The 61,807-nt window shown below is 36.4% G+C and overlaps 2 protein-coding genes across 2 annotated transcripts in view; both read right to left on the bottom strand.

The window, feature by feature from the left end:
- Positions 1-1,235: 1,235 nt before the first annotated feature.
- Positions 1,236-22,831, bottom strand: LOC121386092. The gene is made up of 12 exons (XM_041516891.1): positions 22,799-22,831; positions 17,471-17,642; positions 16,132-16,237; positions 14,934-15,049; positions 14,428-14,542; positions 11,062-11,198; positions 9,862-9,979; positions 7,669-7,784; positions 6,121-6,238; positions 3,705-3,811; positions 2,771-2,836; positions 1,236-2,477 (listed from the first exon to the last, which is right to left on the bottom strand). Exons 1-12 carry the CDS (start codon positions 22,829-22,831, stop codon positions 2,425-2,427), a joined length of 1,257 nt encoding a protein of 418 aa, XP_041372825.1. The 3' UTR covers positions 1,236-2,424.
- A 15,448-nt stretch (positions 22,832-38,279) lies between these two features.
- Positions 38,280-61,807, bottom strand: part of LOC121386090 (serine-rich adhesin for platelets-like) — a 30,633-nt gene continuing 7,105 nt past the window's right edge. The window contains exons 6-18 of the mRNA XM_041516889.1: positions 61,053-61,177; positions 59,683-59,779; positions 59,054-59,175; positions 58,655-58,715; positions 57,131-57,243; positions 49,008-49,131; positions 47,300-47,424; positions 46,626-46,658; positions 43,063-43,101; positions 41,264-41,302; positions 40,226-40,264; positions 39,533-39,571; positions 38,280-38,371 (exon numbers count right to left, since the gene is read on the bottom strand). Of these exons, the coding sequence (XP_041372823.1) occupies positions 38,280-38,371; positions 39,533-39,571; positions 40,226-40,264; positions 41,264-41,302; positions 43,063-43,101; positions 46,626-46,658; positions 47,300-47,424; positions 49,008-49,131; positions 57,131-57,243; positions 58,655-58,715; positions 59,054-59,175; positions 59,683-59,779; positions 61,053-61,177 (1,048 nt within the window). The remainder of the gene's footprint in view (positions 38,372-39,532; positions 39,572-40,225; positions 40,265-41,263; positions 41,303-43,062; positions 43,102-46,625; positions 46,659-47,299; positions 47,425-49,007; positions 49,132-57,130; positions 57,244-58,654; positions 58,716-59,053; positions 59,176-59,682; positions 59,780-61,052; positions 61,178-61,807) is intronic.

The following is a 61,807-nucleotide window of genomic DNA, read 5'->3' as shown; positions in this document are numbered from 1 at the left end:
TTCTGTTCATATTTAAATTGCAAAAATATATTACTGTTGTAAAGTGCATGTATTATGGAAAAGGCCGAGTAAGTTGTATAACTTGTGCCTAATCCATTTGTTCTTTAAAAAACAATAAAATATGTTTAAATCAAAACATTAGATTTTTTAAGTGTCGAATTAAAACCAAATTGCGTTTTCAAAGTGTGTCATTATATTATTGAAAAATGGAACGTGTCATGTTGCTAAGATGTGCTGAGATCGTGGTTAACTAAAGATTAATGTCTTGGTGACCTTTGGTTGTTTAAGTGTTTTATTTTCGAAAGGATCAAATAACGTGTGTATTTGTGTGTGTGTGTTACGCGTCTGAGACATACTGGCAGAGAGAGAGAGAGAGAGAGAGAGAGAGAGAGAGAGAGAGAGAGAGAGAGAGAGAGAGAGAGAGAGAGAGAGAGAGAGAGAGAGACACACACACACACACACACACACACAGACAGAGACAGACAGACAGACATACACATAGATGCAGAGGAGAGGGGGTACTGAGATACGTGAAATAGAGAGTAAGAGGGCGATAAAGACAGCAAAGTTCAATAGTAAACAAAATCATTTAAAGCAGGTCTTGAGCACTGTATTACCAATAGTTACCACAAGACCACAACAACGGCACTGACCCGCCAAAAACACATATCATTTACATTGCTTGTACCAATTAAATTTCATAATATTTCATGGTATATTCCTCTTTTTTTTTATTTGTCCTTACATGCAAGTACTTTTTCTGATGCATACATATGGACTTATTAATGGATACTGGGAATACTGTGAAAATACTATGCTACTAATTTAACACATTCACTAATAGCATAAAGAATGAAAATATATATATTAGCTAAAAACAAACATGCATATTGCGTATACTAATTATGCTAATTCAAAAAACGTATTAGATAATTAAAAGGTAAAATTAATTGTACATGAAAAGTTGGCCATTGTTTTAAAGGGACATACCCTAGTTTTTAAACACTACAGAATATTTTTTCTCTATTAGAGCCGTTTATTATTACTGATTTCAAACATTACTTATATTGTATTCTTTGAATTATCCATTTCCGTAGAACTGAATTGTTTCTGGTCATCCTGGTTTTTCTAATATCAATTAATGCATATTTCATATTTTTAAAAACGCACGTGCGTCTGAGAAGTAACGGTTTATTGACTCGAGTTCTAGTCTATTCTTAAGGATATTTCCCGTTTTAACGTCACAGACTCTTGTTTTACTCTGTTGTAACTTTATCCAAATGAGTTACAGGTTTGTAAATTAACTAAACGTGGTGTCCATTTTTTATGTGTTAAAACTAGGGTCTGCGCCTTTAATTTTGTACCGCAATAAAAATGTGAGATTAAACACAACCCGAGATTAAACACAACATAATAAGCTATTATTTTCTCAAAATACCAGCCTTCGTCGTATAAAAAAGTAGTTAAAACAAAAACAAAACAAACAGACAAAACCACAAAAACCACCCAACAACATAAACATTATGCATATTTGTTGCTTACTCATGATTTCATTTGTATTTCATGTTGTTTTGGTTGACAATAGATATAGGATAATGTCTCTTGTGAATTAATAATATTTGGCTTCTTTGGTTACTGCTGATTGATTTTATATTTATTGATCAGTTCTCATGTGCAAAATAAATGTTTGAGTCCACCTTTGACATTAATGTATTGTAGACATTTCAGGGCTGCATATTACGTTAGTATGTTGATGGCATTATAGTTCATAGATAGTGAAGTGGGTGGGAGGCAGTAGTCTCCTCAAAAACTATTTCAAATGTGAACGACACAACCGAAATTCATGGCCAGGGCGAATATCTCTACACAGTGCAGAGTCGAATTAACATTAGGCAAAATAGTGGTTGATTAAAATAATCTCTGTCTATAGGAGGACAGCCACTCTCGAGGATATCTTTAACTGGATATTTCATCCCTCTTGCACCACCAGAGGATTGCCAATCTCAGATTATAGGTTACTAAATCAAAACTAGCACCAAACCCTAGTTTGTTTCTCCAGATATTACAAAAGCTATTCAGATTTGTAGGAATATCTATATAAAAATAAATGACGGATATAATAATAATAATTGTCCACATCTTTTGCATCTTATAGCAAATTCATCTGTAAGTAAGTAAGTAAGTAAGTAAATAAGTAAGTAAGCATCTTATAGCAAATTCATCTGTAAGTAAGTAAGTAAGTAAGTAAGTAAGTAAGTAAATAAGTAAGTAAGCATTTTATAGCAAATTCATCTGTAAGTAAGTAAGTAATTAATAATAATAATAATAATAATAAAGACGTCTTTGTACAACTGGTAGAATGTGAGTGTTTCTTGACAGAATTCCAGATTGAATTCCATAATTTTCCTAACACGTTCTTGTTCCCTACTTCCAAACAACACACACCAGCACATACACAAACACGGCTGCTGATACCCCTGCAAATAACAAAACATAGATTATTAATACATAGGGTTAAACATTATTCAGATTTGTTTTCGTCTGCTATGAAAATTGTTTCTCATTATTACAAATACTAAATTCATTCATATTTGTCATTCATTTTATAAATCCAATATATTTTGACTACTTCAGAAATGATCGTTTTGTAGTAGGGTATGTATGCGTTGGGGATCTGGTAGAATGAAGAACAAATGCTACATTCTCTTGTGAATTTTCTTCTGGGAGTGGGTCTCATGTGGATTTACGGAGCACACAAAAATATACTAACCAATGGGTTTGCCCACAGGCCTTGTTGTCCCAGAATTATCATCGTCATTTATAGCATCTAACCCATCTGTAAATAATAATAATAATAATAATAATAATAATAATAATAATAATAATAATAATGAATGCAACAAAAGACGAGCTGTAACAATATCCAGCAATGCTACTACTACTACTACTACTGCTGCTGCTGCTGCTGCTGCTGCTGCTGCTGCTGCTGCTGCTGCTACTGCTGCTGCTGCTGCTGCTGCTGCTGCTGCTGCTGCTGCTGCTGCTGCTGCTGCTACTGCTACTACTACTACTACTACTACTACTACTACTACTGCTACTGCTGCTGCTGCTGCTGCTGCTGCTGCTGCTGCTGCTGCTACTACTGCTACTACTACTACTACTACTACTACTACTACTACTGCTGCTGCTGCTGCTGCTCCTGCTCCTGCTGCTGCTACTGCACAAGAACAGTAATAATAATATAAAGTAATAGATAAATTGCTTATTCATAGTTGTTAATGTTTTTGTTTAAGGACACAATTAGACTTTAGACTTTTGTATGCCATGATTCCTTATTGTTGTTTTTGCTGCCAGCAACCATATTTTACATTAAATACAACCCTATATTATATATATTATCGTGTTGTTTATTAGCCCAGTGGTAAAGCGCTCGCTTGATGCGCCGTTGGTTTGGGATCGATCCCCATCAGTGGGCCTATTGGTCTAGTTCTCGGTGCAGCCAGTCAAATACCGTGGTATGTGCTATTCTGTCTTTGGTATGGTGCATATAAAAGATCCACTGCTGCTAATCGAAAAGAGTAGCCCATGAAGTGGAAACAGCGGGTTTCCTCCCTCAATATCTGTGTGGTCCTTAACCGCATGGTCGACGTGATATAACCAGAAACAAAACCATTTCCTTTTTGTGAATCTACCTAGCAACTCACCTGGGGCACATTTCTTGTTGATGCTGTCAATAGTGGCTGTCAAAGAGTAGGTTACTTTGCAAGTGTCTTTTGTCTTCTGCACACACAGTGTCAAATCACGAACTAGGCTGCAGCCAAAGACAATTAAACAATAGAAATAAAATAAACAACATGTAATAACCAAAACGTTTCTGGGTCATTCTCCCAAAATGTGTAATATTGCGTTACCCACCCCTGAAGTTGATAAAAGTATAAATAGTGAGATAAACATCACCAATGACTGCTTCAACATGATACACCCGTCAAAAGTAGGTAACGGTGACCTAGTTATAGTACGCAACTTGCTCTCGTCGCAAGTTGTACTTACCTACAAGATTTTATGATCCTATATCAACTGATAAGAAATATATGGCTCGGACAAATATTTCCTTTAATGAGCAATAATAGTGGTGACCTAAACCAGACATACAGACATCCAAAGTCATGCTCCAAAACGAAGGGATATCGCCCTACAATAAGACTACCAGTCGAAGATGGGTGTATGGAAACACAAAGTGTCAATTGGCAGGATTCGAACTGTACCGATTCATGTGGCATTTGCCAGTCCAGAATCCTATCCACTTTGCCACCATCACTTCTTCAAAATAGAAATTTAACCAGTTGTTAATAACGTACTGTCAAACACCAGGTTCGAAACTAGTGTTATAGTATATATATATATATATATATATATATATATATATATATATATATATATATATATATATATGTATATATAGATATATGTGTGTATATATATATATATATATATATATATATATATATATATATATATATATATACAGAGAGAGAGAGAGAGAGAGAGAGAGAGAGAGAGAGAGAGAGAGAGAGAGAGAGAGAGAGAGAGAGAGAGAGAGAGAGAGGGGGATGCTTTTTATATACCCATCTATGATGGGTTGTACTATGGTATGGCGTTGTCCGTGCATCCGTCCGTCCGTACATCCGTCTCTTAACGTGTTCCTGTACGGAAAATAAGATGCATACAGGACAATCAAACCTCATATGTAGGAATACTCTGGAATGGCGGTGTGTCGCGTACTATTACTAGGTCACTGTGAACTACGTTTAAAGGTCTACTGCATATAACAGTAAATCCTTGTCCGGACCATATCGTGCATAGAAATGCATTAAGGATCATCAAATCTCACATGTAGGAACAATTTGGGATGACAGTGTGTCGCGTTCTATTACCAGGTTACTGTAACCTACGTTTGACGGTCTACTGCACATAACAGTAAATCCTTGGGTGAACCATATCTTGCATACAGAACCATCAAACATCACACTTAGGAAGAACTTGGGATGGTGGTGTGTCACATACAACTACTAGCTCACTGCGATACAAATGAATCAAATAGTGTGTCTATATTTTGAACACCATAGGAAAATCGTGTTTAGTGTTTGAAGACGTCAGGACTTTTCCAACTCAAAAATTTCACATAATTAGAATTGAATCATACCCGTAGCATATCCATTAATATCTATGGTTTCCCATCAAACTCCTGGCGGACGTATTTATGTACTTCGCCGGTACTCATGTTTAAAATTGCAACCAGTTTAATGATACACTCAGGAACCAATAGTCCACCATGAGAATCATGAACCAAGTAAATATAATATTTAAAAACAAAGTGTCATCTGGCAGGTGCCGATCCTAGGGAACCAATTTGACATGATATGTGACAGTCCAGCATCCTATTCACTCGGCCACCGGGGCATCAACACACATAGAAGCACGTTAACCGGTGGTTAAGAGTGTGTACAAAAATACACCACTGGCCAGAACATTTTGTAAACAAAATTTAGAACCTCTGTAAACAAAATAATAGACTAGAACCAGAACCACTGGATTAAAGTGTTTAATAACGTTTTTTACTAAATCACTCTCCACCATAATCATGTACATATTATTTATTATTTTGTTGTACATTGTATTATGCTGATAAGTTGTAAAAACTTAAAACACTAAAGAACAGGAACTTGAATCAATGTAAACTGGTAAGACTCATTGGCCAATGCACTTTGTACACATTCTAGAATCATTGGCGTCAAGTGTTTAATAAGTGTAAACTGGTAAATGACTCATTGGCCAATGTAGTTTGTAACACTGGATTCAAGTGTTCACCTAATTAATGTATACTAGTAAGATACTTATTGGTCAATGTATTTGGTACAAAGTTTAGAAGCACTTGATCCTAATGTTAAACTTTAAACTAATTAGTGTAAACACACACACAAAAATCGTTCACAATGTACTTTATATACATTTTAGAAGCACTGAATGTTCTTACATCATGTGTATATATTGAAGGATGTTGCAAGTGGACAGTGACAGAGGGCAAATGCAATACAAATAAAAGGAAATGAGTTTACAAACCTGCACCAGAAGTTAGTATCCAAATATTTTCCCATGGAGTCAGAGCCAGGCATTTTAATGGTTGACAGGCACCTGTTCAGCGGATCACATGTATTGATATTTGCTGTGACGGAAAACACTGAAAAGAAATTTAAAGTTGTTTTTAATTGAATGAATTTAATGTTCTTTCTAGAGAAAAGACTGAAACAAAAGAAAGAAATGTTTTATTTAACGACACACTCAACACATTTTATTTACGGTTATATGGCGTCAGACATATGGTTTAGGACCACACATATACTGAGAGAGGAAATCCGCTATCGGCACTTCATGGGCTACTCTTTTCGATTAGCAGTATGGGATATTTTATATGCACTATCCCACAGACAGGATAGTACATACTACGACCTTTGTTACACCAGTTGTGGAGCACTGGCTGGAACGAGAAATAGCCCAATGGTTCCACCGACGGGGACCGATCCTGGACCGATCGCGCATCAAGTGAACGCTTTACCACTGGGGTACGTCCCGCCCCCGAAGAGAATGAGCGTATTTGAATGAGTTTTAATGACACATCTTTGTAATCTTGCACACATTAAACTCTTTGCTGTACATAAATATGACTTGGGACATACTAATGTCGGCTATTGTTTATACTTTTTGTTAAGTATACTTCGCTTTTTAATGGCAGTATATTTCTATTGTAACGCTCTAGACAAAGACCGGCCTCGGTGACGTCGTGGTTAGGCCATCGGTCTACAGGCTGGTAGGTACTGGGTTCGGATCCCAGTCGAGGCATGGGATTTTTAATCCAGATACCGACTCTTTCTTTCTTTCTCTAGACAAAATGTAGAAACAGACAAAATTAATGTGCTGGACGCAAATTAGCCATAACCTAAAGGGCCACACCTAGTGGATTGTAGTGGGCAGATCCATTCAGAAAGAATAACAACAAAAGTACCTTTTTAATTTAAAAAATCCTTTGAGCTAGCTGGATAATACTCTATATTACTATGCACCGATTCTTTTGTTTTGTTTTTATTCTCCCTAGTAATTTGTGAACGGCCTCGGTGGCGTAGTGGTAGGCCATCGGTCTACAGGCTGGTAGGTACTGGGTTCGGATCCCAGTCGAGGTATGGGATTTTTAATCCAGATACCGACTCCAAACCCTGAGTGAGTGCTCCGCAAGGCTCAATGGGTAGGTGCAAACCACTTGCACCGACCAGTGATCCATAACTGGTTCAACAAAGGCCATGGTTTGTGCTATTCTGCCTGTGAGAAGCGCAAATAAAAGATCCCTTGCTGCTAATCGAAACGAGTAGCCCATATAGTGGCGACAGCGGGTTTCCTCTCAAACTCTGTGTGGTCCTTAACCATATGTCTGGTGCCATACAACCGTAAATAAAATGTGTTGAGTGCGTCGTTAAATAAAACATTTCTTTCTTTTTTTCCCTAGTAATTTTAGGCTAGGTATTAGGTATAAAAATGTGTCGTGGAGTTGTTAAAGAAACACCTTTCCTTTAAATAGAAATATCAATATTTTAAATAGAACTTTTCCATTACACTGACCTGGACATGCTTGATCGTAGAGCACAGTCACTTCCGGCATGGTGTACTTCGTTGTTGACTCAATGCCGCACATCACCATTCTGTCTGCCAGGCAGGTGATCACTTCACTCGTTTTTCTGAAGAATAAGCAACATATTTCATAATGCAACAAATTTATGAAAGAAACACAAAAGAGTTAAAAGTGTGTTTTGTTTAACGACACCACTACAGCACTGTGATTTATTTGTCAACGGCTATTATATTAATTAATTTTAATATAATCTTTGAGAGGAAACCCGCTACATTTTTCCATTAGTAGCAAAGGATTGTTTTTATAACATATACCACACCCTTTGATACACCAGTCATGGATCACTGGCTGGAAGTATGCACCGATCGAGTGTTTTACCACTAGGCTACGTCCTGCCCCATGAAAGAAAAGTGCAAAATAATATAGTGGTGAAACACGTAATATTTAGGAGAAGGATAATATAGTGGTGAAAACGTAATATTTAGGAGAAGGATAATATAGTGGTGAAAACGTAATATTTAGGAGAAGGATAATATAGTGGTGAAACCCGTAATATTTAGGAGAAGGATAATATAGTGGTGAAAACGTAATATTTAGGAGAAGGATAATATAGTGGTGAAACACGTAATATTTAGGAGATGGATCATATAGTGGTGAAACACGTAATATTTAGGAGAAGGATAATATAGTGGTGAAACACGTAATATCTAGGAGATGGATAATATAGTGGTGAAACACGTAATATCTAGGAGAAGGATAATATAGTGGTGAAACACGTAATATCTAGGAGAAGGATAATATAGTGGTGAAACACGTAATATTTAGGAGATGGATAATATAGTGGTGAAACACGTAATATTTAGGAGAAGGATAATATAGTGGTGAAACACGTAATATCTAGGAGATGGATAATATAGTGGTGAAACACGTAATATCTAGGAGAAGGATAATATAGTGGTGAAACACGTAATATTTAGGAGAAGGATAATATAGTGGTGAAAACGTAATATTTAGGAGAAGGATAATATAGTGGTGAAAACGTAATATTTAGGAGAAGGATAATATAGTGGTGAAACCCGTAATATTTAGGAGAAGGATAATATAGTGGTGAAAACGTAATATTTAGGAGAAGGATAATATAGTGGTGAAACACGTAATATTTAGGAGATGGATAATATAGTGGTGAAACACGTAATATTTAGGAGAAGGATAATATAGTGGTGAAACACGTAATATCTAGGAGATGGATAATATAGTGGTGAAACACGTAATATCTAGGAGAAGGATAATATAGTGGTGAAACACGTAATATTTAGGAGAAGGATAATATAGTGGTGAAACACGTAATATTTAGGAGATGGATAATATAGTGGTGAAACACGTAATATTTAGGAGATGGATAATATAGTGGTGAAACACGTAATATCTAGGAGATGGATAATATAGTGGTGAAACACGTAATATCTAGGAGATGGATAATATAGTGGTGAAACACGTAATATCTAGGAGATGGATAATTAGTGGTGAAACACGTAATATCTAGGAGAAGGATAATATAGTGGTGAAAAACGTAATATTTAGGAGATGGAGAATGTAGTGGTGAAACACGTAATATTCAGGAGATGGAGAATGTGGTGGTGAAACATGTAATATTTAGGAGATGGAGAATGTAGCAAAGTGGTAGAATAATGATTTTGTGAATTACGATTCTTAGTGGATGTTTTTAGTTGATATTAAGACAAATTTCATGTTTGAAGCATTACCATTTACCATGCCTAGAGGTTGAAAATCACGAATTTAAACGTATGGCTTAATAGAAACTTCAGGAGTATTTATATGATTGTGCTCTTTTATCTATTTGTGAAATAACGCAATGGTGCGTGTGTGTTGGGGGGGGGGGGGGGGGGAGAGGGCAGCAACTTTTAAAATTTGACATTAATGAACTAATTAATACTAAGAGCTGCACATGCCCCCTACCTGAGGCACCCAGAGGTATAAGAAGTGGCTGTTGAATAAACACATTATATAACAGCACTGGCTTTTATAGAAAAACAACAAAAACAACAACACAATACAGACTTTTGAATCCTTGGTGGATCCTCGATTTATGTATATGGCTTGTGCAAAAATTAAAACCCCCCAAATACTTGTCGCAAATGATGAAAAGGACACAGTAGACTTACGTGCAATACTGGCTGACTACTGCGGCAGAAAACCCAGTCACCGATAGATCAGAGGTCTGTTGTGGGAACTTTGAAATGCACGTATCGATGTGCATGCACTGAGAGACTGGTAATTTGACTGAAATATTAAGCATGTTTAATTAATGGTCCGACTATTCGTCAAGACAATAATAAATGAAGAATTGATCAATATAATCATAGGCGTCGAACAACGATGATAACTGGGCGAATGACATTTTATGTAGCATCGTCGTTCAACTGAGGGGAAGGATCATTCTGACGATATCAGCATCAGTTTGGGGATGAGTGGGTCACTCCACCGGACACTCGATTGTGACACACGTGTGCATTTACACATCACAGTATATTTGTATGTTCATATATACATATATTTATCGACGTACTGAACAACAATGATTTCAATGACGAAACAGCTAGCAACTGCTTAGGCTATATCACCATAGGGTGTTTGTCGTCAGGATCACATGTTAAAAGGAACAACTAGCAGTTTGGCAGAAATAATAAAATATTACGTCAGATTCATTTTGTTTATTTATGTCTTTATTAACGTTTAATTTGAAATATTTATTTATATGCTTATTGTTCGTGTGTTTGCCGGGTATCATGCAACTAGCCTTATGGAGGTACATGTAGTATCAGATCAAATGCAAAACAAACTTCTGAATATTGCAATTTTCTCTTTCACAATAAAAAAAATAAAAAAATGTTATTCTATTTAACAATACAACTAGAGAACACTCATTAATTAATCATCAAATTTTGGATAACAAATCATTTGATAATTCTCTTCATTTTTCAGAACAAACCCGCCACATTTTTCCTTGTGCAAAGAATCAGTAGGTGTGCCTGGCAGTTCGTTCCTATAACAAACCAAGCACCTTAGCAAAGAATCAGTGGGTGTGCCTGGCAGTTCGTTCCTATAACAAACCAAGCACCTTAGCAATGTATCAGTAGGTGTGCCTGGCAGTTCGTTCCTGTAACAAACCAAGCACCGTAGCAAAGAATCAGTGGGTGTGCCTGGCAGTTCGTTCCTATAACAAACCAAGCACCTTAGCAAAGAATCAGTGGGTGTGCCTGGCAGTTCGTTCCTATAACAAACCAAGCACCTTAGGTGAGTGCTCTCATAATAACAAACTTAAATAACACACAAATATAAACATATGTATTTTTAATCTCTACCTGTTGGACATCTTCCCATCCACAACTGCAGCTTGTTTGAAAGACTTTGAAAGATGTTATGATTTGGTGCTTGTGTTAGATCCAAGCCGCATGGTTTCATACTCCACGAGACACAGGCGGTGACTTTTGTCAGTAATCTGAAAGTAAATACATATCATAACTGCTGACAGATAGATACTCATGGAAAGAAAATTATGTGAACCAAGCAAAACGGTCTCAAAATAAATGCAACGTTTGTAAATGGCTGAACGTTGACAATAGTGATGACATCGATATAGTTGTGCATAACGTCTCAAAATGTTTACGGATGATTAAAACTAACTTCATGAAAACAACTCTACGTGATTTAGATCTATTCCTACATTTAGAAACACACACTTTACGGATGATTACAACTAACTTCATGAAAACAACTCTACGTGATTTAGATCTATTCCTACATTTAGAAACACACACTTTACGGATGATTACAACTAACTTCATGAAAACAACTCTACGTGATTTAGATCTATTCCTACATTTAGAAACACACACTTTACGGATGATTACAACTAACTTCATGAAAACAACTCTACGTGATTTAGATCTATTCATACATTTAGAAACACACACTTTACGGATGATTACAACTAACTTCATGAAAACAACTCTACGTGATTTAGATCTATTCATACATTTAGAAACACACACTTTACGGATGATTACAACTAACTTCATGAAAACTCTACGTGATTTAGATCTATTCCTACATTTAGAAACACACACTTTACGGATGATTACAACTAACTTCATGAAAACACCTCTACGTGATTTAGATCTATTCCTACATTTAGAAACACACACTTTACGGATGATTACAACTAACTTCATGAAAACAACTCTACGTGATTTAGATCTATTCCTACATTTAGAAACACACACTTTACGGATGATTACAACTAACTTCATGAAAACAACTCTACGTGATTTAGATCTATTCCTACATTTAGAAACACACAATTTACGGATGATTACAACTAACTTCATGAAAACAACTCTACGTGATTTAGATCTATTCCTACATTTAGAAACACACACTTTACGGATGATTACAACTAACTTCATGAAAACAACTCTACGTGATTTAGATCTATTCCTACATTTAGAAACACACACTTTACGGATGATTACAACTAACTTCATGAAAACAACTCTACGTGATTTAGATCTATTCCTACATTTAGAAACACACACTTTACGGATGATTACAACTAACTTCATGAAAACAACTCTACGTGATTTAGATCTATTCCTACATTTAGAAACACACACTTTACGGATGATTACAACTAACTTCATGAAAACAACTCTACGTGATTTAGATCTATTCCTACATTTAGAAACACACACTTTACGGATGATTACAACTAACTTCATGAAAACAACTCTACGTGATTTAGATCTATTCCTACATTTAGAAACACACACTTTACGGATGATTACAACTAACTTCATGAAAACAACTCTACGTGATTTAGATCTATTCATACATTTAGAAAAAACACACTTTACGGATGATTACAACTAACTTCATGAAAACAACTCTACGTGATTTAGATCTATTCCTACATTTAGAAACACACAATTTACGGATGATTACAACTAACTTCATGAAAACTTTACGGTTTTTTTCTTCCTTTTGTTTTTCTTATTTTGTTTTTTGACATACATTTTGTATCCTATATTAATCTATGATAGATTTAAACATATATTGATTTGCTGTACCTTTTTGCTCTACACTTGTGCATTACATGGACAGGCGCGGATCCAGGGAATTTTATTAGAGGGGGCCCAAAAGCCGTTCTTGTTTTTGAAAATAAATTTCAAGGTCCTTGACATATGGTCGGGATAGGATTGGTGTATTCTGTAATATATATTGTTTGACCAAAAATAAGGGGGGGGGGGGGGCTGAATCCGCGCCTGATAGACCTGTATATGTCTGTTTGCTAATCCCAATTCACATATTGTAAATAAATATTGTAAAAAAAAAATATAAAACATAATTCTAGTTTTTTAAAACTGCCAATTACACAGTACACTTGTGATAAGTTTATTATAGAAGGAAGAAAGGAAGGACATGTTTTATTTAACAACGCGCTCAACACATTTTACTTACGATTGTATGGCGTCAGATATATATGGTTATGGACCACACAAATATATAGAGAGGAAAACCCGCTGTCACCACTTAGTAAGCAATCTTTTATATGCACCATCCCACAGACAGGATAGTATATACCACGGCCTTTGTTTCACCAGTCGCAGAGCACTGGCTGGAACAAGAAATAGCCCAATGGGGCCAACAACGTGGATCGATCCTAAACCAATCACGCATCAACCGAGCGCTTTACCAATTCATTATGATGATTATATACATTTAAGTTGAAATACACTGTTCTTGGAACACAACATAGCCAGGTATATGCTCTCCAACAATGACCTGAATGGTTAGTAATTTAACGTATATTAGATTGAAGAAGACTATGCAGTACTTCTTTTCCGCATTCTTTAACCTGGCTTCTAACATCAGTACTAGATGACTGGACCTGTCCATACTATACCGTGACATAATGTGGAAGGAGCTAATGTTAGTCTTAGGCCTGACCTTAATGGTTAGTACTTTAACGTGTATTAGACTGATGGGAAATATGTAGTACTTCTTTCCCGCAATCTTTAACCTGGTCTCTGACATCAGTACTAGATGTCTGGACCAGTCGATACTACACCGTCACATAATTGTCCCGCTTTCCAGTAACATGATTCCGTGTGCATTTTATCATGCGCGTTTCTGTGAGCGGAAATGTGCTTTTCTGTATCTGCCTTTTCGCAATCGGATCACTCTACAGAATTGTACTTTGCCAGGGTGTACTTTAAGCCGAAAGTAACTGCTTTACGTTATAACTTCACAGCGCTTTTTTCCAGCGAAATGGCATATATGGAAAAGGCACTATGTAAATGCATTGCTTCGATAAACTCGCGAACAGTAATGCATGCGAACACGAGTAAATGGAAAGCTGATACATTATGATATCACAAGACATAGGGGGGGGGGGGGGGGGGGGGGGTATTCTTTTTATCATCCATTATCATTCTTTTCATTTGCGACAATTGTAAACAATGTCAGTAATGTGCGCTGAATGGCACTATATTTGGCAGCGGTAGACTCGTTAACTAGCAGAATGACAGTGGCGTGACGTCAGTAATGATAAAAAAGCGATATCTCCAAGCAGAATAGCGCAGGAAATATCCCAAATTATAGTGACAGCGATATCTCCTACAAAAGCTTTTAATGGATAATATATGATATGAAAATTAATTTTTAGTTACCGACACCATGACGTTGGATCAGTGTAGCTGCCTGTTACGTCTGTGAAATTGATTTGACTCATACATGATTCAAATTCGACACAGTCCGACAGTTGGGCACTTGCTGTTTGAAAATCTAAATTAAAATAAAGGAAACAAAAATTACACAGAATACAACCCAATATAAACAAATTAAATATATTTCACATACACGATAATATATTTTCGCATATTATATATTTCACAATTTAAATTTAATATTTAATTAAGTCATAAAACGCACATGCAAACTTTTCTTTTTTTACGGTTGTGTGTGTATGTGTGTGTTTTGTGTTTGTTTTTGTATCTTTGTTTTGTTTTGTTTTCTTGGGGGTTTTATTTTTTATTTTTGTTTTTGTTTTTGTTTGAAGTTGCTTGTTGTTTTGTTGTTTTGTTTTTTCTTGGGATGATTGGGTTATTCAAAGTGGTAGTAACAGGTATCTTTCATTTAGAAAAACATTAATGCATGAAACTAACTATAAGGATACCTTGGCATACTGATGTAAAATCATCTCGGAGTGAGGAAAACGTGAAGTCGGTTGTGAACGTCACATCGCATGTTGTCAGAGATCCATCAATACAAGTTAGCGCCGTGGGAAAAAGTCTGCATAATATATAAAAACACAAAGCGTTAATTTGCCAGGATTCGAACGTACTACATCGAGTTGCATGGCATTTAAATGCAAAACAACACAGCACAATAATGGGTGTTCAACATTTGATTTTTGATGGTTTTGGCAATGTTTGTCATTGGTTTAATGCAAATTTATTAAATAAAAACAAATATTTCATACACTTTATGGTGCAGAATATAAAAATATAAAGAAAAGCAAATGAAGATATTATATATATATAATATATGTATATACATTATAATAATAATAATAATAATAATAATAATAATAATAATAATAATAATAATAATAATAAATAATAATAATAATAATAATATATATAATATACAATTGTTCACAAGTAATAACTGTTTATAATTGTTTATAATTAGCTTAAGAAACCACATAATGGAAGTGAGCATCCATTTAAAAAAAAAAAAACTCAAGAAAAAGAATATAAGTGAGTATAAGTTTAAATGAGTATAAGTTTTCATGAAAATAATTATATAAAACCTAGTAGAGTAGACGGCACGGAATTAGACAATTATAACAGAACCACATTTTGAAAAACAGAGACTAGAACATGCGTCGATGTACCAGAGTATTACATGCAGTAAATGTAATGTAAAATAATATAAACGTAAAACAACCTACATACTAGCCACATATTTTAATAGAGCGAGGAAGGAAATGTTTTATTTAACGACGCACTCAACACATTTTGTTTACGTTTTTATGGCGTCGGACATATGGTTAAGGACCACACATATACTGAGAGAGAAAATCCGCTGTCGCCACTTCATGGGCTACTCTTTTCGATTAGCAGTAAGGAATTTTTATATGCACCATCCCACAGACAGTATAGCACATACCACGGTCTTCGATATACCAGTCGTGGAGCACTGGCTGGAGCGAGAAATAGCCCACCGACGGGGATCGATCCCAGACTGACCGCGCATCAAGCGAACGCTTTACCACTGGGCTACGTCCAGCTCCTAACACAGAGCGAGATGCATCGAACAAAATACAGAGAACAACTACTACGGACAATAATGACCGAAAACCAACTTACGGACAGGCAGATGTCATTGCTGTGGATGAAAATGTCGGTTGTGCAAGCTGAGTTATCGGCTGCATGCAGTTTCCCGATCCACTGCATGCAGGTGGTGGCAGGTCAGCTGCAATATAAAATGTCATATATTGTCAGGGTTTCTGCCAGAGGTTAAAACGGGTATGGCGCCATACCCAAATATTTTTGCAGATTTGTTTTTTAAGTTAACTTTTTGATACAATTATCATTACTGTATGATTTTCTCAACGCTAACCTTAATCTTAACACATTTTCTTTCTTGTGAAGACCCCCATACCCTCTGTTGACTGAGGTTGCATTTAATTCCATAGTGCCATACCCAAACATTTCTTTCTGATTGTATATCGAAATTATTTTAGGCGATAGCCCTACTGTGTTTCCCGATTTGCGGATGTATATTGGCGTTTTATTGGCGACGTATCATCCACATCAACAAAAGTATAAGCCTCACACCAGTTGGTGAGAACATCATTTGTTATTTTTGATAACACATATAGTATTAACACACATACGTGCGATAACATTTTAAAGACAAAATGACTGGCTGCTCCTAGGTGATGACCAGGTCACCAGTGTCATACCATCCAAAGAAAAACAAGCACAATCGATTCGATCACTCCGTGACATACATGTTAACCTGAAATTGACTTGTCTGGGCCGTTCATAGGTTTTAGTTGGAAAAGGCGTTTAAATTTATTTTAAAACTGTTTTCTGAAGATATGTAAGAAATAGAATAGTACATTCGTGTCCATTAGATACCATCTTACCATTTATCTTACAACTCGTTGTTTACAAACGTATCCAACTCACTTTCACTCGGTCGATATGTTTGTAAATAACTCGATTTCTACTTAACTATTCTATATTATGAATCTTTGCCACATTAGTTTACCATATATATATATATATATATATATATATATATATTCCTTATTTCAATTTATATAGGTGATCGATCGGCTGAAAAGTGATTCGTGGTCATCTGACTTTAGCTTACAATAAGCTGCTAACTGTGGCAAGGTGATGTATGGTCATCTGACTCTATAGCTTACCATAAGCTGCGAACTGCCGCAGTGATCCATGGTCACCAGACTATAGGTTACTCTAAGCTGCTAAATGTGGCATGGTGTTTTATGGTCATCTGACTCTATAGCTTACCATAAGCTGAGAATTATTGCAAGGTGATTCATGATCATTTGATTCTATAGCTTACCATAAGCTACGAACCTTTATACAGTGATTTATGGTCATCAAACTCCATTGCTTACCATAAGCTGCGACCTGTTGCTCGTTGATTCATGGCCATTTGACTATAGCTTACCATTTGGACAGAACTTGTGGAACTCATCCCGGGCATCTCTTACTAGCTCCAGCTGACTTTGACTTGCTCTCGCTTGACAGGAATGTTTAGTCCACAGCAAACAGTTCAAACTCACTTTACTTAATCTGCAACACACACCACAACAGAGGTCATAATTATTACAAAGGGAATACTGAAGAAGATTAGTAGTTGTTTTAGTATTTTTTATGAAAAGCTTAGCATTATCATATTTCGTGTTAGTTTTGCCTAACACCCCACCCCACCCCCCAAAAAAACCAACCCCACCCAACAACATCAGACCCCCCCCCCAAACAAAACAACAATAACAACAACAACAAAAACACCCAATAAATAAACAAACAAACAAACTGACAGCCTTATTCACAAGATAAAGATAACCATGTTCAAATCATGATAAGATTTATAAAGTATTTTCCAGTATAGCTTTTTTTTTTTACAATAAAGGGACCAAATCATGATTCAGTATGTTATGCTATCCTACAATAAAATATCGTAGTCCAACACATCACTGTTTGGTTTGTGTTGATGCATATGGGTTACACCTAATTACGTAGAGTACCTAAGGCAACTCATTTCAATAACAAATTGCACACCGAGTCAATTAGTGGGTCAAATTAGGGTACTTTTTCTTTCACTGAAATCATTCCTTTGTTTTAAAAATGTATTGAGCATGTTTTATGTTAAAATGACAGTGGTTTGCAGACAATTCAATTATCTTTAGAATGTGAGTTATTTTATAAAAATTGGTCATCAGGTCCAAATATTGTTGCAATTTATGTAAATGGTTATGCTTTTTACAACGACAGTCTATACCTCATGCTATATGGACATTAAGTATTTAAAAATTATGTCAAATTAAATCATGTTGCACTGAATTTTCTCACAAATAATTAACATTTATGATTTAGGAGTAAAAAGTGCAATAGTTTGTAATATTACAAACATGTAAAAAATTAAGGCAACTTATAGGTTTGTCACAATGTTGTTTTTAATTGTAGTGTCCGTAACCATCTAATACTTTTTGACTTGATCAAAGTAATTCTACATCCATATGAGGTTTACAAATCAGATGTACGGGGAAACGGCAACGTAACAGAAACATGAAGTAGCTAAAGGATTTGAAAATTTGTAGTGTCCAATACTGTAGTATCCGTAACCTTTCTGAAAACATCATTATAAATTTAGATACTTTATAAAAAAAATACCAAAATATTCACTTAAATGTTGTATTTTATTTTGTAAGGCTACAACATGTTAAAATAAGAACAAACATAAATAATATAGCTGAATTGGTAATTGTTATTTTATCCAGCATTCACGCTTAAAAATAACAAATTATTATTAGCAGGACATTCCTCATTCTGAAAATATTTTTGAATTGTGCTGAGTGTTTTAGCTAACTTTTAACTTGTAAAACCAACTAAGATCACAACGAGACAAAACACTGAAGATAGAAAAATGTTTTTTTTTTAGTCAAATAATTCCAGATGATTTTATATCTAAAACCCAGGTTTTTTTTGGTAGTATCCATAACCAAATATTACTGACTTTACTATTTCAGGTTATTTGCCTGTCTAAGTTGAGTATAAATCTGTATATTGAGCCTTAAAATAACCTTATTACAAATAGTTGGAAATGGAATTATAATGTTAAAATATCTCAGTACAACTGACAGTTTTATTTTATCTATTACAGTCATATTTATTAGTCATGTGATGCACAACAGCATACATGGTTCTTTAACAGTCAGTTAAATCTTAGATAAAATAAATATTATGTTTATAATTGTTAATGAATCAGACATCCTGGCAAATAAATACCACAATATTAGTTTGATGAAGTGCATTTATGTCTTGTTATATATAAAATTGTAGTGCCCATAACCTTCACGTGAAAAAGAAAGAAGCTAAACTTGAATTTATAAATCCCATTGGTACATTTTTCAATAGCGAAATGAGCATACTTTTATTGAAATAAAGTTTAGTTAGATCTACAATGAACTGGCAATACAGACAGAAATGAAGTGATAAACATTTTATAAATATAGCATACCTTAACAGTAAATCCATGGCAAAGATAAAATATATAAGTATTACAGCAATAATTACACCATTAATGTATTGGAATACATTAAAAAAAAGTAAATAAACATTCATTTAGTTATGTCTGTAACCACCCTTTGATGGCAGATGAAAAAGAGCTAAACGTTTTTGTCAGTGATATTTGCTGAACAAAAGTTTGGACTTAAAAAACTTTAAACATTACTTTTGAGTACCACACTTAAACTTTATTTTTGGACCCATGTGGAAGTGAATGGCGCCCTTTATTTAAAAAGCCAAGCACCATTATGCAGTGTATACTAGTAAGACAAACAAACTGAAAACAAAATGGATGAATGAATGATTTTTTATTATTATTTTTTTTTTTTTTATCCCACTGCCTCCTTTCCATTCTCTCCTTTGAATTCCATCTCATTTCTTCCCGAACTGGCAACTCTTCCTATCTTTCAACTTCTTTCGCTGTCCACCTCCACATCCCAGTCCTTGTCTTTCCAACCGCGACAGGTGCTTGTCTCTTGTGGCTATCAGTGCCACACACTTGCCATTCCCCATCAGTTTTTAGCTGTGGGCTTAGTCTGACTACTTCGGGGAGTGTTCATTAGTTACTTCTGGCATTGTTAAGAGGCACTTGTAACCACCTACTATGCACCCCTACTACCGGCGGTCGTTAGTTAGTGCCGTGAGTCAGACCAGCTTTATTAGCGGCAGAGGACGAGGGTGCCAGGTGGGTGCAGGGAAATACACAGAGACTGCACCCGTGGAGGAAGTTGAGACAGGTAGGCGATGGTGTGGACAGCTCAGAAGGCAGAGTCGGAGGAAACTGACAGAAAGGGTCGAAACAGATTGAAATCGTGAGAGTAATTGGAAAGTTTTTTATATTAAGATAATGGGAATGATAGGCTATGAATGAATGAATTGATGAATGGGTAAAACAACTAAAGAATGGATGTATACCTGTAAGTATACATAATACATATAGTCTAGTGGGATTTCTGAAAAAGACCCTATATAATAATCAAGGAGCATTTTGGGGTAAAATTTGGGAACCAGACTTTTTAGCATAATTCAGGTATGTCTAATTTGCATAAACAAAATGGCCACCAAATTGCCAATTTTGGACACTTGTTGAACAATGTTCTGCAATAAGTCTGTAACCAGGCAAGTACAATGACAAATGAAGTGTGTATACCTATGTTTTGAGGGTTAGACAATAGGATTAAGACGTTTTTAAAGTAATATGTTGTACACAATGCTAATAAATATGCAAATTAGCGGCCACAATTACAGAAACGTCATGTTTCTCTAATATATCTGTAACTAGGCAAGCACACATGACAAATGAGTGTCTATACCTATGTTTTGAGGGTCCGAGAATGTGATCAGTGATAAGCCAGATGCTTAATTATGTAAATTAGCTACCAATGAATTACATAACAATCCATGTATCAATACTCAATTGTAAGGTTCCCAACTTTACCCTAAAATACTTCTTGATGCTTATGCAGGAATGATGGGGCAGTGGGTCTCACTCACAAATGCCTCATCCTGAAGTCTGGTAGAATGAACTGTTTGTTGGACTAGACCATAGTCATACGAGTTTGGTCATCACTCTGTTGCTGACATGCACACATTGCTGTGCATCAAAACCTGGATTTTCGGTATTTGCAACGACGCATTCTGCATTGCTTCCTGCATGCACACGACGTAATTTCCAGGCAACAATCTGTGATCGGACTCAATGACATCAGAATGGGCTGTAGCCCTGAATCACCATGTTTCCATCCCATGTCCGCGGGTGTAGGAAGCTCAGGTACGGCACAGTGAGCATTTCTCCAAACCATTGCTTGATAATGTACTCGCATCAAATGGAAGCAGAGAGCATCACTTATCGGTGACATTGCTTCTGGTTTACCAGTCTTAGAGAACAGTATATGCCTTGCTGCACCAACGGAGTCTGTTGTGTGCACATCATATATTCTGCAGACAAACGTTTCTGAAGATCGAATGGTCTCCTCTGTGAGTTCACCGATTCCCAAGTTTATGTGCAACTGATGGTGCTCTCTGAAGACTTTCCATGATGACCTTTCGGTGTGATATGTGATGTAGGATGTGGTGTTGCACCCTGTTAATGCATGGAATGGTAACATAATTGTTGCTGAATCTCTAGGTAGGTTGTTGAAAACCACATCAGTGGGTATATATCGCCGTTTCTTAGTGGTACCAGACATCATCCAGAGGTGTTCACATTGTACACGTGGGAAGTGGGAAACCAAAAGCATGAGAACATTAATATCCCTTGATATATCAACAACTGTATTGAACTGGCTGTGCACAGCATGTAATACCAACCTAGTGTCAGCTTCTTCATGTATGGCTCTCAGTTGAGTCAAATCAGTGGTTGTCTTTGATAACCAAACATCAAGGTCCTCTCTGAATTCCTCAGCAACTACAATCTCCTTATCATCAGGTGCCCGAGAACACCGTTCCTCAGACAGGAAACGTGCAAGATCAACTTTATTATCAGGGAGCTACAGAAAGTTTGTCCAGTTGTTTGGACGAGGCACATCACGACCTGGTTGGCCAAGCTGTTTTCGTGTGTCGTGTCCTGATAGCACACTTGATTGTCTCTTCTGTATGTCTGTTGAACAGAACGTCTACCCGTTAATAGTTAGAACCTGCCTTCAGTACTACTCTTACATATGTGTCGGTCAAATCCCAAAAGGTCACTGCATTGTCAGGCTTTCCCAGAGCAACCACCAGTGCTTGTTCATCAATCATGAGGCAAGACGATGAGTCATGATGTTCAATAGCTTCGGGACAGACTATGTCTTTAGTTAACTATCTGCCAGTACGGACTTGTTTCCAGTGCAGAGTGTACCATTTATTTCAGCAAGTGATACAGGAACTGGCAGAAGCTCATACTTTAGAACAGCTGGCAAGCCAACTGGACGACCTGCCTCATAGGCAGTAACAAGCCATTGGAGGACATGTCTGTCTGCCTTCAGGATAATTTTCTTGTCCGTGTCTTTAGTGTCTTTGATCACTTCATACAGAGATGTAAATGTTTTTGTATTACTCCTGTGTAGGGACGCATGGATTGGGACATCTGGCTTGTCACCTTACTCAGGTACAATCATCCTCTGCTCAACGGATGTAATCACTTCTTCTTGTCCGAGTTCTTTGACAAAAAGTAACGATTTTTTGATTGCCTCTGTTGCAATGACCCTTGTGAAACTGATGCAAATACCTTGACTCTCTGGAAGGCCGAGATCAATGCCATCTCGTCGTCGTCGTCCCACTTTTGCCGTGATTTGGTAGTTTCATTGTGAATACGTGTATTGCCAGGACATGCGTTTCAGCTCAAAATGTGTAATTGAGGTACCCATTGTGCTATCATCCAGATGAGTCAAAACCTACTCATTTTGAGTAACCAGGAATTACAATGTACTATATCATGTGTAGCACGTTAATCACTTTGAGTAAACTAATAATGATTAATGAGTATTTTGTTGTTACTCAAAATGGGTATGGCATGTGACTCAAGACTTGACTCATCTAGGGAATAGCTCTGTGAGTAGCCTAATTACTCAGTTTGAGTAACCTGTCTAATTCAAGTCAAGCAAATACCAATGGGTAACCAGTGTTATGGTCCAATGGAAAAACACTGGAGTAAAGCGAGGTAAGGTTTCAAAGTTATCATTCAACATAAAGATAACTATAGACTGTTGGGGCTTTGTTGACTATAGTGCATCAGATGGGAAAATTGATTCAGTGAATCCCCTGGGGAAAATACATTTAGGGAATCCCCTTTCTCAAACCCTTGGATTACTCAGAGATAACTCTAGGATTACCAAAGGGTTAACCCCCGAGTTATTTTCAACTTTGGGTTCTAGTTGGATTAGGAGCAGGTTAACTATAAGTTAACTCAACCATAACTCAATCCTGCCTAACTCAAGATTTGACCTCACCCACTCTCTGAAACTCAAAACATCGGTCTAGACACTTCATTTGTCATGTTTGCTTGTCTAGTTACAGATATATAGGAGAAAACTTATTTTTCTGTAATGGCGGCCGCTAATTTGCATATTTAAGAGTATGCCTACCACTGATTACTTTAATATGCCTTAATCACATTCTCTGACCATCAAAACGCAGGTATATACACTTGATTTGTAATTTTTGCTTGTCTGATAACAGAGTTATTTTAGAAAATGGTTCAAGAAGTGTCCAAAATTGGCAATTTGGCAGCCATTTTGTTTATGCAAATTACATGGTCAAAAACTAAGCATTTCGCTAGGGAACCGGGTTTATCGGACGCAGCATTACCTGAGTTATACTAAAACGTCTGGTTCCCAACTTTCCCCCTAAACATGCTCCTAACAGTCACATTTTTCAGAAATCCCAATAGACTAATTTACTCGAATACTATACATACATACCGGCACACATCATGAGGGTTAATTAAGCTGACGGGTTTCCTGGGGTCATAGGGTAGAGAGACACAAGCAGAGTAGGCCGAGCAGTTACTCGGCGTGGCCAATGGAGACATTGCTGGAATTGAAACGAAGATCAGTACAGAAAAGCAAACTATGTAATAATATACCACGGACAATGGCAGATTCAAGTGTCTTTTCTCAAAACTATTTTAATTTTCTTTTTGCAAATATGTTTGTGCACTTTTCTCTCTATTGCTGATGTATTCTATTTTATGGCATAAGTATTCCCTCCCTCCCTCCCTCTCTCTCTCTCTCTCTCTCTCTCTCTCTCTCTCTCTCTCTCTCTCTCTCTCTCTCTCTCTCTCTCTCTCTCTCCCCCCCTCCCTCCCTCTCTCTCTCTCTCTCTCTCTCTCTCTCTCTCTCTCTCTCTCTCTCTCTCTCTCTCTCTCTCTCTCTCTCTCTCTCTCTCTCTCTCTCTCTCACCCTCCCTCTCTCTCACCCGTCTCTCTCTGAGTGTGTGTGTACTGGGCTAGTGCTGTTTATAATATTAATTTTTAAAACCTTTTAGCACTCGTGAGTTTATGATTTCGCAGTCCACTGCAAAAAAAAACACAAACAAACAAAACAAAACAACAACCCAAATCCCCAAACAAAACAAAACAAAAACATGAAAGGATGATTCGATGTTAATTATGAAAGATTTGTGCATGACGCCACTGAACATTTTATAATGTAACTCAGAACGGAATATGACATTTATGTCAGACTTGAACCTACCTTTGCATGACTTCACAAGTGCAGAGCTAAGATCCGATAGTGAGTAGACTGAAGTGATCGTGATTCCACAGTGTGCCAGCTTGGTGTCAACACACATATTATATACGGATATCATACTAAAACGAAATAAATTATCACAAGAAAATATTATTAAAAACGTGATGAAATGAAAGAAAAGGATGTTTGCAGATAGAGAGATAGAGAGAGAGAGAGAGAGAGAGAGAGAGAGAGAGAGAGAGAGAGAGAGAGAGAGAGAGAGAGAGAGAGAGAGAGAGAGAGAGAGAGAGAGAGAGATTTATGCCATAAAATAGAATAGAATACATCAACAATAGATACAGCACAAAAGCATAACTATATAGAATTTGCCATAGAGTACAATCAAAGTGTGCAAAATTTAACACTGAGTATCATTCATAAGTTTATGCGATAACTTATACATACATACAGACAGACAGACAGACAGACAGACAGACAGACGTATGTACAAGTCATCATCGGTTAACTGAACATTTTTGTAAAGGATGTCTCGTTGGTTGAATGATTAGCGAGGTGGTTTGGGAACTGCGGGGGATTTGGTGCCTAAGGTTCGAGTCCCAGCAACGGCACGTGAGACAATTTGTGAGGCCATAAAGGATTTGTATCCCTGTGCCCATGCTTTAATATCTGTGTATGTATCGTGAAAAACACGTGAACCTGACTACCCCATAAACAGGTCTATTTACGTTTGACTAGTTTTTAAGGAATCTGCATACGATTGAATCCTGACATCAACACACTTCTATTGAATTAAGAAAACCTTTCCAGAAACAAAGTGCACAAAGGAGGAAAAGACAAGTAGACATTCAAACTAGTTTTAGACATAGGGAAATGAATACACGACCGTCATTTTGCACCGTGTGCACTATATTAAATGACGTATAATATTAAACAAACCTAAATAAACAACAGTTTCACACCACTGTCATTGTCAATGTCTGGTCTGCTTCGCTGATTCATTACATACGAGTTTTAGTGACCTCACGTGATACGTGTCACTTGAAAGAAAATTGTACGGGAGTAGCTGAAGAATATCAACATTAGACTATGACATGATTTAATCTTTTCACAACAGAAAATGACGTGGATATTTTAAAAACAATTGGTTGAATTTGACAATGAAGTGAACAAGGTAAAACATTCTTTCATCAAATCGATCGTGCATTGCAATGCGCTGTGCAGAAACCATTTTCTTTAATAGGCCGGTTCACTGTTACTCGAGGATACTAGTCAAAACCGAGATGTACATACCATATATTATAAATATACATATAGGCAGAGACAGACAGACAGACACACACACACACACACACACACACACACACACACACACACACACACACACACACACACACACACACACACACATACACACACAGAGAGACACACACACACAGACACACACACACATAGACACACACACAGAGAGACACACACACAGAGACACACACACACACACACACACACACACACACACACACACACATACACACACACACACATATAATACATATGCTTACATATTCAAATACAGGAATGAAACACAATAAACTAAAACCTTACAAAAACAATGTCAAAGGAAAACAAAACAAACTTGTTCTAGCAACATCCAGACAGTAGGAATGTTAAATGCTGTCAACATTCAAATAGTTATAAGTAAAGTATTTAACATACAGATACAACTAAACTAGTACTGACTTGTTAAATGCTGTCAACATTCAAATAGTTATAAGTAAAGTATTTAACATACAGATACAACTAAACTAGTACTGACTTGTTAAATGTTGTCAACATTCAAATAGTTATAAGTAAAGTATTTAACATACAGATACAACTAAACTAGTACTGACTTGTTAAATGCTGTCAACATTCAAATAGTTATAAGTAAAGTATTTAACATACAGATACAACTAAACTAGTACTGACTTGTTAAATGCTGTCAACATTCAAATAGTTATAAGTAAAGTATTTAACATACAGATACAACTAAACTAGTACTGACTTGTTAAATGTTGTCAACATTCAAATAGTTATAAGTAAAGTATTTAACATACAGATACAACTAAACTAGTACTGACTTGTTAAATGTTGTCAACATTCGAATAGTTATAAGTAAAGTATTTAACATACAGATACAACTAAACTAGTACTGACTTGTTAAATGTTGTCAACATTCGAATAGTTATAAGTAAAGTATTTAACATACAGATACAACTAAACTAGTACTCACTTGTTAAATGTTGTCAACATTCAAATAGTTATAAGTAAATTATTTAACATACAGATACAACTAAACTAGTACTGACTTTTTAAATGTTGTCAACATTCAAATAGTTATAAGTAAATTATTTAACATACAGATACAACTAAACTAGTACTGACTTGCAATCTGTGTTCTGATTCGGCTGGAACAGGGTCATACAGTTCATAATAATGAGTTCATCACTGCACTCATCTATAACAAAAAAGCAACAGCTCGTTCACATAAAAAATAATTAAAAACATAATTATTAGACACATACATCACGAAAAATTACAATCCTCATAATTACAAATAACATAACTTGCTTAGTTAAAATCACACATAAATCAGTTTATAACATCATTTTATTGACTGTTTTATACAATGACAAATGCAGGAAATCGCATAACGGCTGTACAACGTAAAATTTACACTCGGAAAATTACAAACACTACACACTTAGGTCGGCTACGATCTGTCTCCGATAGCCAGGAACCTGTTTTGTCGCACCGCAGAAGTTCAGCATGTTGAACTCTCTCTCTCACTCTCACTCTCTCTCTCTCTCTCTCTCTCTCTCTCTCTCTCTCTCTCTCTCACTCTCACTCTCACTCTCACTCTCACTCTCACTCTCACTCTCACTCTCACTCTCACTCTCACTCTCTCTCTCTCTCACTCTCACTCTCACTAATTGTGACAGTAATACTATATGCAAAGTTTAATAAGCGTAACTTAAATTTCCTTCATAGTTAGGCCGGAAACTTCACCCCTCTTATTAATATTGGATGTTTTTTTCTTATCATTTAAAAAAGTTAAATAAAACTATAACCTGAAACGTTCTTATTAGTTAAATGCAATACTTACCGCATAATCGCGCCATTAGAAAAGCCAATAGGAGAAAAAGTGTCTTCATGTTGAAAATAACGTTAAATCAGTGTGTCTTTAAAACATGTAGGCCCTACATTCCAGTCACCTAACCGGTGCGTAATGTATTTATCGCAACACTACAATATATAAGTGGATCGATTACTGACTCGTGTTCCAAGAACTTGTATGCGTTTCTAGGAACTACATACAAATATGGATATCCTATTGACAGCGAACATTTCTTTCCCGGCTTTATCTAACACGTTTCTGTCGATGTAGGACAGTTAATATAACTTCTTTTTTAACCATTGCCAACGAACAATTCGATATGAGTATGTTTGTATACCATATTTTATTTATATATATATATATCATTTATTTATTGCAGCATTATGTAGATTGCTTAACTGTGCAGTAGTATAATTACAAGTGCTATGTTTGGCTATTTTAACATTTATAACTAAAAAAAACAAAAACTAATCGATTCTATTCACAATATTTGCTTATATCACTAGGGAAACAAAGTAACAAACTAACAATGTAATATCAACGTTGTAATGGGCTTTCACGTCATGTAACCAGGTCAGCCAGACCGAGCAAAAACATGTCCGCTAGACTGGTTTATGCGCTTCACGGTAAAACAAATGGCCACGTCGGGAATCACTCAAATAGTTGGCGAACGTTAGCGAAACGTTAGCAGGCTGAACTTGAGGAAGTGTTGCGGTCTGTTTGACTAGGTGTTTATCTTATCATTCGTTCCAGTCGATGCTCAACAATTGGTTTGCAAAATAAAATTCGTGGTATGTACTGCCATGTCTCTGGGATGCTGAATATCTTTAATATTCCTTGGTGATAATCGGAAATATAAACGACACTACTGTAGTACACTGACTTATTAATCATCGGCTATTGGATATCACACATTTGTTGATTCTGACTTATTGTTTTAAAGGAAAAAAAAGAAAGAAATGTTTTATTTAACGACGCACTCAACACATTTTATTTACGGTTATATGGCGTCAGACATATGGTTAAGGACCACACATATTTTGAGAGGAAACCCGCTGTCGCCACTACATGGGCTACTCTTCCGATTAGCAGCAAGGGATCTTTTACTTGCACTTCCCACTGGGAGGATAGCACAAACCATGGCCTTTGTTGAACCAGTTATGGATCACTGGTCGGTGCAAGTGGTTTACACCTACCATTGAGCCCTGTGGAGCACTCACTCAGGGTTTGGAGTCGGTATCTGGATTAAAAATCCCATGCCTCGACTGGGATCCGAACCCAGTACCTACCAGCCTGTAGACCGATGGCCTACCACAACGCCACCGAGGCCGGTTGTCTTAAAGGTGTAGACCCTAGTTAATCTACAAACCTGTAATACATTTGGATAAAGTTACAACAGAGTGGAAGAAGAGTAACGGAAGCTAGTAACGGAACACAAATCCATGTTGACACCATGCCCTCATTTTGTTAACTGTTCTATACAATGACATCCATGCTGACATCATGACCTCATTGTCTAACGTTTATCGAAGGATAACATTGTTTTAAATCGACGTCGTCCAATCAGAATAAAGTAAATTATGCAATGGTGGAAACTGTGTAATCATTCAAATATGACCGTAACCAGTATCAGAGTATTCTAATTACAAAGAAGTATCAAGGATACACATTCCAAATTTACCTGGCGCAGGTATCACTGTAGACGTAGTAGAAGTGGAATCTGAAAGTGAGTTTTAAGAAACATTTTAACTTCTATACATTATATGCTATTTTATACAGTAGAATCTCGTTGGGTCGAAAACCCATGGGGCACCATACTTTGCTAGTTCAGACCAAGCATAGGGTCACTTTCGGGAGTGTCCATGACCCTTTATAATTATTTTGAAATAATTGTTTAACAATTTAAAGCCCAAATATATTTATTTATTTATGATATTGTATGAACTAAAATATACCAAAAGGTTATCTGCATTACATACTGCAAAACAAATTATGTTGTTAGTATAACCAGGCAAAGTGACTGTTAGAATGTGCTTTAATTTTGTGGTTTATTTTACGGAATTAACTACAACTTACGCAGACGTAACAGAGGCACAATGACCAGTTCGAGTGAATTATTGTTAACTGCACTGACTTCCTTCAGACGGGACCGACATAATTGTGCGAGAGAAGGCTGGTATTCGAACCAAGTGTTATTCGACCCTTCAATGCAGAATATAAGGACTTACTTAAAGAAAAAAATCGGAACTTGGACCTTTACACTATGTTCAGCCGTTCCGCGTTCGAGCCAATGAGATTCTACTGTATTTTACCATTAAATTATATTTACCAAGCTTATGTCAAAATACACTTGAATTGTTCAAAATGTGAACAAAAGTATGACAATTTGCATACTGGTACTGTATTTAATTCTCTTTTGTATAAAAGCAGTACACGCGATCTGATCACAATTGCAGTCGACATCTTGATTTTCAAAATGGCCACCATCGAAAAAAAGAGAGCCAATATTGTGGCTCACAGGATACATAAATACATGATTGTTGCTAATTCCATATTTTCAAACACAAGGGATTAATAAACATGCTAACAGTAATTTATATTTATTCTTTTTATACTTGAAAATCATATATGGGACCAGTTAGATAGAAAACTTTGTGAACACCCTGTAGAATGACACATACCTGAACAAATACATATTTCAGTGAATAGAAACAATGATGTTAACCAATTGCAAGGATGTTCGCATGACTTGTGGTAGCCACATGTAATCAGATGCATACAAGATTTAGATGCAAACACCGATTTGAAAACACAACAAATGGTATTTTGTGTATTGTGCATGCTCCTGTTGATAGTGTTACAGTGCAGTGTGACTTGTAAGGATATATCTTAATTTTATTTTCATCCACGTGGAGGAAACTGCCAGTTTTTATACTTGTTTTTACCTATGTCACTGATCTCTTTATTCTCTTGCTGATATATCGATTCTATACAACTATTAAACACTTTACGGTTGCAAGTTACTGGACACGTGATGTATGTTTACGTGTTATGCATACTCACAAAATGTTGCACAACATTCGAGAAGCAACATATTGACTATAACAGAAGCAATACATTTGATGCTTTTTGCCTCTATTTCCGGCATGTCGTCATCAGAATTTGTAGCCAACTTATCAACGTAGACAATGAGATATGACTATGTGCATTGTTTTAGCTTTCCTGTGTTTGAAACTGTAGGCAGTGGTCCTTGGTTTCAATGTATGAAAATGTGCTTCCTGTCTCTAGTTCTGGATTAACAAGAAATGTACATCCTGCCGAATAATTCACAGCGATGTTTCCTGATTTTAAACTGATGTGACCACTTTGAATGTGATGATAAGTCAAACAGAGTCATGTTTTTCTTTGCGTTAAACAGTTAGTTCGTTTTGTTAACGACACCACTAGAGCAAATTGATGTATTAATCATCGACCATTTGTTGTCAAACATTTGTGTTCTTTGAGATGAAGTTCAATACTATATTAAATATATCCTGTGGATATAAGTCTTCCTGACATGAATGTTACAGTGGAACACAACCAAAAAACATCCTTTGGAAGTACGAATGGTTCGGATGTGAGAGAAATATTAGGTTGCTTGGAGACATTAAGTAACACAACAAATAAACATACAGAAGTTACAGATGTATCATGATATATCCAATATACAAAACCACCATGTGTAACAATATTTGTTTGTGTAGAGGCATTTACATAAACACACAGATTGTGTGCCAACCATCTCCATTTAGTAAATACATAATGTGTTAAAAATAACTACAACAACAACCAAAACACCACCACTATTTTAAATAGACATCGGGCAAGAAATAAGTAAAACGTAACCTCATTTTATGGCACTGTATCTGAAACATTAAAAAAACAATGCCAATAACAAGTATATACGTTTGCACTAAATCATGAGTCAAGTAAAGTGGTGTACATATTTCGTGATAAATTATAGAGGTATAGACGAAGAATTGGATAGAGATTCATGGAATCAACTACAAATATGTCAAATGCCCATTCCATTCTGTATGGTCTTGATCACGATAAAGGTTTTGTCATGCAGATTCTGTTCAAGTATTGACTGTAGACATTGGTGTTTCTAAACATGTGGTCTGATATCATTTAAGTTTAGTACATAATGTGAATAAATATAGGCAGATGAGAGAAAGCATACAGCTGAAAGACAAATCTGTTATTGTGACCAAAATCATATCTGCACACAGAGTTCAAAGATATTTGAGAAAGTTGTAGCTTTTCCGTGATTCACTGCCAGGTGTTTTGTCTACATGAGGACAGCCACCCTAACCACGTTACTAGCAGAAGATGTCCAATATACAAAATTAAATATCATGGAATTAGTGAAAACGGTGTACTTAAAACTATGAATGTCACACTTTTAGTATACTAGGTATGAATGATAGCTATAATAATGTTATAGTTATAATAATAAACATCATATCAATTTACTGTATATTCAGTCGAAATATTGATGTTTAATGACATTGTGTTATTTTTCAACATTTAGAGAAATGTTGTATATGTGAGGTTTTTTTTTAAGAACACCACTAGAGCACATTGATTTATTAATTAGCGGCCATTGGATGTCAAACATTTGGTAATGTTGATATAATAGTCCTAGAGAGGAAACCAGCTACATTTGTTCATCAGTAGCATGATATATTTTATATTCACCATCCCACATCCCTTTGATATACCAGTAGTGGTGTACTAAAACTAACAGGCAAAATAAACTTATCACCTTGTTCAGTAGGTCCATAAAAAAAACCCAAGACAGATGTGATCTATATGATGATTATTTACTGAAATGAATCATTTTCCAATGTCTTTACAAAAAAACCCCATTGCCATATCGATAGTGCACTTGCTATAAGGCCGAGTGAAAGAGACATGGGGTCAAAATTAAAAATTACACAATCAATAGTCCCTTTAAAAGGTGCTTCTAAAGTCAAATTATGGGACAAGACATGTCCTCAGTAGCGTGTGTGACCACCCCTTGCATCAATACACGCCAAAACACGTCTCCTCATGGATGTCGTCAGTCGCCGAATGACGTCAGCAGGAATTCTGCGCCAAACATTAAACAAAACCTGTTCAAGCTGCTGTCAATTTGCTGGGGGAGGTACACGTTATCTCAACTGTCGATCAAGATGATCCCATAGATGCTCTATGGGATTCATGTCTGGAGAACATGATGGCCAAGGCAATACGTTGACGTTAACGTTGTTCCGATAATCCTGAACAAGTCTGGCTGTATGAGGTCGTGCATTGTCATGCTGCAAAAGGGTACCCTAGGCTGTTGACGCAAGAATGCCACTACAACATGTCGCAACACTTCATCCCTGTATCTTTGACCAGTCAGATTTCCATGGATGATGAGAAGCCTTGTTGTCCGTTGACCGCAAATACCGACCCATACAATGACGCCGCTTCCACCAAAAGGGTGCACATCTTGGATGCAGTTTGGCGCCAGTCGCTCTCCCCTATGTCGATAAACACGAACTCGACCATCATTTCGGAACATGTTGAAGCGACTTTCATCCGTGAACAGCACCCTTTCCCAATCACGCCGCTGCCACCGACGTACAGTTCGTGCCCATTGTAATCTGCGTTGATGGTATAGAGGGGTCAATGCCATTCCACAGAAGGGGTGGATAGCTCTGATACCAGCCCTGCGAACTCATCGTACGACTGTTCGTCTGCTGATGGGGTGTCCCAGTGCTGTCGCCGCCGTTGACATCGCCGTCACGAATTGGTTCAGCAGGTGGATTGTCCGGATGTAGCGGTCTTCAGCTGGCGTTGTGACCCTTGGTCTTCCCGATCTTGCACGGTCCTGTGCCTGACCTGTCTGCTGATAACGGCTCAATAAGTGGCTCATGGCAGCTTGACTGCAGTTGAAGGTTCTTACAATTTGCTGTTGAGAAGCCCCCATATCGGCCATACCGATAGCTCTGTTGCGTTCTGCTTGTGTAAGTCTCGGCATCTCTCTGATGTTCTTTTTGATACTGCTTCCTTGCTTTGTCCCACGCCGGTATTTATGCAACAATCATGCACGAGCATTTTTAACAAATTCAAATTGTTTTTCACATTTTTCATGACTGCACGAAATTCTTAAGTTTCTTTTGCCTGTTAGTTTAGCTCGAACGAGAAATAGCCCAACGGACCCACTGACAGGGATCGATCCCAAAGTGAGCCTTTTACCACTGGGCTAGATCCCGCCCCTTGTGTGTATGTGCATATATCTATCTATCTATCTATCTATCTATCTATCTATCTATCTATCTATCTATATATATATATATATATATATATATATATATATATATATATATATATATATATATATATCTATATATATACACACACACACACTATATTATATTTATTAATAACTTAACTTATGGTTTCCATTATTTGATGATAACAAAAATCACGGTTAGCGGATACGTGATTTAACAAAGTGACAGACCCTAGTTTTTAAACACTACAGCACATTTTTAAATATTAGAAATCAGATATTAATTAGATTGTATTATCCATTTCCGTACATTCGAAGTGTTCCTGGCCATCCGTGTGTTTTAACACATGTACCACGAAATGCATCTTTCATCTGAGAAGTAACGGCTATGGAAGCGAGTTATCTAGGCTACCTTTTCAGAATATTTCTCTATTTCAACATCTCATATTCGTCTTTCACTCTCTTGTAACTTTACCCAGGTTTGTAGATTTTAATCAAAATTTCATTGATTAAAACTTTAAAACGTTATTCGGAGTGGCAGTCCTCCTACTGGCGACACAAGTCTATAACTATCTGATGGGAGTGGCAGTCTTCCTACTGGCGACACAAGGCTATAACTATCTGATGTGAGTGGCAGTCCTACTGGCGACACAAGGCTATAACTATATGATGGGAGTGGCAGTCATCCTACTGGCGACACAAGGCTATAACTATCTGATGGGAGTGGCAATCCTCCTACTGGCGACACAAGGCTATAACTATATGATGGGAGTGTCAGTCCTACTGGCGACACAATGCTATAACTATCTGATGGGAGTGGCAGTCCTCCTACTGGCAGCCAAAGGTTATAACTATCTGATGGGAGTGGCAGTCCTCCAATAAAGTATAACGTGTGAAGTACTTCTTGAGAGTGGCAGTCCTTCATGTCAAGGATCTGAATTAGGTGAATAACCTGCTTAGATATTCGTGGACTCAACCATGATTTAACAAAATATCCTTTCAAATGTGCCCTGTGTAGGAACTGTAAATGTAAGCGTAAGCCCGTAGCATAGGCGAGCATAAGCCTGTACGCCTATGGAAGACGTACAACTCTGATTATGTAAAACATTTGTTTTATTTCCATAAAATAGAAACAAGGAAGATACCAACCTATGCTGCTGACATTAGTTGATGTAGAACCTGAAATATATATTAAAACATAGTAAAGTTGTGTGAAAGATTCACACACACACACACACACACACACACACACACACACACACACACACACACATACACATACACAAACACACACACATACACACACACACACACACACACACACAATGAAAGTAGGGAAGAGGGGCAAACTGACAAAAGTTCATATACACTGAGATAAAAATACAGTTAAAGGAAAGCATGTGTTCAAAATTGTTTAGCATAATTGTATGATTAATGAATTATTATAAAACAAAAACATACTATGACAGTGGGGAAGAGAGAGAGAGAGAGAGAGAGAGAGAGAGAGAGAGAGAGAGAGAGAGAGAGAGAGAGAGAGAGAGAGAGAGAGAGAGAGAGAGAGAGAGTGAGAGAGATGCACATTCACAGACATAAAGAGTCGAAACAAAGCTGTCTTGAAAATTGTTTAGCATTATTTGTTTTCTGTTTCCATTTTATAATCTAGCTATGCAGAACAAATAAACCATCACATAATTTGAAATGTTCCAGTCAAAAAATAAGATAACAAAACGTAATAACTTTGAAGTCGAATTTTAGGCATCTAACTAATAATTACAGGAACAAAACACTCTGGCTGATGAAAATATCCATATACATTACTATACCTGTACTAGATGGCACATTGGAAGTTGTTAAAGTTGAACCTGGAATAGAAAATTACAATTTAATTAGATGAAGAGGAACCTGATTAGATATCCATGAACTTTATCATGATTTTGTCAAAATACCCTTTTAACACTGATTTGTGTCGAGATACAGTTCTGATTATGTAAACATATTTTTCATTCTGATAAAATAGATACAAAGAAGATACCAACCTATGCTGCTGGCAGTAGCTGATGAGGAACCTGAAATATATATTTAAAACATAATAAAGATGGATAGAAGATTAATAAATTGTTGTAAAAACCAAACACACAATGACAGTGTGGAAGAGAAACATTCCGAGAAAGATGTACATACACAGACAGTCGAAAGAAAACGTGTCTTACAAACTGACTAGCATAATTATATAATAATCTCTTTTTGTGCACTACGCCTCTATACGCACAAGGTCGCAAGGTGTGTAGGTCGGGTTAAACCTCTCGAAAAAAGTCTGCATTGATGTAAAATGTTCACAAAAATCTTAACTCATGATGCAAACGTATACACCAAGTTTCAACAAAAGTTAAAAGTGTCATGGCAATTCTCGATTCATTTTATATGGAAAGTCGATATGTGACTTTGACCATATGTAGTAAACTTACAAACAAATGTGTGCTGTAGAACATAAGTAAAATAAATAAATGTGTGTGTGTGTGTGTGTGTGTGTGTTGGTGTGTGTGTGTTGTGTGTGTGTGTGTGTGTGTGTGTGTGTGTGTGTGTGTGTGTGTGTGTGTGTGTGTGTGATGGTGTGTGTGAGTCTGGTGAGACATATGGTGTGTGATTATGTAATCGTTTTTTTTTATTCAGATAAAATAGGAACTAGGTAAACACTAACCTAGTCTGAGAAAGATGCACACACACACTGACATAAAGACAGTTGGAATAATTTTATAAAGCGTGTCTTCAAAATTGTTTAACACAATTGTATAATAGTCTTTGTTTCAGGACTCCAGTTTATAATCAAACTGTGCAGAACAAACAACCCATCACATCATTTGTTATATTTCATTCAAAAAACAAGATAACAAAATATTTAGCATGTAATGACATTGACGTCACATTCTGGCTTAAAAAAGTAATAATGTAAGTGAGTGTTTTATGTTTGACAAACTATATATCATCTGATCGCAATTGTAATGGTGAGACATATGCAATTGTTTCTAGACAATTTAAACTGAACACTAAATGCATTTTGCTAACTTTGTTTAAATACAGTAATCGATTTAAATTTATTTTGCTATATACTTTGTATTTCCAATACAGTGTAAAGTGTTGTTCGTAATTTTATTTCATATCATAGAAAATATCAACGCTAAACGTTCTAAACGTTTTCAGAAAACAAGGACATCTTAAATACGATGTCATTCTATAGGTTTTAGTACATATAATTATACAGCAAATATAAAATTACGTCACTATTCAATTCTTGGTACTTTTTACCTTTTAGTCAAATCAAAATTTGTATTCAGGGTTTGCAATATTTTGTATAAAATCTTTAATGATAACCGTAGTTGATGAGGCAGATCCTCAATAAGAAACCAGTCTTACTCAACTAAACCACGAAGAAATACTACTGATAAATATTTACATGTTCAGCTATGGTTCTGTCGGACTAATTACAGCACTATTACATTTAATGGTGGATTTGTAATAATATGACTCGTAAAATATGAAATGTGCATCTACAAACTTTTCAGTATTATTGCCAAATGTATTGGATTTAATATAACAAAATAAATCTAAAAACTCCTATAATATATGATTTTAGCAAGGTCAAATCAAATGTCTAAAATTAAATTTTAAAGTATGTTTTCTTATTTTGTTGGTGTTTGATTATCTAGAAAGACCGATAGTATAAAAGCTTTAAAATTACACCAAAATCTCATATCTATCTGGGCTTGGAGAGGTGTTATAAAACACCGTATAACGTCTGAACGGTCGAAGGTGTCACGGTCGGGTCAAACCTCCATAATGAAAGTTTACATTGATCCAAAATTTACATACAAACGAAAACTTAGGAACGAAACGTATACACCACGTTTCATCAAAATTAAAAGGTGTCGTACAAATTCTTGATTGATTTGATATGGAATGCCCATATGCACATCTTCCAATGAGATTCGTTTATCGAGAAGTTGGATGTATCATTGAAAAGAGTTCAGCTTTATGATATTTTGATACAGAATTCATATGAAAATTACAGGAAGAAAACACTCTGGCTGAACAAACTCTGAAGAGACATTACTATACCTGTACTAGATGGCACACTGGAAGTCGTTGAAGTTGAACCTGGAATAGAAATTTAAAATTCAGTTAGATAAAGATACAAGATAAATAAACCCTGATTAGACAGATATCAATGGGCTCTATTACGAATTTGCCAAAATACCCTTTCGACTCGTTTTGTGTAGAGATACAATTCTGAGTATGTAAACATTTTTTTTTCATTCTAATAAAATAGATACACATAAGATACCAACCTATGCTGCTGGCAGTAGATGATGAGGAACCTGAAATATATATTTAGAAAATAATAAAGATGAATGGAAAATTAGTCAGCTAGATGCTCAAACGGCCTACTCAAACAAATCAAGATGAACACTAGATACAAATATTTAGTTTCAACTATGTTTTCCTTTTTTGTTGGTGTTTGATCATATAGAATGAATGAATGAATGAATGAATGAATGAATGTTTAACGACACCCCAGCACGAAAAATACATCGGCTATTGGGTTGATCATATAGAAACACAGATAAGTATGAATGCTTTAAAATCACACCCAATTCAAGAAGGGCCAGACTATGTGACAGTGACAGCGACAGAGTGAGAGAGACATTGTTTGTCATCAGTCAGCTTAACATAGATATTGGAATCACAATTAAATTTCAAACATATGGAAGAATAAAAGACATGCGAATATTTTAATTAAACAATTTTAATATAAAATTAATTTGGTAAATACTCTGTCAATACGAGTCTAAAGTGTTCAGAAGACATTAATAATTTTAATATAAAATTAATTAAGTAAATAATCTGTCAGTATGAGCCTAAAGTGTTCACAAGACATTAATAATTTTAATATGAAATTAATTTGGTAAATAATCTGACAATATGAGTCTAAAGTGTTCACAAGACATTAATAATTTTAATATAAAATTAATTAGGTAAATAATCTGTCAGTATGAGCCTAAAATGTTCACAGGACATTAGTAATTTTAATAGAGACAGAAAGTAATGGAATTCAAACTAAATCACTTGAAATACATTTCTACAAAAAATATTAATATGTACTATTTTTTATTATTCAAGATATATAAGTGTCCATGATTTTGGCTTTGTTATTTATGTGAATCAAATTAAAACTTAGATTAGAAAAGTACTCAGGCAATGTTTTTATAAGAAGAAGCATGCTGCTGTAGAATACACAGTTCATGTATATAAATGTACCTGGTGTGGATGTCACAGTGGAACTAGGTGAAGTTGATGCTGAAACAGACATTGTAGAAACTGGTCAAAGTGTGAAGAATTAATTACTTACAGCACTGATAACATTATACTGCAATGATATCTGAGTTGTTCATATTTTAGTTTGATATTAGGCTTAACAATGATAGTTGAACCACTATATATTTCAAGTATATATGACCGGTGTCGCTTTGAGCAGCGATAAGTGTCCAGTGTGAAAATAAATTATAAAATATTAAAAGTCTACATATTTTATACGTACAAGTATGCAAATATAAAATAAACAGTTCACATATGTAAATGTACCTGCTGTGGATGTCGCAGTGGAACTGGGTGAGGTTAATGCTGAAATAAACATTTTAGAAACTAGTTAAAGTGAAAAGGGTAATGCACTAACAACGATTATAGGGTTATGTGGCAATGCTAGTTGAATCAACATTCTAAGTTCTTTTCATTTAACTTTGTACTTTTAAATTTGTACTGAAAATAATGTGGATAAACATATCGTAAAAATACAGTATTAATTATTTGCTTACGAAACGTTCGTCTTTCCTGTGAACACACTTGAACTTGGTGCTATACTAAATATCATTAATTGAAGCTCATTCATTATTTTTGTTATATGAGATAAGTACTAAATTAAACAGTATCATTTATAATATAAACACGCTTTACCTGGCGTGGACGATTCAGTAGTACTAGACGAAGTTGAATCTGAAATATATGTTTCAAATACCTTTTTAAATAAAAACAATTTAATTATGATACAGTAACACATTTTGAACAGTGTATGGAACATAAAAATATTTCTTAAACTTCACAATAAACAGTTTTGTAACAGTCTACGTAAATCAGGATAGTCCCTTTGACGAATTTATCACATCATACGACATTGTATCTAAGTGATACAGCATTGGTTTTGATGTGGTGTAAACATAGCATCAGTTGCATATTGTTGTAGTCTCAAGTTTCATAACTTGCACATGCGTTTGAAGATAATTCATTGAAATGTGACTTAATATATGCATTGAACCACCCTCCTTTTGGAAAATGACTTAATATATGCATTGTACCACCCTCCTTTTGGAAAATGGCTTAATATATGCATTGAACCACCCTCCTTTTGGAAAATGTGACTTAATATATGCATTGTACCACCCTCCTTTTGGAATATGGCTTAATATATGCATTGAATCACCCTCTTTTTGGAAAATGGCTTAATATATGCATTGTACCACCCTCCTTTTGGAAAATGGCTTAATATATGCATTTAACCACCCTCAGTTTGGAATGTGACTTAATATATTCGTCGAACCACCCTCCTTTTGGAAATTGACTTAATATATATATATATATATTGAAGCACCCTCCTTTTAGAATGTGACTTAATATATGCATTGATCCACCCTCCTTTTGGAATGTGACTTAATATATGCATTGAAACACTCTCCTTTTGAAATGTGACTTGATATACAACTGACCCCAAAAGTTGCTGACGTCTTCTGATGGCTATTATTCGCCAAAGATTGATAGTATTTAAAAACACAAAGTGTCAACTGGCAGGACTCGAACCTACAACATTGATTTGCGTGGCATTTGACAGCTCCCGACCATAACTACTCGGCCAACCAAGTTCTCCACAGAAATGGAAGCCCGATTAACAGTAGTTAAGAAACAGTTCTGTGATTGTACGTGGTGTGGATGTCATATTACCTGGTATGGATGTCATAGTGGAACTAGATGAAGTGGGTACTGAAATAGACATTACATAATGGGGTCAAATTACGAAGTGTTATGTACTGTCACAAATGATAGCAGTATGTTGCAGTGGTATCGTAAATAACGTCAATCGATATATTTTAGAAAAACACAGAACATTGTCGTCATTGACATATAAGAGCTTACTGAACAAAGATGACTTGGACATCCTAGGTGTATAACTAAATCACATGTATTATTTGTATTACGTTACACAATTATTATATATACCAGTGTTAACTTAAACTGTATCAATATAAGCACAGGGTGCTACTCTATAGAATAAACATTAGCCAATTATAACACACCAGTATTAACTTAAACAGTATCAATATAAGCGTAGGTTTGATACGCTATAGAATAAACATTAAACAATTAATATATACCAGTATTAACTTAAACTGTATCAATATACGGATAGGTTTGATACTTTATAGAATAAACATTCAACAATTACTACATACCAGTATTAACTTAAACTGTATCACTATAAGCATAGGTTTGATACTCTATACAATAAACATTCAACAATTACTATATACCAGTATTAACTTAAACTGTATCACTATAAGCATAGGTTTGATACTCTATACAATAAACATTCAACAATTACTATATACCAGTATTAACTTAAACTGTATCCCCTGGTGGTATATTTTGTATGTCAAATTTTTATTATCTGCACTTTGGTGTCTACATTTTAGGAGTTTGTTGGTCTACCCTAGCCTGCTTCAGGGCATGTGTTACTTTCAGATGCTGTCAGGGTATTAGGCTGCAAGATTGATTTTTATTCTGGGGTCCAAACCGACCCCAGCAAAAATTGGCAATTCCGTTGGCCTGTTGTACTGTTCGGCAACTGCATAGATGTTGGGGCTGTGGCTGTATTCATCATATGGCTAGTCAACTTTCCTGAGTGGAAGTTATCTGAGGGACGACGACGTCTCTTCCTGCTGGAACTAGCACAGGAGCTGATCATGCCACAGGTCCGGCGCCGATCCCTGATACCAACATTGCAGGCGCCGATCCCTGATACCAACATTGCAGGCGCCGATCCCTGATACCAACATTGCAGGCGCCGATCCCTGATACCAACATTGCAGGCGCCGATCCATTTGGCAGTGAAGATGGTTGGCGTAGTAGCTCCTGGTCAGCCACAGCAGGCTCAACAGGCAGTGGGTGTTGCCAAGAGGAGAAGATGTTGCCTGTGTCCTCGTCAAGTTGACAAGAAAGTTAGGCTGGAATGTGGGGCATGCAGGAAGCCTGTATTGTCCGATCACAGCACCCAACAAGTTGTGTGCAAACAATGCCTATAAATCCAAAAATGGCAGACTATTCAAGTTGAAAGAGTCAACACCTATGTTCCTGCAGGACATGATGATAGATAATCAATTTATTTTGTTGACGATATTTCACGTTATAGTTTGGTACAGGATTATGTCATTGTTTAGTTCAGAACACGTCAAATGCCAATATTACCTGGGTAAAAGAGCAAACTTTGAGTGATATTTCCTAACAAATGAGTCATCAAGGAATGCATTGACTACTATTCTGTTATGTTTGTGCTATTGTCACGTGTATGTAGCCAATAGAGCATTTAAACAAGCAAAGGTCTTTTGTGATACATTTTTTTTCTGTTCTAAAAAAGGAAAATATCAGTGGGGTCCGAACGGACCCCATTTGGTAGGATTTGTAAGTAAAATGTGTTGGTAGGATGAAGGTTAAACTGTATCATTTATAATATAAACACGCTTTACCTGGCGTGGACGATTCAGTAGTACTAGACGAAGTTGAATCTGAAATATATGTTTCAAATACCTTTTTAAATAAAAATAATTTAATTATGACACAGTAACACATTTTGAACAGTGTATGGAACATAAACATATTTGTTAAACTTCACAATAACCAGTTTTGTAACAGTCTACGTAAATCAGGATAGTCCCTTTGACGAATTTATTACATCATACGACATTGTATCTAAGTGATACAGCATTCGTTTTGATGTGGTGTAAACATAGCATCAGCTGCATATTGTTGTAGTCTCAAGTTTCATAACTTGCACAGGCGTTTGAAGTTAATTCATTGAAATGTGGCATAATATATGCATTGTACCACCCTCCTTTTGGAAAATGGCTTAATATATGCATTGTACCACCCTCCTTTTGGAAAATGTGACTTAATATATGCATTGTACCACCCTCCTTTTGGAAAATGGCTTAATATATGCATTGAACCACCCTCCTTTTGAATAATGGCTTAATATATGCATTGTACCACCCTCCTTTTGGAAAATGGCTTAATATATGTATTGAACCACCCTCAGTTTGGAATGTGACTTAATATATTCATCGAACCACCCTCCATTTGGAAATTGACTTAATATATATATTGAAGCACCCTCCTTTTAGAATGTGACTTAATATATGCATTGATCAACCCTCCTTTTGGAATGTGACTTAATATATGTATTGAACCACCCTCAGTTTGGAATGTGACTTAATATATTCATCAAACCACACTCCTTTTGGAAAATGGCTTAATATATGCATTGTACCACCCTCCTTTTGGGAAATGTGACTTAATATATGCATTGTACCACCCTCCTTTTGGAAAATGGCTTAATATATGCATTGAACCACCCTCCTTTTGAATAATGGCTTAATATATGCATTGTACCACCCTCCTTTTGGAAAATGGCTTAATATATGTATTGAACCACCCTCAGTTTGGAATGTGACTTAATATATTCATCGAACCACCCTCCATTTGGAAATTGACTTAATATATATATTGAAGCACCCTCCTTTTAGAATGTGACTTAATATATGCATTGATCAACCCTCCTTTTGGAATGTGACTTAATATATGTATTGAACCACCCTCAGTTTGGAATGTGACTTAATATATTCATCAAACCACACTCCTTTTGGAAAATGGCTTAATATATGCATTGTATCACGTTCTTTTTGGAAAATGGCTTAATATATGGATTGAACCACCATCCTTTTTGGAAATGTGACTTCATATATGCATTGTACCACCCTCCTTTTGGAAAATGGCTTAATATATGCATGGAACCACCCTCCTTTTGGAAAATGGCTTAATATATGCATTGTACCACCCTCCTTTTGGAAAATGGCTTAATATATGTATTGTACCACCCTCAGTTTGGAATGTGACTTAATATATTCATCGAACCACCCTCCATTTGGAAATTGACTTAATATATATATTGAAGCACCCTCCTTTTAGAATGTGACTTAATATATGCATTGATCAACCCTCCTTTTGGAATGTGACTTAATATATGTATTGAACCACCCTCAGTTTGGAATGTGACTTAATATATTCATCAAACCACACTCCTTTTGGAAAATGGCTTAATATATGCATTGTATCACGTTCTTTTTGGAAAATGGCTTAATATATGCATTGAACCACCATCCTTTTGGAAAATGTGACTTAATATATGCATTGTACCACCCTCCTTTTGGAAAATGGCTTAATATATGCATTGAACCACCCTCCTTTTGGAAAATGGCTTAATATATGCATTGTACCACCCTCCTTTTGGAAAATGGCTTAATATATGTATTGAACCACCCTCAGTTTGGAATGTGACTTAATATATTCATCGAACCACACTCCATTTGGAAATTGACTTAATATATATATTGGAGCACCCTCCTTTTAGAATGTGACTTAATATATGCATTGATCAACCCTCCTTTTGGAATGTGACTTAATATATGCATTGAAACACTCTCCTTTTGAAATGTGACTTGATATACAACTGACCCCAAAATTTGCTGACGTCTTCTGATGGCTATTATTCGCTAAATATTGATAGTATTTAAAAACACGAAGTGTCAACTGGCAGGACTCAAACCTACAACATTGATTTGCGTGGCATTTGACAGCTCCCGACCATAACTACTCGGCCAACCAAGTTCTCCACAGAAATGGAAGCCCAATTAATAGTAGTTAAGAAACAGTTCTGTGATTGTACGTGGTGTGGATGTCATATTACCTGGTGTGGATGTCATAGTGGAACTAGATGAAGTGGGTACTGAAATAGACATTACATACTGGCGTCAAATTACGAAGTGTTATTTACTGTCACAAATGATAGCAGTATGTTGCAGTGGTATCGTAAATAACGTCAATCGATATATTTTAGAAAAACACAGAACACTGTCGTCATTGACATATAAGAGCTTACTGAACAAAGATGACTTGGACATCCTAGGTGTATAACTAAAGGACATGCATTATCTGTATTACGTTACACAATTATTATATATACCAGTGTTAACTTAAACTGTATCAATATAAGCACAGGGTGCTACTCTATAGAATAAACATTAGCCAATTATAACACACCAGTATTAACTTAAACAATATCAGTATAAGCGTAGGTTTGATACTCTATAAAATAAACGTTAAATATTTATTATATACCAATATTAACTTAAACTGTATCAATATAGGTATAGCTTTGATACACTATATAATACACGTTAAACAATTACTTTATACAAGTATTAACTTAAACTGTATCAATATAAGCACAGGTTTGACACTCTATAGAATAAACATTATAGAATTATTATATACCAGTATTAACTTAAACATTATCAATATAAGCACAGGTTTGGCACTCTATAGAATAAACATTAAAATCTTTTGAATATCAAAACAATTCTGTTATGATAGAGTGATTGTTAACACGTTTTGACCGAATTATGAATAAAAAAATTTAAAAAAAAGCGGGGGTGGGGGGGGGGGACAGTCCATTTTGTCAGGGGGAACAAACGGAATTCATGCTACAACTGAAATTGTAGGATATTTCATTTAAAACACACCTTTTCATATGCAGTAACACATCATTTGAACATAGCCTTAATACTATCTCCTTTTCATATATAGTAACACATCATTTGAACATAGCATTAATAACATCTCTTTTCATATGTAGTAGCACATCATTTGAACATAGTATTAATAATATCCCCTTTTCATATGTAGTAACACATCATTTGAAAATAGCATTAGCACTAATAATATCTGTTTTGTATGACGATTGATAAACATTTATTAATTTATTAATTATGACCTATTTCATGTCCTGTGTGTTAGTGTATCATAGGTAACAGAACCACAATTAAAATTAAAACCACAATTCCAAGAATATTTGATACTGATTTGAACTGTCATCAAAATCTAATTCAATATTAAACAAAATCTGAAGTTTCAATTACACAAGTAGAAACTTTCGCTACAATTACTGGTATACTACAATACAATACAAGGGTACCTGGTGTCGATGCCACAGTGGAAGTTGGTAAATCTGAAATACATATTTACGAAACGCGTTAAAGTACAAAGTGTTATATAGTGTAGGAAACGATAGCATTATACTGCAGTGGAATTAGAAGAAACATAATTTCCCATCATTTAACTTGTTGAATTAAACTCTCCAATAAAAACCAGTATAAGGTGTGGGATTAGACCCATTACGTAAATATGTATCTTACAAATGTATAGCAATGTTTCAAACACCTTCAGTGGAATATTTATAATCCACGACGACATTTTCGTTTGTTTTGCCTTTTTAATTATTATTTCTATAGACACACCTTATTACAAAGATAACTATTATGTTTGATAGGATAACATGGGCAACTGAACTACAATTAAAACAAGTTCTTAATTATGGTATTAATTTGAGCATAGCGCTGAATACTGAGTGGACATAATCAATTTTGGTTCCCAGGAGGACTGCCACATTCATAATGCGACTGTGCAGTAGCCAAGAATATCCAAACAGCTTCCGTAAATAAAAGGCCGTATGTATGGGTACACAGTAATGCACATAATAATATTCCTAGCATGGAACTGTATTTACATACATATTCAACAATTTATTTCGAAGGTGAAATACATTGAAATTAATGCTAAAGCAGTGTGTATCAGTTTTTATAGGCTTACCATTTGAACAGAACGTGTTGAAAGCATTCCAGGCATCATTCAGCGACTGCAAGACTGTTTCACTTACAATAACTTGGCAGGGTTTGATATTCGAGAGGATACAGGCCGTCGTCTGTTTGTACACCCTAAAACAGGTAAAGGAGCAGTCTCGAAGATGCATAATGATCAAAAATATTTATTGATTTTTTTTCTGTTCATACATATATTGAATTAAATGTCCATAAATATTAATTTACTACTGATTATAAATTTAGTATATGTTTTGTACATATGAAAACAAAAATGTCCACGATCAATACCATATATCTGCACAATCCTGAGTCAGATGGGATTTGGCAAAATGTTTTGGTTATGCGTCACAGACATATGCGTACGTCACATACGTAGGCGTACTTCTCAGACGTAGGCATACACGTTCCCAGTGTTGTAGAGATATAGACTGGCTTTTGCCAGAATTAAACAAAAATGCCCAAATATGTATAACAACATTTATTCATATTAGCATTACTACCAAACAGCTATATAGGGATGCAAATTAATCACTACGCATTTTTACATGGACTACACCTAATTTTGAGGGTAGAATGATGGAAACACATGGTAAAAAAGGTCCAGGTTAGAAAAGTGTTTTCTTAATTTGAGGTTTTGATCCAGCAATAAGGGGCAATTGCCATCCCTGTCCCCTGTTGCGCACGCTTATGGCCACAGAGCAATCAGCTTCTTCAGGTTAACTTAGGCGTCGCGCAGCAATCAATATGTTCGGCCATGATTATGTCTTTAAGATGGTATGGCTTTGTCGACGTGGAACAACCAACCGTTCCCTACAACGTGTTATATGTTATCGTAGTTATTGTGTTTTATCTTGGGAGGAGGTATTTTATGACTTTGCATTGTGCAGAGATATGGCCCTGATCATGTATTATGGTTTCTTCATTCAGATTTGTTTTGTTTTTATTTTGATTTTCCGAAGGCCTCCAAGAACTTCAGGAACTGTATTGTAGACATTAATTATTTGATCTGAAGTTATACACGGATAGCTTGTTATAAAATCTCAAAGTGAGTGCTGACGGGATTTCAACCTACTGCACCGAGCAGCGACATCGGAAAGTCTTAGACGTTAAAAGGACTGTCAGTCTGGGTTTTCTACACCGTATAACATTTAAATTAACTTCACGTCCTTATTTGACTGTGTGTTTATTTCTTTACTGCACAGTCCTCTGAAAATTACGAGAATGATCGTTTCGTTCGCGTGCCGCATGCGCAAATCTAGTTTTGCATAACCCATGTTTTGTTGCTGCATTAAATTAAGAACATTATTAACATAACGTTTACCTAAAAAGGAAATGAGTTACTTGAATGGTGATTTTTGGTTTGTTCAACACATAAATGATTTATTTAAATGTTCAATACAGAAGCCTGTATTATTGTATTAATTCCGTAATGATGCCAAATATATTATTATTATCTTATTATTTAAGTCCAACGCGTTGTCCACAATGCCAATTACTTGTTCATTGCACAAGTTGATTTGTTTACATTATTGGAGACAATGGGTGTGCATCTGAGAGAGACAGATAAAGAAACAGTCATAGAGACATATACAGATTCGAATACTGACAATAAATTACCTTTACACCAACATGTCGCAATTTGTATTATAAGATAAAACATGATTAATTTAATAATATAAACATAAACTATTTCATACCGGCACCAGATTTCTGGGATAGGTAACCCAGCATATTTGTTGGTATCATAGATGTCTAACTCACAACGACTGTGGATCGGGCAAGTGTATAGCGCGCTCAGACCATATCCCGTCAGTGACATTACTGAAATCAATGAAATAAAAACTTAATTAAACAGTTGAAGCACGCTATATAGATAATACTACATAAACTGTCGTTATACATGTATATAATTTAGCATACAACTGAAAGCATATCTAATGGGCAAAAGTGAGCTGGATATCCGGGCGTCCGGCGAGAGGGCAATAGAGACATTTGCCCTCTCCTTGGATCTGGATACATAGCCGCCCGTAGAGAGGGGACGAGAGACATTTGCCCTCTTCTTGGATCTCGATACTTGGCATCCATAGAGAGGGCAAAAGAAACATTTGCCCCCTCCTTGGATCTCAATATAATTTCTTTACATATATTCGTGAGATAAAGTGCATTCTTGCCCACTAGACAGAGTTATCCAGCTTTTGCATGGTGCTAGAATAAAAATCCGTCTGACCCTAGGACTAGATAAATCATTCTGACCCGAGGGCTAGACGATTTCTACATACGCGTGACGCCATAACTCATGTTTTACGATGATTGACGTCATAACTCATTGTTTTCATAATTCTGTTTGCCATTTCACGTTGTATCATTGTCTTAAAATTATTTAAACAAATTAATAGTTTCGACTTTATACTTATTGTTATGTTGTTCCATTTGAAATTATGTCATTGCATAATTTGGATTATATTTTTCAGTGTATGATTAAATGAGTTTCATTGTTTTTAGGTGAAATGTTTACAAATCGTTCTAGAATAAACAAACCATACGTAGCTTACAAAATTAAAGGGACATTCCTGAGTTTGCTGCAATTTTATCTACTAACAGAGACTTTTTAACGATTGTAATTACATATCAAATATATTTGTCTGCATACAATATTAGTGGCTGTATATCAAACGTGTTTCTGGGCGTTATAATATTGGTACTAGGTTAAATTTCATTTTATTTCCTAAAAATTATTTTCTCGTACGTACGAAATTATTTGATGACAAAATCCAGTTTGGGCTTCTTACAAATATTAAGACGAACAGAAACACATTGAATATACAGACAGTGATATTCTAAACAAGAAAATATATGTAATATTTTAGTTTGTAGCATCCCTTTAATGTGTTGTTACTGTAATTAAATGAGCAAGAAAAAGAATCAATCACCGTTGTGAGGTATAGATAAGGCAATTCCAACCCTCGGGACAAAATGTTTCAATCACATGGTCGAAATTTTCACTACGAGGGTGTACTTTTTCTATCCCACATGACCCCATATGATGGAGTCTTATAATCTATACCTCACAACGGTGATAGATTCTATTATTATAACGCCTGACGAAGTCTATGTCATATACATGGTAGTATCCGATAGTGATACCATCTATTACAATATGTAACAACCTAGACTTTGCTAATAAAACTAGTGTTGTTGGCGCTATTATATGTGTCAGTTATCACATGGTGTCAGAGAGGCGGTTTAAAAAAGACTTCAGTAAAGATGGACATTTTCCGCCCACCCGATTGTTTATCCCTTTCCGGTAATCCTGCAGATAATTGGTGAAAGTGGAAACAACGATTTGAACTTTTTCTGCAAGCCAAAGAGATTGACAGGAAAGAACACAGTGAAAATGGCAACCCTGGTAAGCTGTATAGGCGACAAAGCTTTGTAACGATATAACCATTTTAGGCGGAGTGATTTGGCCAGAACCGTGTACGCTGATGTTTTAAACAAATTTAAACTGAATTCACTGGACTGAAAAGAGTGGTTTTCTCGAGGTGCTAGTTTTGCGAAACCGCTAGAGGTGAGGGATAAAATGTTGATGATTATTATTATAAACTAACAATGCTGGCCCAGTTGTGTGGATTTTTAGAATGTGACAACATGATACGAGATAAAATTGTGTTTAGCACGCAGTCTATGTCTTTGAAAGAAAGACTGTTGAGAGAAAGTGATTTAACTCTTAGATAAGCAGTTGATCTGTGCAGAGCTGACAAAATCACTCACAAGGAAATTCAGTCGATGAAAATTTCGGTTTCAGCAGCAAAAGAGGTATTTGAATTAAAAATTCGTAGGGGTAAGTTCAGTACACCACAGAGAGGTGTTAACATGCAAAATTGTCGTCGATGTGGAACAAATCACCCAGTAAGAAAGTGTCCTGCATGGGGAAATAAATGTTCAAAGTGTTCTGGTTTTAATCATTGGGCCCGTCAGTGTCGTTCAAAGAAAATTCATGATGTACATCATGAGTCACAAACCGATAGTGATAACAATGAATTTTGTATACATCCGCTGTACGTCGGAAACACAAATGCTACAAGCGAATGTGACAACTCTGCATGGTATTCAGTCATTCAGATTCAGGGGTCGACAATTCACATGAGGTTAGACACTGGAGCTGCTACAAATGGCATGCCACTGAAAACATTTAGAAAACTCGAAACGAAAACAAACCTTATCCCATCGAGAGTGAGTTTGAAGGCATTCGGAGGTCACACTGTGGGGCATGTAGGTAAAACCATGCTTAAATGCACTGTGAGTGAGGAATCAACCAATTGTTAATTTTTTGTGACTAAAACCAAATCACCACCCATATTAGGCCTGAAAACTTGAACAGATTTAGGACTGATCTTGAGAGGTGATGAAAAGACTGTGCTAAAATTAGTTGAAATTGTTTATGTTCGCCCACTTACCAAAAAGGATGTTGACATCTTTCAAGGTCTTGGAGCATTTGAAGATAAAAATCACATTGAATTAAATACAGAGGTTAACCCGGTAATACACCCTCCACACAGAGTTCCTTTAGCCTTGAAACAAAAGCTTAAGGAAACACTTGACAGAATGAAAGCAGCAGACATCATAATGGAAGTAAAAAAGCCTACTGCATGGGTGAATAGTCATGTCATTGTAGAAAAGAAAAATGGTGGCATTCGAGTGTATCTTAATCAAAAGGATCTCAACAGGGCCATTAAAAGGGAACATTTTCCTATGTCTACAATGGAGGATGTGGTGAGTCAAATTGGTGGAAAGAAACTGTTCACTGTTCTTGACCAGAAAGATTCCTACTACCAGGTTGTCGTTGATGAAGAGAGTGCACACTTGTGTACTTTCAACACACCATTTGGAAGCTATTGTTTTAAAAGAATTACTTTTGGGATTTGTTCTGCTTGTGAAGTATTACAACAGAGGAACTGTTCACATTATTTCTGATGATATGACCATTGCAGCAGAAAATGAGAGTGAACATTCCTCACATGTCGACGATTACAAGTCCCCTGAGATCTCTCCTGAAAACAAAATACTGAATGGAAATGGCTACCTGAACACACACAAGCTGTTCAACAATTGAAAGATATTCTGTCGAGTGAGCCAATATTTGTATTCTTTGATGAGAAAACCCCCACAACAATACAGTGTGATGCTTCTTCAAGGGGGTTAGGTGCCTGTTTATTGCTGGATGGAAAACCTGTGGCTTATGCATCTCATTCACTGAATAATACAGAAAAGACATACTTTGAAATTGAAAAAGAGATGTTGGCAATAGTATTTGCAGCAGAACAAATTCACAAATACATCTTTGGCCGAGAAGTAGAAATTGAGAGTCATCACAAGCTACTGGAAATAATAATGTGGAAACCTACTGAGAAAGCGCCACCAAGACTGCAGTTGATGATGTTATAACTCTTGCGATATAACTTCACAGTGAAATATACTCCAGGTTCCAAGATGTACACAACAAACACTTCCACGTGCACACACAGATACCGAACCAATCTCAGATGTACATGTTACACATCTTAGAGAGATGGACATGGGAGCGCATTCTTTGTTACAAAACGTGCTCATGAGCTTGAACAAAATGCAGGTTTTGCGTGAAGCAACACTCACAGATGTGACATTAAACAGTGTAAAAGAACAAATACAAAGTGGTTTTCCAAAAGCAAAATACATGTCTTCAATAAGTACAAGGCCATACGGGCAAATAAGAGATGAATTGCATGTCGTTGATGATATTGTGTTCTTTAGGCAAAAGGTAGTTGTACCCGACTCCATCAGAAGTGACCTTTTAGTGAAAGTACACAAGAGTCACCTAGGAGCTAGTAAGTGCGAAGCAAGAGCCCGATCGGTGAGGTATTGGCCTGGCATGACTCAACATATTGATGATATGGTATCCAGTTGTAGCATATGTGCAATATACCAGAAACAGAATTGGCGTGAACCACTGGTTCCTCACAAAGTTCCCGATACGCCATGGGAAATTATTGGAGCCGATGTATATGGATGCGGAAGTAGTGATTACCTTTTACTGGTGGATTACTACTCCAAATACCCTGAGGTCACAAAGATGCAAAACAAAACCGTAGAAACCTTGATCCACCATTTGAAAGCAATGTTTAGTAGCTGACAACATGCCACTCAGCAGTGTGGAAATGACAAACTTTGCATAGGAATGGGGACTTGTTGTTAAAACATCTAGTCCAAGGTATCCACAGTCAAATGGACAGAGTGAGCGAATGATCAGTACTGTAAAACATCTAGTCCAAGGTATTCACAGTCAAATGGACAGAGTGAGCGAATGATCAGTACTGTAAAACATCTAGTCCAAGGTATTCACAGTCAAATGGACAGAGTGAGCGAATGATCGGTACTGTAAAACATCTAGTCCAAGGTATTCACAGTCAAATGGACAGAGTGAGCGAATGATCGGTACTGTAAAACATCTAGTCCAAGGTATCCACAGTCAAATGTGAGCGAATGTCGGTACTGTAAAAATCTAGTCCAAGGTATCCACAGTCAAATGGACAGAGTGAGCGAATGATCGGTACTGTAAAACATCTAGTCCAAGGTATCCACAGTCAAATGGACAGAGTGAGCGAATGATCGGTACTGTAAAACATCTAGTCCAAGGTATCCACAGTCAAATGGACAGAGTGAGCGAATGATCAGTACTGTAAAACATCTAGTCCAAGGTATCCACAGTCAAATGGACAGAGTGAGCGAATGATGAGTACTGTAAAACATCTAGTCCAAGGTATCCACAGTCAAATGGACAGAGTGAGCGAATGACTGTAAAACATCTAGTCCAAGGTATCCACAAATGGACAGAGTGAGCGAATGATCGGTACTGTAAAACATCTAGTCCAAGGTATCCACAGTCAAATGGACAGAGTGAGCGAATGATCGGTACTGTAAAACATCCAAGGTATCCACAGTCAAATGGACAGAGTGAGCGAATGATCCAGTCCAAGGTATCCACAGTCAAATGGACAGAGTGAGCGAATGATCAGTACTGTAAAACATCTAGTCCAAGGTATCCACAGTCAAATGGACAGAGTGAGCGAATGATCAGTACTGTAAAACATCTAGTCCAAGGTATCCACAGTCAAATGGACAGAGTGAGCGAATGATCAGTACTGTAAAACATCTAGTCCAAGGTATCCACAGTCAAATGGACAGAGTGAGCGAATGATCAGTACTGTAAAACATCTAGTCCAAGGTATCCACAGTCAAATGGACAGAGTGAGCGAATGATCAGTACTGTAAAACAGCTTCTGCGAAAAGCTCAGGAAACTGGGCAGGATTTCTAATTATCTCTTCTTGAATATCGTAACACTCCAGTGACAGGAATGCACTATTTCCCAGCTCAGTTGCTGATGAGCAGAATGTTACATGATAAATTACCCACATCAACTAGTTTACTTCAAACGAAGGTGGCCAGGAATGTTCAGCCTGCTCTAAATGCTCACCATATGAAGCAAAAACATTATTATGACCATGAAACCAAGACAATGCCAGAGTTTGATGTTGGAGATTGTGTTAGAGGGAAATCTGGCAAACAGTGGATAAAGGCTATAGTGACAGAAAAACACTCCGTGCCTCGGTCTTACCTACTGACCACAAAGGATGGAGCAGTATATGGAAGAAACCACTGGTTCATTAGAAAGTCAAATGAACCTCGACCAGCTATCACCAGACTACTAAGAAATGTACAGCCAGCACCAGATCCTGAACCCATAGATGGTCGACCACAGCAGTACTTTCCTTCAAAGGAAGCAACTGAGATGAACACTCCAAAGAACACTATTAACTCGTAGAACTCTTCTCAATATGGTGAGGATCTATGCATATCTCGACCTGCACATGCAGTGCGACACAGCACGCGTGTCAATCGACTGCCAAGTCAATACAACGATTACAAATTGTAAATAAGTGTAATAGTGACTTTAAGTCTACAATTATTTGGACAGTTTTGCAGTGTGGTGAAGTTAAAAGCTGACTTTTGGAAAGTTTACATTTTCTATAATAACTGCTACCAATCATAAAAGAAACAATATTAACTGACAAAGTCAAGAATGATTCAATAGTTTTAAAATGTTATTCAATTCTTTTTTGGAAAGTACATTTTAAAAAATATATATAAATTATAAATGGTGCTAACAAGAAAAAATATTGACTTTAAGAAATTCTAGAATTGTTTTTAAAATGCTACTCTGATTTTTTGAGTATACATGTTTCTATAATTGCCAACAAGAAACAATAATATTGACTTTATCACAGTCTAGAATTATTTCAATTTTAATCCATTACTCATTGATTTGAGGAAAGTACATTTTCTATAATAACAGTTCTGAGAAGAAACAAAAAGGACTTGAGAAGATTTGTTTTTATGGTTTACTTTTAGTTTATTTCAAGTTTAACCCAGTTGTGAGTTATAATTGTGCATGGTTACACAAACAGTGAATGCGGAAAATGTTTCACTGACAACGAAAGTAGAGAATTCATTTTTTGGTTTATGAGTGTTTAAATATTCACAAGTTAACTGTTGATCGATAGCTTAATTATATTTTGTTTAAAAAATTAAAAAATTAAAAAAATAAAAAGAAGAAGAAGGAAAAAAGGTGCACACAAAATGTTGTTAGTTCAAATAATGACAATTTTGGTTTAGTGTTGTAGAACATAGTATCAGTTTGTTCTAACTTTGTTTTTGAAAAAGGGAGGATGTCATATAGATAGTAGTATCTGATAGTGCTGCCATGTATTACAATATGTAACAACCTTCACCTTGGAAATAAAACTAGTGTTGTTGGCGCCATTATATGTGTCAGTTATCACAGTCTATTTCCAAGATATATATTCAGCTAAGTTTAATATTGTTTTAAATGTGAGAATAACTTGGAATGGATAAGCGTGGGAAATGTTTTGAATACATAAGCATGGAAATAACTGGGAATAGATAAACGCAGAATTAACTTGGAATGGATAAGTGTGGAAATATCTTGGAATGAATAGCTTTGAAGTAACTTGAAATGGATAAGTTTGAATATAACTGGAAATGAATAAATACAAAAATAACTTGGAATGGATACGCGTGGAATAATTAGGAATTAATAAGTGTGGAAAATAACTTGGAATGAATAAGCATGGCAATAACTTGGAATAGATAAGTATGAAAATAACTTGGAATGGGTAAGCACGAAAATAACTTGAAATGAATAAATGCGGAAATAACTTGGAATGGATAAGCATGGAAATAACTTAGAATGAATAAGCACGGAAATAACTTGGAATGGATAAGTATGGAAATAACTTGGAATGGATAAGCATGGACATAACTTGGAATGGATAAGCACGGAAATAACTTAGAATGAATAAGCACGGAAACAACTTGTGATGGGTAAGCACGGAAATAACTTGGAATGCGTAAGCAGGGAAATAACTTGGAATGGATAAGCACGGAGATAACTTGGAATGGATAAGCACGGAGATAACTTGGAATGGATAAGCGTGGAAATAACTTGAAATGGGTAAGCACGGAAATAACTTGGAATGGGTAAGCGCGGAAATAACTTGGAAGGGATAAGGGTGGAAATAACTTAGAATGGATAAGCGCAGAAATAACTTGGAATGGATAAGCACGGAAATACCTTGGAATGGGTAAGCACGGAAATAACTTGGAATGTATAAGTATGGAAATAACTTAGAATGGATAAGCATAAAAATAACTTGGAATGTATAAGTGCAGAAACAACATGAAAGGTGTTGCCGCTCGAGGTACCTTCAGTAAGTTTGATGAGTCCGCTCGCTAGGTTTGACATCGAGTAGGTAGACACATCCGCGCCACACTGCGCCAGTTTGCTGTCGATGCACGTAACTAGTAGTTGTACAATTCTGAAAATGAATAACGCATTCTAAAGAAACAATACTTTTCTTTAACAACACAAATGGGATGTAGGTCAGTGTTAAAACGCTCGCCTGGTGTCATGTTGGTCGCAGTTTCAATAGCCTTCTTTGGGCTCGTTTAATTTCCCTCCCAGCCAGTGGTACATCAAAGGCTGTGGCATGTACTGTCATGTCTATGAAAAGTTGTAGGAGGAAGATCCCTTGCTGGTGTAGCCTCTGTTGGTTTCATCTCAAACATAATTGTCAAAATAATCAAATTAGACACGGAATATCCATGGATCAACAAATAATCCAGTCCTTGCTTAACTAGACCTCTAAAGCGCACTCATTAATTAAGCATCAAGTTGAAGTTTGATTTGTTTAACAACACCACTAGAGCATACTGATTTATTAATAATCGGCTACAGGATATTAATCATTTGGTATTTCTTAGAGAGGAAATCCACTTGTTTCCATTGTTAGCAAGAAATATTTCATATACACCTCCAAAAATCAGGATAGCACATACCACGACCTTTGATACACCAGTCCTGGTGCACTGGCTGAAACGAGAAATAGCCCAATTAGCCCACTGACAGGGATCAATCCCAGAACAACCATAACATCATCGTCAGCTAATGGATGTCACATATTAATTTTAATCGTTTTGACAGAGGGACGGGATGTAGTCCAGTGGTAGAGCGTCCGCTTGATGCGCCGTCGGTCTCAGATTGATCCCCCTCTGTTTGCTATTTCTCGCTCCAGCCAGTGCACCATGACTGGTATATCAAAGGCCGTGGTATGTGTTATCCTGTATGTTGGATGGTGCATATAAACGATCCCTTGCTGCTAATCGAAAAGGGTACTCCATGACGTGGCAACAGTGTGTTTCCTCTCTCTCAATATCTTTGTGGTCCTTAACCATATGTCCGATGCCATATAACTGTAAATAAAATGTGTTTAGTGCGTCGTTAAATAAAAAATGTCCTTCCTTCCTTCGTTTTGATTAATAATCGTAAGAGAAAGCCCTCTACGCCACACCTCCCACAGACATGACAGCATATACCACTGCCTTTGATATACCAGGAAAGTTTAGGTGGCAGAGAACCCAAATGGGTTTGGCAATGGAGTTTTATCCAACGACCGAAGCTTTAGCCTAGGATTTTAGTGGCAGGAGTGGGGTGGGTAGGAGGGGCGGCTAGCTATAGACTGTGGCGAGCGAAGTTCTGTTATTCTCACCCGGAAAATATATTTTCAAAAAAAAAAGAGAAAATGTTTGGCTACCTCAACTTCCGACACCTAGTATACATAAACAAATATTTATTGATAAACTGGGTAAAGGGTGTTCAAAATAATTTAATTTTGATTCACCCATCTTATTGGAGAATACAGGCTTGATGCCTAATCAAAATGTACTCACGCTGTAATGTTTCCTGGATTTGCTCCAGTGGTGTTCTTGCAGGGGCTTGTATCGCACCGAGCTTTAATAATAATAAAAACACACAAACATGTCACGAAATCCTGGATATGAGCTCACTTTAATAATATTAATAATAAAATTAATAACAATAGTTGTAATAATAATAATAGTGGAGAGAGAGAGAGAGAGAGAGAGAGAGAGAGAGAGAGAGAGAGAGAGAGAGAGAGAGAGAGAGAGAGAGAGAGAGAGAGAGAGAGAGAGAGAGAGAGGGGGGGGAGAGAGAGAGAGAGAGAGAGAGAGAGAGAGAGAGAGAGAGAGAGAGGGGGGGGGGGGGTGGGGGGAGACAGAGAAAAACCGATATATAATTTTGTTTTCTGCTATTGTATAAGTAACACTTACCATTCAAGTCACATGTTAGTACTGCCTGAGGCATAGCTGAGCGGATGATCATCAACGATCTGTCCGGTTCCGGACACTGTTCGTCAGCTGTCTGTAGACACGCTAGAACTCCTCCGAAGGCGCTGAAAACAAAACAAAACAAAACAAATATTCAGCTGCTTATGAAAGCTAATTCGACCTTAAAAAGAACGTCTTCCTTCACAATAAATTGACAATAAGCAAGGGTTGATTCAAGGTAGGGGACCAGAGGGACCGATCCCCTGATATATGTGATATCAAAGTGTCCCTTTTTGGAATAATTTATTTACACATTTCACTGAAAGCCCTTTTCAGGATCGGTTTATAAGCCCTTATACAATTTTATCAATTCCCTTGGGTGGGCCCATTTGGTTGTTTCTCGTTCTAGTCAGTGTACCATGACTGTCATATCAAAGGTCGTGGTATGTGCTCTACTGTCTGTGGGATGGTGCATATAAAAGATCCCTTGTTATTAATGAAAACATATAGTGGGTTTCCTCTCTAAGACTATATGCCACAATTACCAAATGTTTGACATCCAATAGCCGCTTATTAGTAATATGCTCTAGTGGTGTAGTTAAACAAAACAAACATGAACGTTTTGGAATTACCTGCAGTTCGATTCTGGGATTCCTACGAAAGGAAACACGATACCTCCATCAGCCATGCACGTTGTCAGTTTGTTGAGACAGGCAGACGATACCGGAGCTGAAAGACAAGAGAGTTGTCTCCCTTAATCCCTTAACCAAACTGTTTGTAATCAATGTTGAGATGTTTTCGGAATCAGAATAGGCGCTTGTGCAGGAGGGGATGGGGGTTCTGGGCATTGAAATCCCTTCCTGATCCAACAATATTTTGTTTCTCTTAATTTTACTTACTAGGGAGCATGATTTTGGTTAGCACAGTCTAGAACCCCCCTCTCCCCGCCCTTCCATCTCTACAATTCGTGCACAGCCACCTGCAGAATCAGAATGTGTTTATTCCCTAAAGCCAGCATGGTTCCAGGCACACATCAGAAAAGATAACACACAGAATCCAAACAGCTGTGTAGTGATTTGCAATATACAAGGGTGTTTAGGAGAAAGATTCGTGTTTCTTGATTGACTAATATATAAACCCACATCCACGATAACACATATACCTTCATGCATCAAAACACATACACAGACATACACGAAAATACTCAGTCAGATGCATGAAAATAAGTACACCCTAATGCACGAAACACGTACGCCCACGTGCTTCACTACCGGCAAACCACACCCACATACATAGAAACACGTACACCAACATGCACAAACACACGAACACCCATATTCATGGATACGGGCACACAACATCAATAATTACATCACAACACATACACCACCATGCACGAAAACATGTAAACCCACATCCATGGATACAGCCATATCACATTCACATACACAGAAAACACGTACACCATCATGCACGAAAACACGTACGACCACGAAAATGGACTTTGTCCTTCATGGGGGGAATACAAGGGCACATACACATGTATAAATTGTTTTTGTTTATGATATAATGCAGCAAGTTCTAATACTTATTTTACTCTAAACCTTTTTGTCTTTTAAAAAAGTGTCAATTGGAAGACAAAATGGTCTACACATTAATAAATGACATTTACAATAAAAGTTGGATTTCTTTTTTCTTTTTTTTGTAAATAAAAAAACAAGCTTCTGCTGCTGTCTGTCCGTTCGGGGTAGTAGTAGTGTTAAAAAAAAGTCTTAGAATGGTGTGCATGCTTAGCATAAACCAACATGATGCACGAAAGCAAGTGTATTCAAATGCACGAAAACGGGTTCTTCCCATAGAACGAAAACACGTACACACATGATGCAAAAAAGACCGAAACAAACAAAGTATATCCAAATGCAGGAAAACACGTAGACCCAAATGTACGGAATCACGTACACCTACATGCACGAAAAGATGCATTCACTTGTTGAAAACTTACGCATTGAATAACAGTAGCGGGTCGATTGTAGCGTCAGTCCCGAGTTGGCGATCATTATTGTTTTTTCTGGTTCCTGGCACTGGACGTCATCTGTGCGTAAACAAGCCAATGTGCTGCCCATCATACTGAACAAAAAGAAGAAGAAAAGAACACATATACACCAGCCACGTTTACAGGTTGTTTTTGTTTGCTTACTTGATGGCTTTTGGTGTGCATGCGTGTGTATGTGTGTTTGTGTGAGAGAGAATGAAAGTGAGTATCTGTATGTGTTTATGTGTGTGAATGTGTGTGAATGTGTGTGTATGTGTGTGCATGTGTGTGATAGTGTGTGTGTATCTGTATGTGTGTGAGTGTGTGTGTGTATGTGTGTGAGTGTGTGTATGTGCGTGAGAGCGAGAGAGAGTGTGTATGTCTGTGTGTGAATGTGTGTATGTGTGTATATGTGTGTGTATGAGTGTGTATGAGAGTGTGTGTGTGTGTGTGTGAGTGTGTGTGTGTATGCGTGTGAGTGTGTGTGTGTGTGTGTGTGAGTGTGTGTGTGTGTGTACATGTGTGTGTGTGTGTTTGTGTTTGTGTTTGTGTGTGTGTGTGTGTCTGTGTGTGATAGGGAGTGAGTGTGTGTGTGTGTGTGTGTGTGTGTGTGTGTGTGTGTGTGTGTGTGTGTCTTCAACCAGTGGTATCGTTACACACTTACCTTTCACGCCTCAGTTAAGCACTAAAGAAGCCGCGTATGCATACACGCATACACCAACACA

This window comes from Gigantopelta aegis, chromosome 12, assembly GCF_016097555.1.
Source record: "Gigantopelta aegis isolate Gae_Host chromosome 12, Gae_host_genome, whole genome shotgun sequence".
In the NCBI taxonomy this organism is placed as follows: domain Eukaryota; kingdom Metazoa; phylum Mollusca; class Gastropoda; order Neomphalida; family Peltospiridae; genus Gigantopelta; species Gigantopelta aegis.
Note: the sequence above shows the minus strand (reverse complement) of the source record. Positions and strands in the feature narration are given on the sequence as shown.

Bases quoted from the DNA above. Each gene is read 5' to 3' on its own strand.
- LOC121386092 (XM_041516891.1), bottom strand. From the start codon at position 22,831: ATGGCATTGATCTCGGCCTTCCAGAGAGTCAAG. The intron at 17,643-22,798 runs GTATTTGCATCA...AATCTTCTTCAG, and splicing joins CGGCCTTCCAGAGAGTCAAG to TATTCCCTTTGTAATAATTA. The intron at 16,238-17,470 runs GTAAGCTATAGT...TTTATATTGCAG, and splicing joins CCACAAGTTCTGTCCAAATG to CTGACCTGCCACCACCTGCA.